The sequence below is a fragment of the Eretmochelys imbricata genome, chromosome 21 (genome assembly GCF_965152235.1).
Source record: "Eretmochelys imbricata isolate rEreImb1 chromosome 21, rEreImb1.hap1, whole genome shotgun sequence".
Lineage (NCBI taxonomy): Eukaryota > Metazoa > Chordata > Testudines > Cheloniidae > Eretmochelys > Eretmochelys imbricata.
The window spans coordinates 5,183,271-5,254,386 of record NC_135592.1 but is presented as its reverse complement, the minus strand read 5'-3'; the positions used below and the strand labels follow the sequence as shown (position 1 = coordinate 5,254,386).

At 44.4% G+C, this 71,116-nt stretch overlaps 2 protein-coding genes across 8 annotated transcripts in view; both read left to right on the top strand.

Moving 5' to 3' along the window:
* LOC144278259 (complement component receptor 1-like protein) overlaps positions 1-18,679 on the top strand; it is a 34,444-nt gene extending 15,765 nt beyond the window's left edge. For 2 of the 5 annotated variants that reach the window (XR_013348550.1, XR_013348549.1), the window contains 7 exons: positions 1,109-1,202; positions 4,929-5,014; positions 5,880-6,074; positions 7,803-7,988; positions 14,283-14,312; positions 15,919-16,149; positions 17,824-18,679. Coding sequence is in view for 2 of the 5 variants with exons in the window: in XM_077839501.1 (XP_077695627.1) it covers positions 1,109-1,202; positions 4,929-5,014; positions 5,880-6,074; positions 7,803-7,988; positions 14,283-14,312; positions 17,824-17,879 (647 nt within the window). In the remaining 3 variants the exon portion in view is untranslated. The remainder of the gene's footprint in view (positions 1-1,108; positions 1,203-4,928; positions 5,015-5,879; positions 6,075-7,802; positions 7,989-14,282; positions 14,313-15,918; positions 16,150-17,823) is intronic. The other 3 variants (XR_013348551.1, XM_077839501.1, XM_077839502.1) reach the window with 3 other exon arrangements.
* Positions 18,680-38,434: 19,755 nt separating this feature from the next.
* LOC144278260 (complement decay-accelerating factor-like) lies at positions 38,435-65,711 on the top strand. 3 transcript variants are annotated; one of them, XM_077839503.1, is made up of 9 exons: positions 38,435-38,518; positions 40,963-41,148; positions 46,639-46,732; positions 50,451-50,536; positions 51,399-51,593; positions 52,639-52,818; positions 54,485-54,670; positions 60,970-60,999; positions 65,182-65,711. In XM_077839503.1, exons 1-9 carry the CDS (start codon positions 38,443-38,445, stop codon positions 65,235-65,237), a joined length of 1,089 nt encoding a protein of 362 aa, XP_077695629.1. In that variant the 5' UTR covers positions 38,435-38,442; the 3' UTR covers positions 65,238-65,711. The 3 variants fall into 3 exon arrangements, with proteins under 3 accessions (XP_077695629.1, XP_077695630.1, XP_077695631.1); XM_077839504.1 differs by lacking the exon at positions 52,639-52,818; XM_077839505.1 differs by lacking the exons at positions 52,639-52,818; positions 54,485-54,670.
* Positions 65,712-71,116: the final 5,405 nt, after the last annotated feature.

The following is a 71,116-nucleotide window of genomic DNA, read 5'->3' as shown; positions in this document are numbered from 1 at the left end:
TTCCCAGCTGACAAAAAGTCTATCGGGAAAAGATCTTCCCTGCTGCTTTTCCTCTCTTTTTTGGAGGTTTTTTTCTTCCTGCTTGATGACTGCTTGTTGCTTAAATGCAAATTAAGCAGAGCACACATTCCTTTGAGACAGTCCTGTTTGCCAGCTTGTGCTGTAGGTTTGCAATATGAGTTAACATTATACAGGGAAATCTTCTAACTTCAGAGACAATGTTACCATGCATTTTATCAGGGCAGTATTGACCAGTAAACTGTACGTTTTCAGGTTTCAGAGTAGCAGCCGTATTAGTCTGTATTCACAAAAAGAAAAGGAATACTTGAGGCACCATAGAGACTAACAAATTTGAGCATAAATTTGTTAGTCTCTAAGGTGCCACAAGTACTCCTTTTCTTTTTATACATTTTCAGATGATGCCTCACAAGGCATGCTCGGCACAAAGATTATTACAGCAGTCTCTAGGGTTTGGACACGGGTACATTCTCTTACAGAAGGATTTCTTTTGTCCCTAACGAACTTCAAAATCTTCTCCTTATTGTCTGTAACCATGCCACTTGTGAGACTCTCACTGATGTCTTTAGTGCCCCATATAAATGTTTACATTTCGTAACTTACGCCGTCTATCCTTTTTTTTTTTTTTCTTCTGTGTCTTATATTGCTTTTTATTTGTAATTGCTGCCAGTTGAGGTCAGTGGGTCTACCCACATGAATATGGTTCTGCATATGAGTTTTCGGGATCTGGGCGTTAACGTTTACAGTATGAATATTTGCGCTTATACTAAATCTGCAAGGGGATCTTAAATCTCTTGTTTCAGGATATAAGGCAACGACTATCTGTGTGGGATTAGGAAGCATCATCCCGCTTCCACTTCTCCTCACTTCCCATGGGCATGTAACAAAATTATCCATAATGTGGGTTTTAAGCTTTCCTCCTTAGCCTTTGGTGCTGACTGCTGTCGTACAGGACAGATACTGGACTCCAAGACCATTGGCTTTGATCTACCATGGTATTTGCTGTGTTAGAGGGTGCAAGTTAGGATATCCCCTTTTTCCTATTAAGGTAATCTGAGGTAACACTAATATTCGTCTTGTTCTCTTCTAGGAAGACGATGTAAACCACTCAAACTCGAAAATGGCAGGGGTGATTTAACGGATCTCCGGTTTGGTGCAAGAGTAGACTTCTCCTGTGATGAAGGGTGAGTGGCAAATTGCTTCTTTGGACTAATTAATAGAACCTAGACTGGTGTAAAACTGCTGTTGAAGTCGGGCAAAATGAGACAAGAAAGCCTGCTTAACTTCAAGAACATAAGTGAGTGGTGTGCTATAAATCTGTATCCATGGGCTGGGGCCCTTGTTAAGAATTACACCTGCGATTTTCAAAGGAGTTGAAGGAAGATAGCCACCCAGCTATGGTTGTCATTCAGTGGGAGATGGGCATCTAACTCGCTCAGGTGCTTTTGAAGATGGCAGCCTAGAGCCCTCAGGAGATCCTCCAGCAGGGGTTGGGTTATGATATTGAGAGTCCCACCTCAGGGGTCATGTGGCACTTACTGACCCGTGCCATCTCTCCCTTGTTACAGGGGTTTCTGTGAGGGTGCTGGGAGCTAGTGGCAGAATATTGCCCATAAAATGCAGCACCAGGTAGAGGCAGACCTCTTCCTGCTCTACAATAGCGAATATTTGTCTGTCCCTCCCTTAGAGATGTCGGTATTCCCCAGGATAGCATCAAGTGCAGTTGTTGCTTTTGTCCATATGGGTTATGTTGCCAGGCCTTGGGGAATCAAAAATAGCTTGTGACTTCCTTGCGCTGAGCAGGTGTGTTTTGGATTTTTGAGGTCTCAGAGTTGAAGGCCAGAAGGGACCACGCGATCCTCCAGTCTGACCTTCTGTATATCACAGGCCACTAACACTTCCCAGAGACCCACATACTAAACTCAACCAAAATGTAGTCTAAAATACTACAGCCCACAGGAGCTTAGACCATTATGTGCCATGGTCAGAGAACAGGAGGGCCTGAGGTGCACAAATTCCTCGGGTCCCTGTCATGGCAGGGAAATGTGGAAGTGAGATATATAGTGAGATAATCCTGGCAATTGACTTGCACTCACATACTCCAGAGGAAGGCAAGAAAACCCCCAATGTCACTGCCAATGTGACCTGGGGGGAAATTTCTTAACAACCCCACATACTAGAGCCTGAGCATGTAAGTCAAGCACTGAGGTGAGAGTGGTTGATGCCACCTCAGAGTCCTGGCCTTCCCCATCCAGTGTCCCATTTTCAGCCATGGCTATCCCTGATGGTTCAAAGGAAGGAGATAAAAGAAAGCAACTCAGAATACGTTTGGTGTGGAATCCCTTCCTGACTGCTGCAGGTGCCTGGCTGAAATCCTGACGCGTGAGCCTTAGGAATGTAACACACACACTGGAAACAAACCCCAGGGTTGCTGAGCCCTGCCATCACAAGCAACCCCATCATATAATTGCACGCATAAACTTGTCTGGCTCTCTCTCAAACTAAGTTAGTTGCCCCCACAACTACTATTGGATGACTGTTCCTGAACCTTACCTTTCCTATGGTTAGAAACCCTCTAATTTCCAGCCTGAAGTTGTTCATGGGCAGTTTTTACCCATTGTTCTTGTGGTAGCTTTGTACTTAATTTAAATAGCTTGTGATACAGCATGGCCAGAGGGTAGTAGGAGAGTGTTAGAAGGGAGCCTTATTCCCTGTAGAAGGAAGAAAGTTCGCTATAGATTAATTAGAATGCCTGAAGCCAGTCACCTGATAAACCAGCCCCCCGCCGCCCCGCCCAGCTTCAATCAGACAAGGAAAGGAGTTCAAGCAGAGTGGATGGATGTTGGAGCAGAGAGCAGTTTGGAGGGAAGCAGAGGAGAGTTTGGAGAAGTGCTGCGGTGGGCTAAGAAGACCAAGACCCTAGGTAAAGGGACACCTGGTTTGTGTAGAGGGAGGGCAGGAAGCCCCATGAGCTGAAGGGCAGGAGAGGGAAGTAGCCCAGAAGAAGAAACCACTAGCTTTAGTGGTTTACTGCTTTCCCGAGGGCCCCTGGGCTGGGACCTGGAGTAGAGGGCGGGTCCAGGTCCCTCCCTCTCCACTCCACTCCTCCTCTAGGACACTCGTGGGGCAGTTAATACCCCAGTTCAGGGGCGAGAAAGGGTGCCCTGAACCCTCCCGAAGAAGAGAGAGCGCGAGACCCATCAAAGTAGTGCTGGCAATTTGCCACAAGCTCTTCGCCCTCCCTGCTAGTTGAATGGATTGCATTGCGGGGGCACACAAATGACAGGAATGCAGGTGTTGTGTAGAGTTTTGTTTTTCTGTATCACAACTTTAGGTGGCTTGTCCAAGCAGCAGAGATTGGACTCCCAAGGGATATTTGGGGTGGTGGGAAATGTCCAGGCCCAGTCTCAATTAGATGTATCTGGGCATGGGGAGGTAACTCCCTGGGGCAAGGCAGGCTCTCCTGCTGCACAGAGGTGGGAGTTAAATCCCTTGGTTTATCCTGTAGATTGGTCCATATCCTGCCTTCTGGATGAAATAGGTTTGATCCACAGAAATTTCCAAGCTCTTGTTGAAGGACTTGGTGACTTTCTATACAGTAGCCTATAGGGGCCTCATGCTTTGGAATTATGCAGGCCTATGAGTTCTGTGGGTTTAAAGACCACTGGTTAGATCTTGGACAGTTACGATGCTTGAATTTTGAATCTGGAACAGGGAGATGGCAAGTGGGTGACCGCTCAGGGCAGCTGTCTTGTCTCCCATTACTGCTGTTTGCAGGTTGTCTTTGGGTGTAATTCTGTTTTACAAACTAGCAGCTGCTTGGGCCCATCTGTGCGCGCGCGTGCTCACTCACTGTTCCCTGCCTTCACAGGAGATTGATTTCTTCAAGTTCTTTCACTTCAATGTAATCGAATGCTAAGTGTGTTCTGTAGTGAAGACCAAGTGTAAGCTTTGTCAGTATGTTGCAACTTTGTGTGCTGGGTTTAGCTGGACCTTCAGCTCAATGGACTTGGAAATGCAGTGCTTTTGGCTAAGCCCTCAAGGGTTTACACATTGTTATTAATGTAGCCTCACACTCTACAAGGCAGCACAAATGGAGGGAGGAGACACAGCATGGCAGAGAGAGACAATCTCTCACACACACACACGCATGCACGTGAGAGAGAGACACGTGTGCATTGCCCCTTTAAGTACGCTGACCCCAGTTTAAGTACATTGCCTTTTTAAGTAGATCAGCAAGTTGACAGCAGTTGCTGGCAGCAAGCTCCCTCTGTCCTGAGCCCTGTCGTGTTCTCCCCCACCTCTCTGAGGAGAAGGGGTACAGCGGGAGGAGGACACCCTGACATTAGCACCCTTCTTCCCCCTCCACCCCCGCACAGCAAGCAGGAGGCTCCCGGGAGCAACTCCAAGGCAGAGGACAGGAGCAGCACAGGGCAGTGGGGGGAGGGACAGCTGAACTGCCCGACAATTGATAGCGTGCTGGGCGGCTGCCACACAGGGAACTTAGGGGAGCTGATGGGGCAGGGCGGCTGCCGGTCCACCCTGGTTCGAAGCCCCCACCAGCTAGATCCAACGGGCTGATCTTTCTGCAAGCAGTGGACAAAGCAGGCGGCTGGCAAACAACGTTCTAAGGGAGCATTGCGCAGCTTTAAACAAGCATGTTCCCTAATTGATCAGCAACGAAACAATGTTAACTGGGACGATGTTAAGTGAGGCGTTACTGTAGCTGTACCGAGGTAGATGTGTACTGGACCTGGCCTCCCTGTTCCTTGGTCCTGTGGTGTTAGATGTATCCCTTTTTCAATGGTTTGTCTCCACCTACTGGCAGAAAGAAACCATGTTCCATCTTTCTGGACGGGGGACTAGTTCTTTGCTTCCATGAGTCACAAACTTGTACCTTTTTTCTTTAGGTATAGATTAATTGGACCGACTTCTGCCCAGTGTGTGATTGTGGGAAATGGAGTTGATTGGGATACGGAGGTTCCACTTTGCCAAGGTAAAGCAATTTAATGGTTTTAAGAACAGTTCACGTCTGGAGATGATGCAGCATAGCTGGCGCTTCAGAGGAGTCTCTGTTCTTCCTTTGGCATTTAATCCAAATGACAGTTTTGTTGTGGGGAGGAATGAAATCGTACTGTGCTTCACCATGGTGTTTAGATGACTCCTACAGAATCTTTTTTTTTTTTTTTGGGTACCTTTTAGATTATTCACCTGGCACTGTTTTAATATGCACAATCCAACAGGCCTCATGGGTCCTCTTCACTATTGTATCTGTGTAATCCTCCTGTTCACTATGTAAAAGGCATGATAATGACTCCAAGAAGTTTTGATGCTTCCCAAATGTGACTATCCACTTAAAATCTGAGGCTCTTTTGGAGTGAATCACAATTAATTTGCCTCTACCTTAATTTGATCTCTTGAATGCTTTCTGGGCTTGGTCTATCAATGATGCTGCTGATGTCCAGTCTAGTATCAGCTGCTGCTAAAAGAACTTTTCTAGCTTAGTTTTCTTCTGGTGGAATAATACTACATCTCGAGATGCCAGGCAAGAGGTTCTGGCTCCTTGAGGCTAATGTTGGGAAGGAGCGCGCTCTGCTAAGGTCATCTTCCAGAGGGGCTGGTGTTTTATGGAGCATCCTCCTTGAGCAATGGACGTACTGGGTTGGGTCAAGCCTAAAAGCAGACAAACCTTCAGAATCTGAAAGGGGTGTTGCTTCAAATGTTAAAATGGAATGTTAAGTATGCTTCCAAATGAATAAATAGCTTTTTGGGGGGATCTGAGACAACTTTCTTAGTGAAAACTCTCTTCGGTTCACCTTCAGTGGAAACTTTAATTTTCATGTTGACATTCTTTGCTTCAGCAATACCTTGTCGTCCACCTCCTGATATCACCCAGGGATCCCATAATGGTCAGAGTGGAGAAGAGTTTTCCTTTGGCTCAGCAGTAACTTACAAATGTGACCCGGGCTTGTCTCTTATTGGAGAGGCCTCCATTCATTGTACAACGAAAGATCATTTCAATGGAGAGTGGAGTGGGCCTGCCCCTGAATGCAAAGGTTAGTAGCGTCTGTTTTTTATCCCCTTCTTATTCTACGATCACCTTCCAAGAAAAACTCTATTTTGATTGCTAAGTAAACCCATAAACCTGAGGAAATTCAGTTAGTGCTTTGTCCCCCTAAATACGTATCATGAAAACTAGTTACTGTTGAAAAACTAAAGAATGACTGACACTTCATGAATCATTCCTGGAAACAATTTTTGCCTCTAATACATCCTGTGTTTTTTGTCTCCCCTCAGTGTTCCAAGATTGAAGTTAATTCTCAGGTCACAAACAGTTGATAAACTCTTAAACTAAGGTTTTGCTTTTATGCCAGTATCCTTCAACTCAAGTGCTAAAGGGGAGTGGGCGGAGAGAGAGGCTTACAAGCAGGATTGTTTGGCAAGCCTCTTTTTCGGAACTCTCTGGGAGGGCTCCTTGGCAGTGAAGGCTCAGGCTTCACGAAGTACATTTCATCTCTAAGTTCTGGAGCAGCCTGCGTGTTGGCATGTGGCTGGGTGGCTGATGTGGAACCACACTTCTGCTAGCCTTCAGCCCCTGGGAGTGCTTTTGCCCGGGAGAAGGCTCATTGGAACGGCTTCTGCCTTGGAGGTTAAACTCTGTCCTGTATCGTGAGATAGCGTTAATACCCAGTGCCTGCTGCTGTAGGATGAGGAATGTCTCCTGTCGTAGTTGGAGGTAGGCTAGGGAAAAGAAAAAGCCACTTTGAACAGGAGGTAAAGGTGCAGCTTCTTTGCTGTACCAGTTTCAGTAAAACAAAGTTTAGGGTATAAGACTCCTAAAGATTATAAAATGAGCCAGATCCCCTGTTACAGCCTTAGGTTTGTGACTGTACAGAAATAGATTAAATTTTTTTTATTAAAGCTAACGTTACAAAGATCTAATGCACACGTTAAGAAGAGAGTGTCTGTACATCTGGGTATAATGCTTAAATTATCCAAAAGTACAAAATTTGTACCTTATGACTTTGAAACCATATAGTACATAATCGACAGTATCCGAAATTACGGTTGTTAAATTCAGTGATACGGTTAAGGTATTAGCATCCAATTATGCAGGTACATAACTCATAAAAGGTTATACTAAGAGTATCTTATGGAAAGCAAATATAGCAACGAGTTAATATTGTCCCTCGGTAATTGAGAATTTAGGATCGGTTGGCTGTTAGAAAATACAGTACAGTATGTCGGGAAGTATTTCAGTTACTTTCCCCACTTTGCTTCTCACTAGCACTTGTCCTCATGCCTGTCATGCAGTTTCCATGCATCACATGAGAAATATGAAAGTTACCTGTCTCAGAGACAATGCCAGACATGTTTCGTGTACTCTTCTATAGATTGCTCCCTTAGTCGTCTTTGCCTGTACGTCACCTTCTTTCATGTCAGTCTGTGTGGTAGCAACCCTCTCTCTGAGCCTGTGCTGCATTAGATCATAAAACCTGTGAGGTGGAGCAATGTCTTGTTTTGCACAATGTACTTACCCTACGTTATCATACACGCTCAGGGTGATGTATACATGGTAAATGATGTAAAATTTTAATGTACTATAGTTTTGTATCAAGCCCATTCAATAAACTGGCTTCAAGGCTCTAATGAAAACAAGTACCTCCAAATTGTCCCCGATAAAATCATTTGTGGCTTCTCAAAAACTAGTATTCTGTTACAACAGACTACTGAATATCTTTCGTAGTTAACTTTTTCCCTTCCTTGTCTGTCTCTCTTGCTAGGCACTTGTGATTCTCCTCCACGGTTGCATTTTGCTGAGCTGCCTGAGGGAGTGAAAAATTCCTATCCTGTTGGGACCAAACTGCAATACTCCTGTCGCCCAGGATACATTTTGAGCTCTGGAAAGTCTCGTTTTGTTACGTGTCTTGAAAATTCAAAATGGTCAGTAGAAGCTGAGTTTTGTGAAGGTGAGTATCTTTGTTGCTTTTCCATTTCAATTGACGTGCAAGCCGTCTTTTATTGGGTAAGTGGTTCACAGTTCAACACCGGTATCCATAAAAACTTTCTAAATACATTTTGGACAGTTCTTTGTTATATTAGTGGTTGACTTCAGAAAAAAAAAATCAGAATGCTTCCATGTCTTTGTAGGCTTCTTTAAGAGCAGCTAAAATGCAAAATTCCAGTAACTTTAGCCTTCTGTGCTGCATACTCTGAAATAGGTTTCAGAGGAGGAATAGGTTTACCACATTTCTTCCTGGTTTTTAGGCCTTGTGCTGAATATCTGCCTTTCTAGAACATCAACATCTTGTGTAGTAGTAGATATAAACTTGAGAATAGTGCAGTTCTTCTCTCCCAGAAACCCCACTGTCCACATAATGTGCGTGTGACTAACTGGGAGACATTCAGTGCACACCAGTGAAGTTATTGGAATTTGATACTCTACCTATCGTAGAAATTTTACCTATCGTAAAATGATGTTTAACTCATGCAGTTTAGTGGAGGGTGGGGGAAGGGGCGGGATAGCCATACAGTTGGGTGCTGTGGTGTTTGTAGACTAACATCTTTTTAAAGGAAAAGATCCAGAGTTGTATAACTTTATTTTGAAATACATTTTGGTACCTGCTGCTGTTTAGGGAGCTTATTGCTTTTGAGTAGCCATGTTAGAATGATGTAAAGTTTGAGTATCTGTGTCCCATTTTTGTCATAGGCATAACACACACACAAATTTTATCAAAGCTAATGTTAAAATAAAATAAAATATATAGGTTGGTGTTATAAATATAAAGGGAAGGGTAAACCCCTTTGAAATCCCTCCTGGCCAGGGGAAAGCTCCTCTCACCTGTAAAGGGTTAAGAAACTAAAGGTAACCTCGCTGGCAGCTGACCAAAATGACCAATGAGGAGACAAGATACTTTCAAAAGCTGGGAGGAGGGAGAGAAACAAAGGGTCTGTGTGTCTGTCTATATTCTGTCTTTGTCGGGGATAGACCAGGAATGGAGTCTTAGAACTTTTAGTAAGTAATCTAGCTAGGTACGTGTTAGATTATGATTTCTTTAAATGGCTGAGAAAAGAACTGTGCTGAATAGAATAACTATTTCTGTCTGTGTATCTTTTTTTTTTTTTTTTTTTTTTGTAACTCTAGGTTTTGCCTAGAGGGGTTCTCTATGTTTTTGAATCTAATTACCCTGTAAGGTATCTACCATCCTGATTTTACAGGGGGGATTTCTTTATTTCTATTTACTACTATTTTTATTAAAAGTCTTCTTGTAAGAAAACTCAATGCTTTTTCATTGTTCTCAGATCCAAGGGTTTGGGTCTGTGGTCACCTATGCAAATTGGTGAGGCTTTTTATCCAACATTTCCCAGAAAAAGGGGGGTGCAAGTGTTGGGAGGATTGTTCATTGTTCTTAAGATCCAAGGGTCTGGGTCTGTAGTCACCTAGGCAAATTGGTGAGGCTTTTTACCCAACCTTGTCCAGGAAGTGGGGTGTAAGGCTTTGGGAAGTATTTTGGGGGGAAAGACTCGTCCAAACAGCTCTTCCCCAGTAACCAGTATTAGTTTGGTGGTGGTAGCGGCCAATCCAAGGACAAAGGGTAGAATATTTTGTACCTTGGGGAAGTTTTGACCTAAGCTGGTAAAGATAAGCTCAGGAGGTTTTTCATGCAGGTCCCCACATCTGTACCCTAGAGTTCAGAGTTGGGGAGGAACCTTGACAGTTGGTAAAAGAGTGTCTGTACATAGAATCATGGAACTGGAAGGGACCTCGAGAGGTCATCTAGTCCAGTCACCTGCACTCATGGCAGGACTAAGGATTATCTAGACCATCCCAGACAGATGTTTGTCCAACCTGCTCTTAAAAATCCCCAATGAAGGAGATTTCACAACCTCCTAGGCAATGTATTCCAGTGCTTAATCACCGTGACAGGAAGTTTTTCCTAATATCCAACCTAAACCACCTTTGCTGCAATTTAGGCCCATTGCTTCCTGTCCTATCTTCAGAGGTTAAGAAGAAGAAGATGATTTCTCCCTCCACCTTGTAACAACCTTTTAAAACTGTTATGTCTCCTGTCAGTCTTCTCTTCTCCAGACTAAACAAACCCCATTTTTTCAATCTTCCCTCTTAGGTCATGTTTTCTAGACCTTTAATAATTTTGTTTGCTCTTCTCTGGACTCTCTCCAGTTTGTCCACATCTTTCCTGAAATGTGGCGCCCAGAACTGGACACACTATTCCAGTTGAGGCCTAATCAGTGCGGAGTAGAGCGGAAGAATTGCTTCTCGTGTCTTGCTTACAACACTCCTACTAATACATCCAAGAATGATGTTTGCTTGTTTTGCAACAGTGTTACGCTGTTGACTCATATTTAGCTTGTGATCATCTGGGTATAGTGCTTAGCTTGTTTACAAATATAAAGTTTAGTTTTTAAAAGTCATATGATACATAGAGCACATAATCAGCAATAACCCCAATTTAGGTGAATCAATTTAACAATACAGTTTAGATATTAGAATCCGAATACTCAGGTACATCTCTCTCTTGAAAAGTTGTGCAGAGATTTGGTCGTGGAAAGCAAAATCTATCAATGAGTGGAGATTGTCCCTCAGTAATTGAGAATTAGGTCGGTTGTCCATTTAGAAAATACGATCCATGAGGAAAGTATTTGTTACTTTCCTGACTGCGCTTCTCAGCGGCACTCCAGCTCATCCCTCCTGGTATTGCCGATGTCCAGTGATGTGTTCTATGTAGATGTTCCTCGACCACCTGATGGCGTCGGACACCATGAGTTGCCACATCAGCCAAGTGTAGCGTTAACCGAATCCATATTATCTCAGCACTCGCTCCTTACTGGGGTCCCATGCGCCAAGGACTCTGACAATCAGTGCGTTTGTCTGGACCTGGTAACCCTTTGCTCTCAAGGTTTCGGCCAGAGGGGCGTATTTCTCTACCTTTCAAGCTCTGGCATTGTAGAAGGCCAGGATCCTGTTCTTGAAAGCCATTGTGATGTCCACCATGATCTTCTTCCGGTCCTTGCTGGTGATGACAACGTCTGGTTGCAGTTGGCTGTTGGTTCCGGGGATGGCGGAGTTTACAGCAACCTTCCCCACTGATGGCGGGATGGCTCTGGCCAGGTGACCTTGGATGGCATTGTGTTGCAGCTGCCAAGCTCTCGAATGGGGCTTGCAGCTACACAGGACGTGGGGTAGCGTCTCGTTGGCGTAGCTGCACTTCCCGCATCGCTTGTCCCTAATCCCATGGTGTGGACGGCTCCGTTCAGTGGGACGCAGTTGAGCTGGGCCCTGTGGCTGCACTTCCAGTTGGCAAATTGGGTGAAGCTGCTCCCAGGGAGGAAGTGGTTGCTGGGTCCCACTTGCACGTCACCTCAAATGCCTTGCCCTGGTCCGGCTTCCGTTTCAGGTTTTCCACGTATTAGCAGCAGGTGGCATCCTTCAGGGTCCTCTCCGGCATGGTTCTAGCTCTCGGAGTGATGATAGCGTGATCTGTATTCTTCAGCTGTGGCACCAGGACTCCCAGCTCCTGGCGTTCCTCGCATCAGATCCAGTGGCAGCCGATATGTTTCTCCAGTCGTCACGTAGCGTTCCGGGCATGAGTCCAGAGTAAAGCCGAAGTCAAGAGGAAGACTCACAGACTTTAAGGTCAGAAGGGACCATTATGATCGTCTAGTCTTACCTCCTGCACAAAGCAGGCCACAGAATCTTATCCACCCATTGCTGTAACAAACCCCTAACCTATGTCTGAGCTATTGAAGTCCTCAACTCATGGTTTCAAGACTTCAAGGTGCAGAGAATCCTCCAGCAAGTGACCCATGCCCCACACGGCAGGGAAAGGTGAAAAACCCCCAGAGCCTCTGCCAATCTGCCCTGGAGGAAAATTCCTTCCTGACCCCAGATATGGCGATCAGCTAAACCCTGAGCATGTGGGCAAGACTCACCAGCCAGACACCCAGGAAAGACTTCTCTGTAGTAACTCAGATCCCACCCTATCCTAGAGGAGGAACCTGCAAGAGACTCTGCCGAGGAGCCAGAGGGGGAAAATAACCTGGGCATCTACAAGACTCTCATCCCTGGCTCAACAGTCTTGAGAGGATCAGCTGGGTCCAACAGGAAGAGGGGGATGGAGCGGAGTACAGGCCTGCGACTGGTCTGGGAAGGAGCAGTTAAAAAGCTTGGTTAGAGAAGTTAGGGTGGAATGAAGAGGACAAACCAGGCTGGAGGGGGTGAAGGATGGTGTTGGAGAGAAGAAACATGAGGCAGGGGTGTGTTGGGAGAACTTACAAACGAAGGGAGGTAAGGGAACAGTTTGGAGGCATAGGTGGGATGAGATGACAGCTTTTGAGAATTGGGGAGACCATGTACCAAGCGAGGGAATAGACGCTTACAGGCTCCTAGGGGGTGTGGCACTCCAGGCATGTTGACTTGGCCGAAGATGGATCATCTTGAAAACTGGACTATAATACTAATTATTTTGTGTAGGAGTAGATGGCTTCTGGTTCAAAGAATTAGTTCTTGGCATGGCTGTACGAGTAATGTGTCCGCATGCATGTGGACACTTGTCACTGTGCAAACTCAACAGAAATCCTAAGGAAAATGAAATGGGTAAAATAGCTTGTCTGTGTTGCTTAGTTGAATAGTGTGCTAGCAGGTAGTGCTTGATCCGTCGACGGGGGAGAGAGAAAAGGAGCAGTCTTGGGACTCAGTTTTAGCATGTTTTGTTGCAAACTAACTTTGTAAAATCGCTCTCTAGTTGTCTTGTCGCCTTTGAGGTCTTTCCGTGCATGGCGTGGCTTTGTTCAGCATATTCAGATAAGTGGGTTGCTTCTGTATCGTCTTGTAAATCTCCTTTTTTTTTTTTTTTTTTTTTTTGCGGAACCTACTCTGAACACAACCCCAAATGGCCTTAAAGAAAGCCCAGGTAAACCTGATGATAAAGGGAGCGAAAAAACCACTGTGCTCAGATACCTAGAATCCTCAAGGTGGTTGGTGGAGGCGTTGGTTTACACATTGAACTGGAGCATTCTGTACACTTACTTCAATTTGCAAAAAGAAAAGGAGTACTTGTGGCACCTTAGAGACTAATACAGTTATGCTCACCTGAATGCCCCTTATGCCCAGGTGTGAATTATAAGACTGAGGCTGGAATTAAATTCCTATACCTAGGTAGTAGTCTTGTCTCCCACCCAGAACTACCTCTTCCTTAATTCCTTTTTCCCCCACTGGTCTGTATGATAATACCCACCTGCTGATGGCCACTCACTCAATATCTCTCTCTAAAATGCCAGCTCTATGAAACTGTCAGTCTGAATTCTGCACAATAATGGCACAGGCAGCTACAGGCTTAACTGGTAGTCAAGTGTCAATGATGAGAATTCAAAAATTCTCAGTGATGAATACAGATCCGATGAGATGTCTACTCAGTTCACTTTTTGTTCTGTAAGTAACAGTTAGGCTTGAGTTGACTGATCCTCTGGTAATGACAGCAGGAGTATCAAAATAAAAATACCACTCTTCTCCTGTTTCTGCTCTGCTCCCAAATAAGTACAGGTTGGCAAAGAACCTGATGTCACTAATCCTGTGGTTACGTGTAGAGGCCTGTTTTGTGGTAGCTGATCCAAACACCGCACCTCTAGTGACTTTTGCTATAGGTAAAAATTTGGCTGACCAGTGCAGAATTTGTGTGCAGTGTTCTGTTGTAGCCATGTCGGTGCCAGGATATTAGAGAGACAAGGTGGGTGAGGTAATATCTTTCATTGGACCAACTTCTGTTGGTGAGGAGAGTCAAGCTTTCAAGCTTCCCCAGAGCTCTTCTTCAGGTCAGTGCAGAATTTGGCAGCTGAGATCCTGAAAGTGTCTGGAGGGGAGGGCCCTCTGGTCTCAAAAGGATGCATAAGAATTCTGCAAATGAGAGCATTCATTCATAATAGAAGAAATCTTTATAGAGGTTTTGCCCTGTCAATTCTCAGGTCTGTCGTCATGTCTCTATTACAACGTACAAGTAATAGGCAGCTTTTCCAGGTATCCTTTCTTCTTTCAATATTGGATTATCTAGGGGTCAAATCCTGGTTTCCAGTATGCCTTATAAATTCTGTAATTTGCATGATGGTATTAATTTGAGTCTATTTGTTTAATTTAGCGTGTGGTTTAAGGTACTAAATGTTGCACCAATAGGAATCAATGGATTCCTATAGTTAGCTGGCATTCACGTAATGTGTCACTTCAGCTCACCTTGCACTTTTTTTCTTTCTAGGGCTGAACACTGGTACCATGATTGCTATTGGTAAGTAATTTAAAATTTTAAAAAATAATTCAATGCATAGACTTTACATGGTAAGATACGGTAATAGCATAAAGTATTTATGTTCCACTTCATTTCAAGCAATGTTTTCCCCGCTGCTTCACTACGTGAGGCATCTACTCCGGGTGAGAGAGTTTTTCTGTTACTGTATTATGTTCTGTCGAGTGGTGCCATGTAAAAGCTCATGAGGCAGATTCTTGACTTATTAATGTTCTTTTAACATAGGATGTTTAATGTAGGACTTTTGTGTGTAATACTAGAAAGAGTTGCCCTTAAATATCCATCTTACCCTCAGCCCATCTCCTCGGCAGCCTGAGGGTGTGGGCGGGGGACACGGCAGAGGCTCACTGCATGTAGTCACTTTTGCACAACTTAGTAAGTTCAGCCGTTAGATTAAATTTTCAGTATATTACTTTAAAATAGGTTTGTCAGCTTCTACAAATCACTCCCTTTACACAACCAAGGACAATGAAAGCTCCATTTTTAAACTGTAGATCCATGTAAAAAGGAAAAATCGGGGCGCGTTCAGCTTGGCCAGTGGGAGGGAAGGGGGTGGGGATGAAGGATGGTTTGAAACGTAGTGTGTGTGTCTACGCTGGAGCTGTGACTTTGAGCTCGGGTGTAGACATATCTGCGTTAGCGCTGATTGAGCTGGAATGCTGAAAACACAAGCGTGGCTGCAGTGGCACTGTACTTGGATGGCTGTCTTGCCCCTCGTGCCGCCACAGCTATGCTTCTGTTTTCAGCATGCTAGCACGGAGCTATGTCTGCCCGAGTTGGAGACTACATCTCCAGCTCCAGCATGGACACGGCCTTAGTGTTTCTGTCCCAATCCCCCAACCCAAAGTGTCTTCTCTCTTTTGATTTTCTTCTCCCATTAACAAAATAGGAATACTTGAGTTACCCTCAAACTAGGTGTGCGACCCAGAGCCTTTTCCCTTGGACCCCAAGAGATTCAAGCCCAGAATGTCTTCAGAAATGCCTGCAACACTTTCAGGCTTGTAAAATGTGAATATGGCAAACTAAAAACGTAATCCTATTGATCTGCTGTCCAAGTTCTGCTCGCTACAGCGTTCACAGTGAAGATTTTGTCTTGCTGCTAATTAATACTGTGTAAAAGCTTTTAAAAATGGCTTTAAAATGAAAAACTACCATTTAAAATCAAGTTCCCTTGGGCGCCATGGTTTCTGTAGTGCCTTTTGATTTGCACCAAGGTCTAGTTTCAGTCTAAATTTCTTTGTGTTTAGTCCTGACTTTGCAAGAGACATCTTAGATGCCGTGAAGCCTGCTTTTTACTGTTTTACAATTTTTAGAAATGGAAGTATTGCTTGTTACCTGTGTAGGCAGAGACTCAACTCTACCCATCCACATCATACACATTCTTAGCTTACAGGATATTTCAACAAAGCACCTGCCTAATATCTTTTGTAGGGTAAATGAGAATTCTGATGCTGAGGCTTATTTTGTCCTTAATCTGTAAGCGAAGGCCAATGATCATAAGCCTTTAACAACACATGGTGTCCCATGTCGTTTCTAAGCTAATGAGATGTGCAGCATCCTACAGCTGTTAACTTAGAACTGTCTCCAGCTACACAGGTAACTGACTTGAGAGATCCTTTCTGCTTGCTATCACTTTTATCACTGTTGGAGGAAAAGATACTCGCATTTAAAATGGGCTATTACTGCCAGAGTAAAAGAAATCCAATATCAAGAAGACTTGCAAGTAACATGTTACTATGTAGTCTCTCTGACTATGAAAAATAAGGACTTGCTAGGATTTAACTGGGAACAGTTTTGAAAGAGAACTATCCTAAATGAGGTAACTCGTTGTCCTATAAATTTTAACCAGAGTTGTCTATTAAATAGGAAAAGACACACATATTAGAGAAGAAAATTGTCTATTGTCCTGCAGGTGGGTATTGTAGTTGTAAGAAAGCTTGACAGAGATCTTGTAGGTGTTTGTCTCTGTCTGAGGGGTTGGAGCAAATGCGGTTGTATCGCAGAGCTTGGCTGTAGACGATACCTACTGACCGCTATTCCTACCTGCATGCCTCCAGCTTTCACCCTGACCACACCACACGATCCATCGTCTACAGCCAAGCTCTGCGATACAACCGCATTTGCTCCAACCCCTCAGACAGAGACAAACACCTACAAGATCTCTGTCAAGCTTTCTTACAACTACAATACCCACCTGCAGAAGTAAAGAAACAGATTGATAGAGCCAGAAGAGTTCCCAGAAGTTACCTACTACAGGACAGGCCTAACAAAGAAAATAACAGAACGCCACTAGCCGTCACCTTCAGCCCCCAACTAAAACCCCTCCAACGCATTATTAAGGATGTACAACCTATCCTAAAGGATGACCCAACACTCTCACAAATCTTGGGAGACAGGCCAGTCCTTGCCTACAGACAGCCCCGCAACCTGAAGCAAATACTCACCAACAACCACATACCACACAACAGAACCACTAACCCAGGAACTTATCCTTGCAACAAAGCCCGTTGCCAGTTGTGCCCACATATCTATTCAGGGGACACCATCACAGGGCCTAATAACATCTGCCACACTATCAGAGGCTCGTTCACCTGCACATCCACCAATGTGATATATGCCATCATGTGCCAGCAATGCCCCTCTGCCATGTACATTGGTCAAACTGGACAGTCTCTACGTAAAAGAATAAATGGACACAAATCAGATGTCAAGAATTATAACATTCATAAACCAGTCGGAGAACACTTCAATCTCTCTGGTCACGCAATCACAGACATGAAGGTCACTATCTTAAAACAAAAGAACTTCAAATCCAGACTCCAGCGAGAAACTGCTGAATTGGAATTCATTTGCAAATTGGATACTATTAATTTAGGCTTAAATAGAGACTGGGAGTGGCTAAGTCATTATGCAAGGTAGCCTATTTCCTCTTGTTTTTTCCTACCCCCCCCCCCCCAGATGTTCTGGTTTAACTTGGATTTAAACTTGGAGAGTGGTCAGTTTGGATGAGCTATTACCAGCAGGGGAGTGAGTTTGTGTGTGTATGGGGGTGGGTTTTTGGAGGGGGGTGAGGCAGTGAGAGAACCTGGATTTGTGCAGGAAATGGCCTAACTTGATTATCATGCACATTGTGTAAAGAGATGTCACTTTGGATGGGCTATCACCAGCAGGAGAGTGAATTTGTGTGGGTGGGTGGAGGGTGAGAAAACCTGGATTTGTGCTGGAAATGGCCTAACCTGATGATCACTTTAGATAAGCTATTACCAGCAGGACAGTGGGGTGGGAGGAGGTATTGTTTCATATTCTCTGTGTATATATAAAGTCTGCTGCAGTTTCCACGGTATGCATCCGATGAAGTGAGCTGTAGCTCACGAAAGCTCATGCTCAAATAAATTGGTTAGTCTCTAAGGTGCCACAAATACTCCTTTTCTTTTTGCGAATACAGACTAACACGGCTGTTACTCTGAAACCTTTCTTTCTTTTGGTTTTTCAGGAAAGATGCGTGTCATTCTTGCCGTGCTGATTACTAACTTGTTCATCAGACAGTGAATGTGATATTGGAAGAAAATGGAAAAATTGAAGCAATCGTCATATGCTTGTACTAAACTTTTCTCGTGATCCCAGATTCCTCTCATTACAGTTGTGTTCAGGGTTGTGGATTTTGCTGTTGCGAGCGAGAGCCTGTTGAGATTTCTATTTGGAGGTTTCTATTTTGAAGTATGTATTATCCCTTTTAAAGTACAGATTTAATGATGCCAAAGATACTCCTTGAACTGCTGTCGGCTTTTGTTTAATTCAAATTTATCCTCAGTTTCAAAATCAAATCTCCAGAATAATCAGTGTTCCTTTTGCTCTCATGTCCAGGAAACTCCAAAAACAACAATAACAGACAGCCCCAAACTACTCTTACCCCAAGGCTTATATTTAGTGTGTCCTCAGTGTAGCATCCCAGGGTGAAGTGCATGGACGTGTGCAAGACTCAGTGTGGATTCTGAACATCTATCAAATTTTTTAAATCCGTATTGAGAGGCAAAATAAATTACCTCTGTTTCCTTATGAACGCTTTCTGATAAGTAAGCAGTAAAATGGTTATACTTGTGATCAGATTCTTCTGATTCCGTGCCTAAAGGAAATGTCTTTATTTTTCTATTTCAGTAGTTGAAAATAAGTTTTTGGTAGCATTTAAAGCAAGCTTGTTACATTCAGGAAATAATTCTCTGCTGTGAGAAGGTGTTCATAGCCAAATGCTGTTTGTCACTGTCACTGAAAACATAAATTATTTGTAGTTATGCAAGTTGTACAGAATTTTACTTGGGAATCTGCAAATTTATTAAATGAAAAAACTGGAATTTCTGTGTTGTACTTAAGTCTTTTTTTTTTCTCTGAATAAAAGTCTGTACAAAGACTATAGCATCCTGACTCTCTCGATAGCGATGTAAAAATGTGGTTGACATCTACCCCTCGACTGTGATCTGGACACTAAGTGCTTTCAAGAGCAGATGAAACTAGTACTTCTTTTTGCACCCCACCCCCCCAAAAAAATCCATGATTTCCTAGGGCCTGGGTCTTTCTAGCAAGGGGTAGCACTTTGTCAGCCTTGTAACAATGCACTGCCAGGAAACTACAAGGTACTATCCAAACTGAATAAGAGTGTGATAGTATTACCCACACACCTCCTGGGTGTGGTGTTGTGTCCCATCTAGTGGCACAGAGACGGCTTAGAGACCTAAAAGGAGTCTGCTCTACAGCCTTAGCTAACAGCCAGTCGGTTTAATCCTGCCTGCATTACAATAGGATTAGGATCTATGTGATAGAAACAGATTTCTGATGCTCATGAGAAACTGCAAAGATGCTTAATGAAGCTTTGCCTTTGCTCAGATTGCCTGAAGGATGTGTCTGGATTTAGATGTTGTAATTTGCCACTGTTGCTAAGGTCATAACTACACTGGGGATGTGTCCTGGTTTTCAGTTAGCAGTTCAAATCCCCAGCATAACATCAGGTTTGCCTTATCAAGCCTTGTTTTGCACGAGTGCAGTTTGTTTTCAAGCCTGGGTAGGTGTAAGCTGCACTAGTGCAAACTGCAATTCATAGCAGTTTTCCTGTCGACACCACGGCTAAGCACTGATGGAACTATATTGGTGTCAGACCACTAGTGGCTGAAGGCAGGACAAAGGCTCAGGCCATGTCTATGCTACCGGCTAAATCGGCACTGCTGCAATGGATGCAGCGGTGTCAATTTTACCGGGTCTGGTGAAGATGCTAAGTCGATGGGAGAGTGGTCTCCTGTTGATGTCTGTCTGTACTCCACCTCCTTGAGAGGCGGAAGCTGTGTCGACAGGAGAGTTTCGCATCGACACAGCGCTGTGTAGACGCCGCTGTAAGTCAACCCAAGTTGTGTCGACTTCAGTTGCCTAACTTGGCGTAACTCAGCTTGACTTACAGCGTTAGTGTAGACCAGCTCCCAGTGTACACAAGGCCACCAATGGCGGTAGCATTGGGAAGCTTAGTGTAGATGGGCCAGTGGGTGCTTTTGGCATTTTAAACACAATTAATGGTGTTTTCAAAAGAGCCCAAGTGAGTTAAGGAGGAAAAGTCCAATTGAAAGTTGTTGTGAGCTGACTTAAGATGAAGGGGGGAGTTGATGTGAGTCACATTAGCTGTCTGTCTCTGTTCTGTAGCATAGTGATTCTGCTCATAACTTTCCATACACTGAGGTTATGAAATGGAAATAGTTGAAAAACCACTTTAAGGTGGAGTTGAGGTCTCTCAACTGCAGGAAAATAGTAAACGTTTTGTTTTTTGTTTTTGTTTTTGTTTTTTTTTTCATAAAATGTAGAAATGCACCAAATTTGGTAAAGGTTAGTGAGGGACTGGGATGGTGAAGTGAAATACTACTAGTTCAGTCTGGCAGTGAGGTGTGCTTAGACTAAAATTTCTGCAGGCAGTAGGTACTGTGTGGGGCTCATTACCTCTTACCTTGCTGGTCACCCTGTGCTGCAGCTGTGTGTGCGTGTGTGAGATCATTTTTAAACACATAAATGTAGTAGTTTTTTCACAACTGGTAAAGCTTTCACTTGCTTTTTAGCATAACAGTGTCGCCGTCTTTCCATGACTCTGGGTGTATCGGTTGGTTCTCGACATGGCTATCCTCCAGCAGTCCCTCGGTTGCCATGTCCTCGTATTCACTCTTCTTCCATTCCTACCTATAAAAAACAAAAATATTTAACCATAAATAGTTATAAAACATGTTGTAATTTTTCATCAATTTGTTATCAAAATGGCCTTACCTCCACCGTCGAGTCTGCTTCCTCCAAAGCCAGCAACACATTTTTTCGCACGCGATCTTTTTTGTCTTTTACAACTGGCCGTGACTCCATAAAGTCTTCCTGTTTCTTCAGTTCAATTTCAGGATGAAAGGCAGGGTTCGGCAACAGGTCTGCCTCTTTCGCAAAATAAGTGTAAATGGGTCGTCTTTTCTGAACGTGAGCTGGTACACCCACGGGCAATTCCGGCTTCTTGGCATCTGGAGGCGTCTTGTAGAAGGACATGACCATCGTCTCGGCTACCGGTTTTAAAACTGCCGTTCGTAAAAATACCGGTTTTGTACACATGGTCAAATGCTCGTTGGCTAGAGGTTTTTTCAAATAATACACTTCACGATCGTCCTTTTTTGAAAGGCTCTTCTTTTAGAATCTTGGTATGAAAAAGGATTGGTTCAAAAAGTGCATTCTGTGACATAGCTGTAAAGCAGCTACGGATTTGTCTACCGAAAGACAGGGCTAGCTCCCAAGGGTCACCTCCGAGAACAGCTATCATTTCACTACCGACAGTTGCTGGAGTAGGAGGTTTCGCTCTGCATGTGTTCAGTAACGCAGCCTCTCTTATTGCTTTATTTTTTTTCTAAAACTTTTTTTCTTTGCCCTGTGCTTATTTTTTCCTTTTTTTCCTCTAAACCTAACTAAAGCTTCCTTTTTTAATCTTTACGCTTTCTCACTCTCTTCTTTCAACCTTTTTTCCTCTAAACAATCCACCAAATGTATCCAAGCACAAGCATGCAACATTCCTCCTATTCAAATGTAAAAAATAAAAATTCAAAATGGCTGACGGTGCCAAACTGTGACACCAATGGGACTGGAGGGCAGGACATAAGTCCTAAATGGGGTGTGGAAACCTATCAAGCTGTATGCTATGGTGATAGAACACCGATGGGACTTCCTTGCATAGTCTTTGACACTCATATTCTGGCCTTCATGGGACATAAGCATGTGACTAATTGCAAGAAGTCGTTGGGCCATTAGCATGTGCAGTAGTGTTCTGCAGAGTCAGCTGCTTCATAAACAGAAGGCAATTTTTGTGCCTTCCCTGAATCAAGAGAGAAGTTCTTTCAGGTAGTCATGATAACAAGTTCTAACTTCGCATGGATACGGTTGTTCTGTTTTGAACTCCATGAAGCAATGTTGAATTTCTGATATTGTTCATCCTTTTGTAGAAATAAGCTTCCATTAGTGGATAAAGCATCATAAATAATTTTCCGGATATTCTGGTCCTGGGGGGCGAGGAGAATCTCTGTCATTGAGTTTAAATGAGGAAAAGAATTTTTATTTGCCTAAAATCAGGATTCCCGTGGGACAGATAACAGGAAATTGCTTGACAAAATGCATAATTAATCCATGGAACTCGGTGCCATGAGACTTTGAAGTAAAGAGTTTGGTAGAATTCAAAGAAGGATGAGACACTCAAACTCTTGTCCTGCAAACACTTAAAACGGTTTTTAACATCACTCGTGAACTATCCCCTATAAATCAATGGGTCTACCCAGGTAAATATAGTTATGCATGTGAGTGTTTCAGGGTCTGGGCCTTAATTTGGCAATATAAATATATGCACTCTGGATAATTTAGTTGGCTTACTCCTCTTTGGGACATGTGGGGAGCCATTAACTGTGGGGTTAGGAGGAATCTTTCCCTGTCCAGCTGGCCTCCTGTGGGCATAATTATCCATAATGGAGGTTTTACAGGTTTCTCTGTAGCTTCTGTGACTGGCCGTGGTCAGAAAGGAGATAAGACTAGACCAGGGTTTCTCAACCTGTGGGTTGGGACATAAAATAGGGTTGCCAGAAGACTTGTTTCGAAGGGTCACATGGCAGCTCCTGTGGCTCACCTCCCTGCTCTGCGTGCTACAATCTCTGGGATTCCAGCACCACTCAGGTTTGGAGCAGCCGTCATGATGACAGCAGCCTGGGTAGGCAGAGGTGGATTAGAGGTTTGTGGGGCCATGGGCCAGAGCAAGTTGGGGGGCCCTTCCCACCCCTTCTACCTGCAGTCTCCCTGTTTTCCTCCCCAGGCACTTCAGCTGGGGAGCGGGGTGGGGGCGTGGAGACTTGCCCTACCCCACCCACCCGGCACGCCTGCAAGACCCTGCGTCCGCTCCCCAGCAGGAGCGCTGGGCAGGTGCATGGAGCAGGTCAGGGCGCTGGGGCACGCCTTTTTCTGGGGGGGCCCCAATTGTCCGGGGCCCCTTGGGCAAGGGCCCCATTGGGTCAGTGGTTAATCTGCCACTGTGAGTAGGCCAAATCTGAGCAGCGCTGCAACCCCATGAGCCAGGTCGCAACTCCACTCTCTCAAATTTGGTCCAGTCGAGGGGCGGGGGCCAAACTGTAGTGACGTTTCAAACCTGAAGGTTGCAATGACTGAAGCAGAGAGACCAGCTTAGCTAGCCCCTTGGCACAGGAACCACCACTGTGGGGTGAATGCCAGGCAGGGACCAACCCTCCTGGGATGCAGGACCTGACTGAAACCACCCCAGGGCCTCCATGCCCAGACTGTTTACTGGGCCATAAACATTTACAAATGGGTCCTCAGCCCAAAAAAGGTTAACCACTGGATTAGATGATTGGCTTGATCTGCCATAGTATTTGCTATGTTAGGGGGAGCAAGTTAGCATATCCCTTTTTCTTTTTCCCATTAAGGTAATCTGAGGTAACACTAATATTCGTCTTGTTTTCTTCTAGGAAGACCATGTAAATCACTAGAACTACAAAATGGCAGGGTTGATTTAACCGATTTCCGGTTTGGTGCAACAGCCAACTTCTCCTGTAGTGAAGTGTGAGTGGCAAGTTGCTTTTTTTGACTAATTAACAGAACCTAGATTGGTGTAAAACTGCTGGTGAAGTCTGGCAAAATGAGACTCAAAATTCTGCTTCATTTTAAGAACATAAATGAGTGGTGTGCTGTACATCTGTAGCCGTGGGCTGGGCCCTTGTTAAGAGTTACACCTGTGACTTTCAAAGGAGTTGAAGGATGCTACCCACCCGCTTATGGCTGTCCTTCGGTGGGAGCTGGGCACGTAACTCGCTCAGGTGCTTTTGGAAATCCCAGCCTGGACCTTCAAACGGTCATCCCAGCAGCTGCTGGATCATGAGTTCAAAGGGAAAGCCCCACCTGAAGAGTAATGTGGCACTCACTGGTCGGTGCGGTCTCTGCCAAGTAACGGGCTGTTGTTGGTCAGTCCTAGTGTCTTGAAGCAGTGCTGGGATTGTGAGGCAGAATATTGCCCATAAAAGGCAGGACCAGGTAGAAGCAGACTTCTTCGGACTCGTGAATAATTATCAGGGTAGTGTCAAGTTCAGTTGTTGCTTTTGTCCATATGGGTTATGTGGCAACCCTTGGGGAATCATAAATGGGTTGTGACCTCATTCCAATAAGCGGGTGTTTTCTGGGTGTTGAGATAACTGAATAGATTGCATTGGATGGGGACCAAAAACACAACCAACCAAGTGCAGGTGTTTTTTCACTGTATCAAAACTTTAGCGGGCTTGACCTGTCAGCAGGGGTTAAGTCTTCTGGGAAGAAGAGTCAGATGTCTCTGGGTGGAAGCTGACCCCCAGTCTGAGGGAGGAGATATGGTGCGGGGGACGGGAGGTGTAACTCCCTGCTGGTGGCTGGCTCGCTAAACCCCCTGCAAGTTAAATGCTTTTTTGTGTGGATTGGTTGTCAGCCTGGTTTCTGGGTGAAGTGGGTTGATCCACAGTTGAGGGATTTGTGGAGGTAGGGTTTCTTTGCACTAACCTACATGGACTGATGGCCTTGGATTTGTGCAGGCCCATGAGTTCCCTGGGTTTAGGATTAGGTTAGATCTTCGACAGTTAAGATGCTCAGATTTTGAATATGGAAGGAAGATGGGGTCAGGTGGGTGACAGCTCAGGGCAGCTGACTTCCCATCGCTTCTGTCAGGATGGGTTGTCTTTAGGTATGATTTTTATTTTACAAAACGTTGCTGGGGACGAAAGGTAAGGTGAGCTGCTGAGTCATTGACAACTGGGGTAACACAACTGGGCATTCAGAGAAGAGGTATCTAGTACTGCTGCAGATAAATCATAGTAATTCTAAGGTGTAAAATGGTGGCAGCTCGCATTTCAAACACTCTTCTACATCTTAGAAACATAAGAGGAGGCACAGCCTCCTATCCAGCAAGTCTAAACCCTTTTTCCATGTGACAGCACCGTGAGCAGACCAGTGTCTAAAATAACATGGTTTCCTGGGCATTTATTAAGTTCTATAGTAGGGGTGATTAGAGCCCTCTTCCACCTGTTAGAGATATTTGCACTCCTTACTACTTGTATCTCCAATTTAGAAGAAGGATCACTTGTTCCCCTTTGCAGAGAATTAACCAGCATTCCCAAGCATCTGACTAGTGTAGACAAGAAGTGAGAGCACTCTCTTGCTAAGAGTTTATAGCTCTAGATTGACTTTACTTACTCTAGTGTTCCTTGGTCCTGTAGTGTTAGACCTATCCTGTTTTATAGCAGAGATGACCCTGATCAATCCTTTGTCTCCACTTACTGGCATAAAGAAACCATGTTCCATCTTTCTGATCTGTAACCCAGTTCTTTGATTACTTCAGTAACAAACTTTCTTTCTTTCTTTAGTTGCAGATTAATTGGACCGACTTGTGCCCCATGTGCGCTTGTGGGAGATGGAGTTAATTGGGATAAGGAGATTGCACAATTCAATGGTTTTAAGAACAGTTCACGTCTGGAGATGATGCAACATAGCTGGTGCTACAGAGGAGTCTGTTCTTACATCTTTTAATCCAAATAAGAGTAAAACTTGAGGAAGTATGTTTGGTTGGGGAGAAAATGAAATCCTACTGTGGTTCACCATGGTGTTTGGATGACTCCTATAGAATCAAAGCTTAAAAACAAAGTCCCTTCTAGATTGTTCACCTGGCGCTGTTTAATATTCATAATCCAACAGGCCTCATGGCACCTCTTCGCTGGTGTATCTGTGTAATCCCTGCTGTTTGCGAAGTAACAGGCATGATGATGACTTCAAGAAGTCTTGACCCTTCCCAAACCTGACTACCCACTTAAAATCTGAGGCTCTTTGGGAATGAATCACAATTAATTTGCTAGTACCTTACTTTGATCTCTTGGCTGCTTTCTGGGCTTGGTCTGTCAATATTCCTCCTGTGTCATCACTGACTAACCAAAGAGCCTTTTATTGCCCTGATAGAAAACTTTGAGGATGTTGGTGCTTAGTCATCATATTCATGTCAGTTTCTCATTCTTTGTTTCAATCTGCACTTATTGCCCAATCTCAGGTGTGAAACCTAAGGGCTCAGTTTTTGCCCCTAGAGTAGGGTGACCAGACAGCAAATGTGAAAAATCGGGACGGGGGGGTGGGGTAATAAGAACCTATATAAGAAGAAGACCCCAACGTCGGGACTGTCCCTATAAAATCAGGATATCTGGTCACCCTACCCCAGAGCCGGAGCCACAAAGCGATGAAGTACCTGAGTGAGGGTGGCTGGAATCATGCAGCAGGGCCCAATTCATCTCTCTGCTTCTCAGCCAAACAGTCCATGGATCTGACAGCTCTGATGCATCCCTGCAGGGATTTCCAGTACAGTGTGTCCTTGGGGCATTTCCAGGGGCATGGACATGTGGCTGGACCTGTGCTGCACTACGCTTATTCCAAGCTTCTTGGTCACAAACACAGCCCTGCACAAGGTAGGGTAGCTAGCTTGCAGGCCTTTGGCAGAGACATGGAAAATGAAAGCCTTACACACTGTTCCCATCACAACCTTTTCTTGTTTGCGTCAGTGCTAAGGGTGGCTCTTTAAGTCATCTCCACGCAATGAGCTATGTACGTAACTAGTTTTGCATAGTTTAGAGTACAAGGTTACTATTTGCACAAATGAATCCTAGGGAGTGTTTGAATCTCTGCCTCCCCTTCATGTTTCACAATAGTTAAGACAATAGCCATCCCTCAAGCAAGGTTCCTGGAAATGAGTTGTTATACTGAGATTTTTTTCCCCCCTCTTCAAAACGGTCATTTTTCAGATTGGACCATGACAAACCCCACTGCCTGAAATAAAGCATTCTTCCATGGTAACAGATGCTTTGCAGATCACAACTGTCAAGGCTGAATCCCCATTCTGGCACCTCGAGTGCAGGAGGTGGGGGCCTGCAAGGTTTTTAAAAACTAGTACTTGCCCGTCCAGGCTTGTATTAAACTCCAAGGTTACAACTTTTCTCTGACCTTGGCTTGGTAAATGCTGCCACCAGCCCAAAAAAACCCCTTTGGACCCATCCCCCTCCCGAGCTAGCAATTGTGTCCGCAGGTGCAGTCTGCGGTGACCTTCTCAGCTTTTCTTCCGGTTGGCACTTTTGCCAAATCAAACACTGTGTAGGAGGGTGGCTATTTGTCCATCACTGTCCCCTGCTAAATTAAATCATTCCGTTTCTGAGCATACAGAAAGATGAGGCAAGGCTTTCATTTTCCATGTCTCTGCCAAAGGTCTGCACGCTGCAGAGCTAAAAGCTTTATCAAGAAGAGCTACTCTGAAAATTCATCACCACCCTGGGGCCAGCCAGACTTTAAAATCTCAGCCCCTGCAATTGATTTTTTCAAAAGAATTTGGCTCCTGTTTAGGCACCAAAGCCAAGGGTCAGGTTTCCAAAAGAGCTCAGCATCTCATATATACCACTCCCATGCTGCACTCTTTTGGAAAATGCAGCCTGAAGATATTTGGTTTTGATATTTCAGTTCCTTTGCTGATGAGGGTGGGGCGAGGCCTCCTGCGTGGTGCATTGGTACCTACCCACATGCCTTGTGGCCCACTGAAAATCTATGTAGCCCCACCCAATGGCTGGCAGCGATGGCTTATCTGAGGCCCTGCTTCCATTCTGTGTATGCGACCTTATTTGGGTCAGGTGCAGTGGCTCCTGTCTGAGCTTGTCTTGACGGATCCCTTGTGAACCTTGACTGTGGTGGGCCCATGGGCGTTGCCTGTGTTGGGGGCTGGTGCAGGAGTAACGCCAATGGGAGAGAGCCCGGGGCAGGAGAGGCCAGAATTAACAGTGACCAAGTACCCAGGGGACGAAAACGTGCAAATCAGTGCTGCTGTGTTTTAAATGCACAACGGAGGAGCCGCGAAGAGCCAGCTCACGGTGCAACGTTAGCATGGCCAAGCCCTCAGGCAGTGGGGCTGGGGCAGTTGAACAGAATGTAAGGCAGCCTAGATGACTGGTGCTGGCGGAGAAGGCCTGCCATCCGAAGAGAACACAGCCAAGCACGGGAGGTGTCAGGGACCCTTTCTGAGAGGAGCTACCATAAAGCACATGCTGTTGGCTGCTGTGATCAAAGTGGGCTTTACCCACTTATAGTAGGGTAGGCTGCCTGTTGTTGGCTATGTGTGTGTTGTGCTATCCCAGCTCTGTGCAGCTAGGGGACACAGCAGACCTCGATCGAATTGCCCAATTAAACCACAGCCCCGTTTCAGTAGCAAAGGCACCTAGCCAGGTTTATTGTTGACAAAGCATGGTCCTAGCTCCCCAAATCAATGTCTACAGTTACGCTAGCACATGTATGCCTGTAACAATGGACCGGCTCAGTGAATGGCAGGACTTTAATAGGCAGCAGATTTAAAACAAACAAACGGAAGCATTTTTTTCACACAATGCACAGTCAACCTGTGGAACTCATTGCCAGAATATGTTGATTCAAAATAACTAGATAAGTTCATGGAGGATAGGTCTATCAATGGCTATGAAACAGGATGGATAGGGATGATGTCCCTAGCCTCTGTTTGCCAGAAGTTGGGAATGGGAGACAGGGTATAGATCACTCGATGATTACCCGTTGTGTTCATTCCCTCTGGGGCACCTGGCATTGGCCATTGTTGGAAGACTGGATAGTGGCCTAGATGGATCTTTGGTCTGACCCCTTACGGCCGTTCTTATGTTCTTACGACTTTCCGTTCCCTCCTCGGCCAGACAAAGACACTCCCTCTGAGACCCTTCTTTATACACCGATACAAACACATTACGTATTGCCCCTCTGACATGGTTAGTTACTACCCTTTACCTTGTACATGTTGGTTCAGTCAAACACCTCTTTCCACCAGTGTGATCCTGTCCTTATCTCTAGGAGGGGTCAACATGTTCCTTTTATCTTTGGGGAGTGCATTTGTAACTTACTTAATATGGGGGGTTCTGGTACCACCACCCTTCTGGAATGTGTTTCTGTGAGTGTCCTGTGCCTAGCACTTCTTAGGAATGTGTGTGGTTTTGCAATACCAGCCCTGTTCTTTCGGGTTCTGTGAACTTGCAAGCAGGCATGTTTTATAACAGGGCCAGATCACTTTTGCTAACTTTGCTTTATATCAGCAGGGCCTGACTACTACTTTAGTCCAGGGCTCTGATACCAGGCCTCATGTTTCAGGCTCTCCCTTTCTACTACACCTGTGATGGCCTGTCTTCCTATGCTGGGAATACAGGGCCAGATTCTCAGCTGGTGTAAATAGGCACAGCTCTAACTTCACTAGGGCAAGGCCAGTTTATATCGGCCGTGAATTTAGGCAACACTCTTTGCACTGTAGTTTCTGTCTCCTCCCAAATTCAGACTTCGGCATCTTCTTTGCACTTCCCCTCCCATTTTTCATCTTGCGTAAAAATCACAATTCTTTTGGCACTTCTCTGGACAAGTTTCACCCATCCCCATCTAAATTAAGCCATTCCATTTCTCGTCTCAGTCCAGAGACAAACGTGTAACGAACGTATGCATCTCTGCCAAATACCTGCATGCTCCAAAGCAAAAACCTTTTATCAGGAAGCAGTCAGCAAAGGAACAAAATCCAAAGTGCTGTATGGTTTTGGTATGTCAGTTCTTTTGTTGCTTTTCTGTTTTGCTGGAGGTGAGAGAGACTGTGGGTATGTCTTCACTCTACGTTAAAGCGCTGTCAGGCAGATCGGGAAGCTAAGGGCAGCTGAGCTTCTTTAGGCTGAAATCCCTGCAAAAGACTCTCTGGCCATGGCTGCTTTAAGAAAACTGCTCACCGCTGACAATGACCATGGTCTCTGAAATGGTACCAAAACCACAATTTGCCTAATTTATACTTAGTTAACTATGCTTAACACTGGTTCAGCTGCAACTACTGCTACCCCTATTGTCAGCAATGGATACACTAGGCCTCAAAGAGGGGAGAGAGAGAGAGAAGGTGGCTGTGCTGACCAGAACCAGGGCAGGGAGCTCAAGGGAATCATTTGAGCTACCAGGCTACGTGGTTTGTACATCTGGTTTGGTGGTTTTGCGTTAACTGCATAGCAGAAATGTGCCTCTATAGACCTTTGTCAGATCAGTGTCAGTTCAGATCAAACCCAACCTCGAGAGGGTGATTTCTATGTTCATACGTGCGTCTTGGGTGCACTTTCCCTAGCTGGCCCTGCAATAAATACTACCCAGTAAAACTGACTGTATTCCCTGGAAAGCAGATAAAGGTGCTGACGCACTATTAGTTTATAACCTGCAGTGGGGTTGGGCTCATTGCCGATGGCATTGAAACACAACACAAACATTAATAGACTTATCCCTGCACCTCCCCGGAAGGGAGGTACGTTGGTCTTATATCCAGGTTAGAGATTAGGAACCTGAGGCACAGAAAGATTCAGACTTACTCAAGTCCACATGGCGAGTCTGTTGGAGAACTGACAGCAGAGTGGAAAGAAACACTAATCTCCTGTCTCCCAGTCCGCTGCCTGAACCATAAAGCCATCCTTCTCCCCACGGCACTCCTGGGGTCTAGCTTGTGTCATCCTTCTCTTTGGGGAATCTGCATGTCTGTCTCCTAGGAGATAATTTGAAACATGTAACTAATTATTTAAATACCTCAAACAGTGCTTTAAATGAAGGGAAAACATTACTCCAGAGAAGAGGCTCTGAATTAGATAGGAGAGGGTACTGCTGGTAAGAATCCCATTCTTTGCCTAAAACAGGGAGTGGAAGGAGGGTTTAACTGTTAAATAGAAGGGCATGTTGTAGATAGAACTAAGGAGCACTGGCACAGCCCTGCGGGAGCTTCTGCCAGGGACAGCAGGGGATTGACGGTGCTGACAAAGCTGTGTGGGGGAAGATTGCACTGTGCCTACCTGTACTTGCCTCTGGTCAGTGCTATTCTTCCCTCCCTGTAACCAGCACTAAATTAACTAGCCAACGAAAAGTAAAAAGCCAGATGTTGCTTAAGCAGCAGGAGTGAAATTCTATCAAGCCTCTCCTGCTCTGAGTGGAAACAGCCTTTTGCCATGTTTTGCGCCAGTTGAAGCACATTTTCAAACTCTTGGTAAAAAGATACTGAAGACTTGAGTTACTTAGTACTCCTAAACTAGAGGTGCTATTTGGGTTGCCTGAAATACTCAGGAGTTGCTAAGCCTGATGTCACTTGTGGGCAACTCACTGAATGTGCAAAGACAGTTTTATATCTGAGCCTGAGCCACTAGTCTTGCAAGGTGGTTTACCTTGCGGAGAAGAAACTGATAGGAGCTGGATATATCCTTTAGTGAAGTCCTGTTTACAAAGAATGTATACCAAGTCTCTTTCCCTGAACACAGTACAAACAGAAGGATGTTTCTCATTATTGCCAAGTCTACCTCTCCAGGGAGTCCTCTGCCCAAGATGCTCTGTGTCTCAGCTCCTTCTCACCGCCCTTTCTGCTTCTAACACATACAGCTTACTAAACACAATCCCCTTCCCCTGCATTTGCAACCATTCCCAGGGGAACGCCTTAATTTTTTGAGGTTACATTTTGTTATATTTGATCTGGCCTTGCAATGTGGCCCATTGCCTTGGGTGGTAGTTTCTGTTGTTTCCAGCTACTTCACTACACAAAAGGAGCATTTAATTGTTCCTTCCATTTAGCCTGAGAAAAAGCTTTTAGTGCACGCGCACATGGTCTTTAACCAGATCTGTGATTATCTATAAATCAAAGACCCACTTGAGCACCAACACCACCTTCCAGCATGACAGCATCACCACACTGGTGAACATGCAGATCATCTCCTCCAGCAGAGTAAGTGCACCTGCTGACAAAGTGAACCCCATAGTTCTAAAAGCACCTCTTTGAAGCTGAATTTGTCTGTTATGAGGAACAAAGGTGGAGACTTGGGCCTTGTCTATACTGCCGCTTCACAGTGCTGAAACTTTCTCGCTCGGTGCTGGGAGTGGAGGACACTAAGCAGCTCCCATACGGTGCCCAGCGTCTTGCAGGACTGCGCCCTACGTCCCCCACTAAAAGACATGTCATCAAGATAGACAGACTTAAAAGGTTGTTAGTTGAGTTAACATTTCAGGAGTTCTGACCGGGTCCTGAAAAATCTCTGAAACAAAATCCCAGCTCCCTCGCTAGATGGAGTACTCACAAGGAGCGTAGAAAGGCAGGTGTGCATGCTGTCACAGGTTTGTCTCTGAGTGAGATGCTGCATGATTCCTTGCGCTGGCTCAGAAAGCAGAAATTACTGTTTCATAAATTCTTTCCTCTCGTCTCCATTCAAATTCCACTTTAAGTTGCTGAACTGCCCTGAAAGATCCCACCAGCCATTTAAAAGCTACCTCTCTATGCCTCCATTTCTCCATCTGTAAAATGGGGATAATGGTTCCTACCTCCTTTTTAAAGTGCTTAGCGATCTGATGTAAAATGCTATATAAAAGCTGGATATTGTGGAATTTGGAATATGTAAAGAGGGTATTTGATTAGTTACAAAGGGGCTGTTAATCTAGTCAGTTTTCTACAGTTTAAATGTTTCGACGCTTTGTAATCATTTATCTCAGTAGTAGGAAAAATAACATTTCTGGCATGTGTAACTTTGGAGTGGTATGAACTGTTAGTGTTTTCTGAGTGGTTGGGAGTAAGCCTGCAGTGAGACGCTTATAGCCTATATCGTTTAAACCACTGCAGTCCCCTATAAGTGCATCTTGGAGAGATTCAAACATGCTCCTTGTCTTCCTTCTAGAATTTGGGTCCTGCAGTCACACCCAGTGGTGTTGGAACAATTTTTATAGTGGGGGTGTTGAAAGCCATTGAACAAAACTGCAAACCCTGTATATGATGGAAACAACTTCAAGCCAGGGGGGTGCTGCCACACGCCTAGTTCCGGTGCCCCTGGTCCCACCATATCTATTTGCTGTGGTCTCATCAGATCCCACATGCTAGATAGGGTCAGGCCAATATAAATATGTGGACTGAAGACACAGGAGAAAACACTGAAGCTGCAGGAAATGTATGCTTTTAAATCATTATATGGCTTCTTTCCCTTCGCATCTGTAATGATGCAATCTCCCAATACAGCTGCAGATCTGAGTACCTGAATTCTCCTGTAGTTTTGGTTAGATACAGTATTCTTGTTGTCCTATCCTATACTGCTATGTAAGATAGTTCACGACAGCCGCTGCCTTCCACTCTAGCGGTGTCAACGTGGTTAGAATCCTAAATGTGTTATATGGTAATGGTGTGTACATTTAATAAAATTTCTAAAGCATGTTAAGATCCTCGTGAAGAAAGGTGCTACATGTGACGAGTTTGTCTTTCTGCTATGAAGAAGAGAATGTTTGACTCTGAATTATCTTCATACCACCTTCCTTTCAAATTAAATCCTGTAATAGGATTTAACTCTACATGCTATTAGTTGATTGATTCCTTGAAGCCTTTACAATAGCAGCGGAATTCTTCCATTTGCCTAGAAATTACTGCACTGAAATTATAGCTAAAATTGTATCAGGGGATGCATTTATTCTCCATTTCCTTTTTGTTTTGTACCTGGAAGCCTTGCAGAAATACACGCATACAACTATATAGAATTTTCAGATTACCCAAACAATTATTTTTTGAATATCTTATGGTGCTGCAATTTTGTTTCCCTCTATCATATAATTTGTAATGCTCATGGCAGCTAATTCTCCCATGCTTAATAGGTCAAATAATTGGCCAGTGCTTGATCACAGGGTTTTTCTTTCAACAAGTATTTTGCCGTCTCAACTGATTTGTTTTGGCTTACGTTTTGCGATATAGTTCGTAATAGTGGTAACAGTCTGTAGTCGCTACGCTGCACTCTGTGTCTGGTGAAAATCTGACCTACAGGTATTGCTGCGTTTACTAGTGTGTGTGCTAGTTAGAGCACCTCACATCAAATTTTTCAACTAGATTTAGTTGAGATGTCCAGCTAGTGATACCACAACCAAGAAAGAAGTGTTTAAATAGTGGTTCATTCCTATGGCTGGCCCTCGGTGTTTCGTTTTCTGGTCCCCTGCAAATGGATGAGCAAAAAAAAAAGTCCAAGCAAAGAGCAAAATTAAAGCCTGTATTTGGTGCCTGCGCACAACCCAGATGTTGATTTGCATGTGCTGGAAATTGGCACCCAGGGCCACTGGCCTCCTCACCCATCCCTCGGTGTACATTGCACTACAGCGTGGTCCAAAGTTTGACTGGTAAATCTCTTTCCATTCGATGTGTGACGTTTTAGCAGAATAGTTACACTGGTAAAAGCGCTAATAGGGATGCAGTTATAGTGGCATAACTTATTCCCTTGCCCATACGAGATTTGCTCTGCTGCTGTAAGCACCTTTGCACTGAGAGAACCGAGTCTGCACTACGGGACTCAATCTAGGCTGATATAGCTAAAGTGGCACAACTTTCTAATATAGACACTCCCTCAGAGTCTGATCCTGAACACCCTCCATGCCTATGGAATTCCAGGTTCCCTAATAACACGAACTATAAATATGAAGAAAAAGTATCAACTACCCGGTGCTCAAAATGACTGATGGGTGAATGTTTTCAACCTGAAATTCTCTTTCATGAACTTGGCTGTGTTATTTTAAGGCCCGGACAGGAATGTGTGTGAGGGGAGGGAGCGGACTGCGTACATACCCTTGTGGAAAGCTGAAAGCCACTTTGGCACCTCAGTGTACATTTTCTCTTGCATGATGTAGAACAGTGGTTCTCAACCAGGGGTATGCATACGCAGAGGTCTTCCAGGCGGTACATCAACTCATCTAGAGATTTGCCTAATTTTACAACAGGCTAGATGAAAAGCACTGGCAAAGTCGGTACAAACTAAAATTTTATACAGACAATGACTTGTTTAATGTCAATAGAACACTTATTCTAATAGATTTATTTTACAATGAAGGTAAAAATGAGGAAGTCAGCAATTTTTCAGTAATAGTGTGCTGTGACACTCTTGTATTTTTATGTCTGATTTTGTAAGCCAGCAGTTAAGTGAGGTGAAACTTGGGTGTATGTAAGACCAAATCAGACTCCTGAAAGGGGTACGGTAGTCTGGAAAGGTTGAGAGCCATGAATCGAGTGGTACAAAGCAGCCTGGAATCTGGCCTAATATGTCCAGCCTTACCCATTTTCTGCCAAGAGACAGATTCTGATTATGTTTATGTTATTATGCCTCCCACTGACTTGTAGAAATAAGTGCTCTGCGTTCTGGGAAGGCATCCTGTGGTGCTTTGGTCCACTGCTAGGCTCTATGCATTTTGGGATTTTTCTCATGGCATCTTGTGGGACACCGTCCAGAAACCGCTGGCATTCTGGGTCTTGAGATAACAGCGGCAAAGTCCTATAATTCCTCTGCTCACATCCCATCATTCAGCTGTTTGGTGAGTCTGCACATGGAGTCAAAGAGCATGAAGGAGGCATAGCTGGGCACTGGGGGCCAGGCACTTGTTAATGCATAGAGGTGAATGCACATGGTGACTGAATGCACCCTGTATTCACACCCCACATGCTATTGTAATAATCTGCACAACAGATGCCTTGTAAGGTATCATTTGAGAACTAATTCTCAATAATAATTCACTGGTCAATATCACAGTAAAATGTGTGTGGCATGATATGTAAAGTTATGAATTTTGCTGCCTGGCTCTCTCACGGAATCTCACGGAAGGTTGCTGATCTATTAGAGAGCACACTTGTTTTAAGTCATGCAATGTTCCGTTATAAAGTTGTTTGGCTCGCCCCACTCTGCCTGCCCAGTGTTCCTGCTGGGAAGCTGGGTCAGGGTGCGGGGGCTTGCCCCATTGCTTCAGCCTCTGCGCCCCAACCCCGCTTCCCGGGAGGAGGGCCAGGCAGGCGGAGCGGGACAAGCCCCCTGTGCCCCGACCCCGCTACACCCCTGCCTCAACCAAGCTTCACAATATCATTGGTGAGTACAGTAGTAAATTGTTTAAAATTATTTAAAACTTAGTGTATAATAATATAATCTCCTTTATCTAGTGAAAAAAAATTCCCTGGAACCTAACCCTCCATTTATATTCATTCTTAGGGGGAAGTTGAATTCGCTTAGCATCATTTCGCTGAAAGTAGCATTTTTCAGGAACATAACTGTAACGTTAAGTGAGAAGTTACAGTAGTTACAAAATACCCCCACTTTCTGTCACAGATGAAACCTTCACGTGCAGGTTCCGCAGTCAAAGCTGGCAAAAGGAAGGGGATGAAGAAAGGTCGTGTGCTTAAAGCACAGGACTAAGAGTCAGCAGCTATGTGGGTTCTGTTTCCAGCTCTGTTTTTGTCTCTCCCACAGATTCTTTGTACTGCTTCGAGTTAGTCACATAGGCCAGAATGGACAAAAGGAGTTAGGTGCCCAAGGCCCCATTGTACCTGCCTAAGTCCTGGTTTCAGCATCTCTGTGACGCCCAAAACGTTCCGCCTAACTCTCGGAAGGAGAAGGTGGTGGTGCCAGTGCCAGTGCCCCCCTTCTAACTTTCAGCTCAGTGGTCCACTCTGGTACGTACTTATACAGTCATAGAGCCAGAGACACTGTAGTTGGGTGGAGCAGTCAGCTGGGTGCTGGGAGACCCTGGCTCCAATCACTTTCCTTCTTTTTTCCCCACAGTGCAGCAGCTTCACTTGGATAGACCGAGGGAGCCCCCATCTGACTATCTCATATTCAGTGGTTACAGCACTCTGCTGAGAGACGTAGGAGACCTATGTTCAAATCCTTTCTCCCCCTGTGCCTGATGTAGGAATTGAACCTGTGTCTCCCCACATCCCAGGAGAGTGTGCTCACTATGGGGCTAAATGTTACCAGGTGGGTACAGCTAATGCCACCTCCAGCCGTTTTATACAGAGTGGGGCAGGCACCTAACTCATTCTGGTAAGAAACATAAGTTGCCTGACTCCAGAGGAGCAGTTCCCAAAGCTAGCTGCCTATCTCTGGTGGGGGCTGAAGGGCCATTTCTCCTCAGCATCTCCCATTGGCCAGCTTAGGTGGCTCCCTGCTTCTCGCACTGGCTTTGCTGGATCACAATCTAAGGCGCCTGTCTCCCTCTATTCCTTTGATAGATCCTCAGGTGCCTAACTCGGGCTTTGTGAATCACAGTGATTTTCAAGGGGCCCGAAAGTTTCTAGGTGCTCAGCATCACAATGCCTAACTCCTTTCATGCAGCCAGATTATACCCTTTCTGGGTCTCCAGTTCCTCATCTCTCAAATAGGGATAAAACCTTTGTCTCTCTCTCCGGAGCCTGTGAGGATAAATCCATTTCTGCAGGTGGAGTACGCATTATACTATTGCCTGTATCGATTCTGTAAGATGCAGTGAGGGAATAGCTGCAGGGTCAGCCCTGTAGATGTGTAGAATACCTCCTTTCTGACATACATGCCGACACAAAGGGAAACTGATAATTATGCAAATGTTAGTGAATATACTGTATTTCATTATCTCAAATTGTTCACAGCAAAAGTGGAATCCCTTCAGAGAATAGGTGAAATGATGGATTAATGTGAATTTCTTTAAATGTAAATGTGTCTGTTTCCAAAAGTGTCTCTGGTCACTTAGTTAAAAACAGGCTTTCTCGGGGGAAATAATGTATTTCTTCTGTCTCCTCTGTGACTTGGCCACTGGTGCTATATACAGCCAGCCCTGTTAATAGGAAATATGAAAGGAACAGGTGTGTAGTAGAGGGAATATCAAGGACCTCAACATGCCCAACCCACTGCAGATTAGAAAGAGAGCATTCCTCAGCACATTAATCTGCATTCCAGTGAAGTCACCTGTTTGTTTTTCTTTTTTTTTTTTTTACTGTATTGCACTTCCTGCCTCTAGAAGGACATTTACAGCATGCAAGCAAAGTCCTCACTGCAACTAATTTTCCTATTACCTGAAAAACACATGATTTATCGGTGCGTTGGTAAAGGGCTCAGTTACCTTTGAACCAGTTACTATTTTCTGGATTATACATTGCAATTATTTAATCTTCGTAGTAAGTCTGTAATAGCGACAGCAATACCCACTGTCCAGTGAAAATCTAACTTTTGGGTCATTGTACGGCAGCACTTTCTGTTAATGCTAAGGTATTGGGTGTATGCTAGCTACAGTGCTCTTCACACACATTTTACAGCTGGATTTGGTTTAAATGGTCTCCTACCAACTTCACACTACTTAGCACCTTGCAGGATCAGATGGTACAAAAACCCTTCCCCTACAAGGTGAGGCACCGGCGTCCGCGCGGGATGAGCCAGGCCGCGCCCCGCCCGCCCGCTCATCGCTGCAGGGAAACCCACAGGAGCGCGGCCGCGCCGCCCGCCGCCTCCGACCGGGACCCGAAGCGAGCTGGAAGCGGGGCCTGCCCGCCAAGGGCCCCGGCCGGGCCCCGCGTGCCCGTGAGCGGCGGCGCCCGGCCCGCCCGGCCCCGCCCCCCGTTGGGTCGCCTGGCGGCCGGCGCCGGCGGCTGTGTCAGAGCCTGCGGTTGCGGCGCTGAGGCAGCATCGTCGTGAGTCCGCTCCGCCGCCGCCTTCGCCCCGCGACTCTTCCCGCCGCCGCCGCCGCCGCCATGGTCTCGGGTCCGCGCTGCCCGCCGGGCCTGTGGGGGCTCCTGGCGCTGCTGCTGCCGCTGCCCGGGGCTCGCGGTGAGTGTGGGCGGGGGGGCCCAGGCGGCCCCTGCCCGGGCACAGAGTCCTCCCGGTCTCTCCCCCCCTCCATCGGTGCACGGCGCCCCCGGGCCTCCCCGTCCGGCCCCTCAGCCCGGGCTGCGTCGAGCTCGGCCCGCGGGGGGAGGAGGGGGCGAGGGGGCCCGAGCCGCGCGGCAGCGACAGGTGCCCGCTGCCCCAGCCCGGCCCCTGGGGCGAGCCCCGCGCCTCTGCGAGCCTCGAGCCCCCGCGAGCGCTTCTGCCTGGGGGCTAAACTCTGTCCCGCTGGTGGGAGTGTTAAGGCCCGGGGGCGGCGGCTGGGGGTGTCTCCTGTCGGTGGTTGGAGGCGGGCGTGGGGCGGGGGGGAGAAAAAGCCCCTTCGAAGAGCGGGTAAAGGTGCTGTAGCTGGCCAGCTTCAGTAAAACGAAGTGTGGGGCATAAGACTCCTAAAGACTGTCAAATGAGCAAGTTCCCCTGTTATAGCCTTAGCTTTGTGACTGTACAGACAGAGATATAAAACCTTTGTTAAAGCTAATGTTAAAATGATGTAATACACAGGGTAAGACAAGTGTGTCTGTATATCTGGGTATAATGCTTAAATGATCCAAAAGTACAAAATTTGGTTTGAAAGTCATAAGGTACATATAGTAGACAATCTGCAGTATCCCAAATTAAGGTTAACGTACTCACATCCAGTTATTTGGGTACATCACTCCTAAAAGGTTATACTAAGAGGAGCTTGTGGAAAGCAAATATAGTAATGAGTGAAGATTGTCCCTCAGTCATTGAGAATTTAGGGTCAGTTGCCACTTAGAAAATACAATACAGTACATCAGGAAGTTTTTCAGTTACTTTCCCCACTTTGCAAAAAGAAAAGGAGTACCTGTGGCACCTTAGAGACTAACCAATTTATTCGAGTGCTCCTTTTTTTTTTTTGCGAAGACAGACTATCATGGCTGTTACTCTGAAACCTTTCCCCACTTTGCTTCTCATTAGCACTTGTCCTCATGATTATCATACAGTTTCCATGCATCACATGAGAAATATGAAAGTTACCTGTCTCAGAGATGGCTTTCCACCAGCTGTTCTCACTTGTTCTAATGCCAGACATGTTTCGTGTATTCTTCTGTAGATTGCTATCTTAGTCTCCTTTGCCTGCTTATTAAGGATCTATAATCTATCCTGAAGGATGACCCAACACTCTCACAAATCTTGGGAGACAGGCCAGTCCTTGCCTACAGACAGCCCCCCAACCTGAAGCGAATACTCACCAGCAACCACATACCACACAACAGAACCACTAACCCAGGAGCCCATCCTTGCAACAAAGCCCGTTGCCAACTGTGCCCACATATCTATTCAGGGGACACCATCACAGGGCCTAATCACGTCAGCCACACTATCAAAGGCTCGTTCACCTGCACATCTACCAATGTGATATATGCCATCATGTGCCAGCAATGCCCCTCTGCCATGTACATTGGTCAAACTGGACAGTCTCTACGTAAAAGAATAAAGGGACACAAATCAGATGTCAAGAATTATAACATTCATAAACCAGTCGGAGAACACTTCAGTCTCTCTGGTCACATGATTACAGACATGAAAGTTGCGATATTACAACAGAAAAACTTCAAAACCAGACTCCAGCGAGAGACTGTTGAATTGGAATTCATTTGCAAATTGGATACAATTAACTTAGGCTTGAACAGAGACTGGGAGTGGCTTAGTCATTATGCAAGGTAACTTGTTGTCCCGTTTCCCCCCCCTCCCCGTCCCCCTCCCCCCGACGTTCTTGTTAAACCCTGAATTTGTGCTGGAGATGGCCCACCTTGATTATCGTACACATTGTAAGGAGAGTGATCGCTTTAGATAAGCTATTACCAGCAGGAGAGTGGGGTGGGGGGAGAGAAAACCTTTTCTAGTGGTAAACACCCATTTTTTCATGGTTTGTATGTATAAGAACATCTTCTGTATTTTCCACGGTATGCATCCGACGAAATGAGCTGTAGCTCATGAAAGCTTATGCTCAAATAAATTGGTTAGTCTCTAAGGTGCCACAAGTACTCCTTTTCTTTATGCGAATACAGACTAACACTAACACAGGCTGTTACTCTGAAACCTTCTTTCATGTCACTCTGTATGGTTGCAACCCTCTCTCTAAAACCTGTGGGTTGAGCAGTGTCTTGTTTTGCACAATATACTTACCCTACGTTACTGGGTGCAGTAACGGTGATGTATACATGGTAAACTTTAATGTACTGCAGTTTTGTATCAAGCCCATTCAGTAAACTAGCTTCAAGGCTCTAACGAAAACACGTACCTCCAAATTGTCCCCAGTAAAATCATATGTGGCTTCTCAAAAACTAGTATTCTGTTACAACAGACTACTGAATATCTTTCGTAGTTAACTTTTTCCCTTCCTTGTCTGTCTCTCTTGCTAGGCACTTGTGATTCTCCTCCAAGGTTGCATTTTGCTGAGCTGCCTGGGGTCGTGAACAATTCCTATCCTGTTGGGACCAAACTGAAATACTCCTGTCGCCCAGGATACATTTTGAGCTCTGGAAAGTCTCCTTTTGTTACATGTCTTGAAAATTCAAAATGGTCAGTAGAAGCTGAGTTTTGTGAAGGTGAGTATCTTTGTTGCTTTTCCATTTCAATTGATGAGCAAGCCATCTTGACACAGTTAGGAATCTCTCTTCTGTTGGGTATCTCTCTTCTATTGGCATATGAAAAGAAGGCAACTCCCATCTTTTCCTGTGCTGTGTATTTATACCTCTCTACTGAATATTCCACTCCATGCATCTGATATAGTCAGTTTTAGCCCACAAAGGTTTATGCCCAAGTTAATTTGTTGGTCTCTAAGGTGCCACAAGGACTTCGAGTTGTTTTTGCTGATACAGATTAACACAGCTACTGCCCTGAAACCTATTACAATTAAGTAAAACGCTTTGGTGTGCTAAGTGTCTGTCCTTTTTGAAACATTGTAGTTGCTGTATCCCTGATAACGAAATATCCTGAATTCACTGTACTAAAAGTAAACCCAGTATTGAATAATGTCTCATAGAATATCAGAGTTGGAAGGGACCTGTGTTACAAACTTGGTCAAAATAGTAATTCGTAACAAAATTTAGAGAATTCTCCTCTTGGCTTCATTGCTAAGAGTACGATAAGATTTTTGCAAGTTTTCTCATCTCAAGACTATAGATGCTATATTCCATGTAACTAGTAAGGATATCTACAGTTGGATGCTAATGAAACTTAACTCTGCCTTCTTGTGCATATGTTTTAAATTATGACTGAATTTGTTGTATTGAATACTGATGAGACTTCCTTGATTAGCCTCAGACTCACCTACTCTGGCCTGCTGGCTAGAGAAAATACTTTAAATATAGGCCCTGATTCAGCAAAACACTTAGTGCATTCTTAAGTCCCACTGACTTCGGCGGGCCTTGTTTTACTGAATCGATCAGGCCTTAGTAGAGAGGTCGCAATTTTTACATGCCTTGTCTGCATTGAGAGATTTTTCCCAGTGGAGTCATAAAAAGTGCCAACGTTATCTTTGCATGGATTCAGGATATCTGTATCAAACTCCATATAGATATGGTGAATTTTTGAAACAGTTCATTTTTCGTGGGAATAAGTCTACTGCGGGAGAAAGCATCACAAATAACTCTTGTAGGGGCAGAGAAAAGCTCTTCCACTGAGCTTGACTGAGGAACATGAAGTTTTTAGCTGTCTAAAATCAGGATTCACATAGCAAGAAAACGACTAACAAATATTTACCAAACGCAAAACAAGCCTGTGGAACGTTCTGCTACAAAATGGAGGCGAAGAACGTGGCAGGATTCAAAAAAGGATGAGACACTTAGAACCTGGTCCGGCAAACACAACTGTGCTTAATATTGCTCGTGTGAATAGTCCGCTGCTTCGTAGAGTTTAATGCTAGAAGGGATTGTTACATCACAGGCGACTTACATTTCACCAAGTTATCCCTTTTCTGAGGCCAAAAACTTGTATTTGACGAAAGCATATCTTCGAGAAGGACATCCAGTCTTGATTTATAGACTTGCAGAGACTGAGAATCTGCCATTGCCTCTGGTAATTTGTTCCAGTGGTTAGTCACCCTCATATTAAACACTGCCGCCTTATTTCCATTTTGAATTTGTCTGGCTTGACTTTCCAGCTCTTGGTTCTTGTTCCGCTCTTCTCTGCTAGATTAAAGAGCCCTTTAGTAGCTGGTATCTTCTCCTTGTGAAGGTCCTCAGATGCTATAATCAGGTAGGCTCACAGTCTCTCGACAAGCTAAACAGACTGAGCTCTTTAAGTCTCTCACTATAAGGCATTTTCTCAGGCCAGTGAATAGCTTTTAGTGGCTCTTCTCTGCACCATCTGCAATTTTTCAACACCATTTTAAAAAAGGGGACACCACACCTGGGTACAGTATTCCCGTACGGGTCTCGGCAATGCTATATACAGCATTGCTATCATCTCCCTACTTCTTCTTCCCTGTTCATAGAATCCTAGAATATGAGGGTTGGAAGGGACCTCAGGAGGTCATCTAGTCCAACCCTCTGCTCAAAGCAGGACCAATCCCCAACTAAATCATCCCAGCCAGGGCTTTGTCAAGCCTGACCTTAAAAACGTCAAAGGAAGGAGGTTCCACCACCTCCCTCGGTAACGCATTCCAGTGTTTCACCACCCTCCTAGTGAAAAAGTTTTTCCTAATATCCAACCTAAACCTCCCCCACTGCAACTTGAGACCATTGCTCCTCGTTCTGTCATCTGCTACCACTGAAAACGGTCTAGATCCATCCTCTTTGGAACCCCCTTTCAGGTAGTTGAAAGCAGCTATCAAATCCCCCCTCATTCTTCTCTTCTGTAGACTAAACAATCCCAGTTCCCCCAGCCTCTCTTCCTAAGTCATGTGTTCCAGTCCCCTAATCATTTTGGTTGCCCTCCGCTGGACGTTTTCCAATTTTTCCACATCCTTCTTGTAGCGTGGGGCCCAAAACTGGACACAGTACTCCAGATGAGGCCCCACTAATGCCGAATAGAGGGGAACGATCACGTCCCTCGATCTGCTGGCAATGCCCCTACTTATACATCCCAAAATGCCATTGGCCTTCTTGGCAACAAGGGCACACTGTTGACTCATATCCAGTTTCTCGTCCACTTTAACCCCTAGGTCCTTTTCTGCAGAACTGCTGCCGAGCCATTCGGTCCCTAGTCTGTAGCGGTGCAAGGGATTCTTCAGTCCTAAGTGCAGGACTTTGCACTTGTCCTTGTTGAACCTCATCAAATTTCTTTTGGCCCAATCCTCTAATTTGTCTAGGGCCCTCTGTATCCTATCCCTACCCTCCAGCGTATCTACCTCTCCTCCCAGGTTAGTGTCATCTGCAAACTTGCTGAGGGTGCAATCCACCCCATCCTCCAGATCATTAATGAAGACATTGAACAAAACCGGCCTGAGGACCGACCCTTGGGGCACTCCACTTGATACTGGGTGCCAATTAGACATGGAGCCATTGATCGCTACCCGTTGAGCCCGACAATCTAGCCAGCTTTCTGTCCACCTTATAGTCCATTCATCCAGCCCATACTTCTTTAACTTCCTGGCAAGAATACTGTGGGAGACCGTGTCAAAAGCTTTGCCAAAGTCCAGGAACAACACGTCCACTGCTTTCCCCTCATCCACGGAGCCAGTTATCTCGTCATAGAAGGCAATTAGATTATTCAGGCATGACTTGCCCTTGGTGAATCCATGCTGACTGTTCCTGATCACTTTCCTCTCCTCTAAGTGCTTCAGAATTGATTCCTTGAGGACCTGCTCCAAGATTTTTCCAGGGACTGAGGTGAGGCTGACTGGCCTGTAGTTCCCAGGATCCTCCTCCTTCACATTTTTAAAGATGGCCACTATATTAGCCTTTTTCCAGTTGTCCGGGACCTCCCCCGATTGCCATGAGTTTTCAAAGATAATGGCCAGTGGCTCTGCAATCACATCTGTGAATACATCAAGGATTGTATTAACCCTTTTTTCTATAGGATTGCAGTGGGAGCTTCAGTTGATTGTCTGCTGTGATCTCAATCCTTTTCAGACTGGCTCCTTCCCAGAATATAGTTTCCCCGTTCTCTAGGAACAGCCTGCATTTCTTGTGCCTGGATGTATAATTTTGCGTTATACGGTACTAGAATGAATTGTGTTTGAACGGACAGAGGGAGTCCAGATTGCTTTGTAGGACTCCCCCAGTCTGTGTCACCTGCAAATTTTGTCAGGAGTGATTTTGGTTTACTTCCAGTCAACTGATTAAAATGTTGAATAACAGCAGGTCTAGGACCGATCCCTGCAGAATTCTACTAGAAACAGGTTTGTTTGATAATGATTCCCACTGATGTGACTGCTCCTGGAGATGTCAGTTAGCCAGTTCTTGTCTGCAGTGGTGTTGCAGCCGTGTCAATCCCAAGATATTAGTGAGACAAAGTGGGTGAGATAATATTTATTGGACCAACTTCTGTTGGTGAGAGAGACGAGCTTTCGAGCTTACACACCATGCTTCTTGGTCTCAGAAATGTATTCCAAACCTGAAGACTAGCTCTGTGTAGGGTCGAAAGTTTCTCACCCACAGAAGTTGGTTCAATAAAAGATATTGCCTCACCTTCTTAGCCAATTCTGGATTAGATCAAACAAGTTTATTAACTACAGAGATTTTAAGGGAATGCAGGTAATGAGGCATGAGTCCGAAAGGTGACAAGAGAGGTCAAGATAAAGCACAAGTGGTGCTCAAGTTAAAAAACGCTGTTAAATTCAAAATGAAGTTTTTCTTACCGTATGCTCTCAGCAGTCTTGCTGACCAAACTTCTTAAGTGAGGACCCCTTCTTCAGCTTAGTTGGTGCTTCCTTTGTCTCTTCTAGTGCAGTGAGTGGATGGATGGAGTGAGAGGGAGGAGGGGGTGCCTGGGAGTTTTTGTTGCTCCTTTTTTATAGTGTCAGTCCCGCCCCTGGGAAAACATTCCCAGCTGACAAAAAGTCTATCGGGAAAAGATCTTCCCTGCTGCTTTTCCTCTCTTTTTTGGAGGTTTTTTTCTTCCTGCTTGATGACTGCTTGTTGCTTAAATGCAAATTAAGCAGAGCACAGGTTCCTTTGAGACAGTCCTGTTTGCCAACTTGTGCTGTAGGTTTGCAATATGAGTTAACATTATACAGGGAAATCTTCTAACTTCAAAGACAATGTTACCATGCATTTTATCAGGGCAATATTGACCAGTAAACTATATGTTTTCAGGTTTCAGAGTAGCAGCCGTATTAGTCTGTATTCACAAAAAGAAAAGGAATACTTGAGGCACCTTAGAGACTAACAAATTTGAGCATAAATTTGTTAGTCTCTAAGGTGCCACAAGTACTCCTTTTCTTTTTATACATTTTCAGATGATGCTTCACAAGGCATGCTCGGTATAAAGATTATTACAGCAGTCTCTAGGGTTTGGACACAGGTACATTCTCTTACAGAAGGATTTCTTTTGTCCCTAACGAACTTCAAAATCTTCTCCTTATTGTCTGTAACCATGCCACTTGTGAGACTCTCACTGATGTCTTTAGTGCCCCATATAAATTTTTACATTTCGTAACTTACGCCATCTATCCTTTTTTTTTTTTTTTTCTTCTATGTCTTATGTTGCTTTTTATTTGTAATTGCTGCCAGTTGAGGTCAGTGGGTCTACCCACATGAATATGGTTCTGCATATGAGTTTTCAGGATCTGGGCGTTAACGTTTACAGTATGAATATTTGCGCTTATACTAAATCTGCAAGGGGATCTTAAATCTCTTGTTTCAGGATATAAGGCAACGACTATCTGTGTGGGATTAGGAAGCATCATCCCACTTCCACTTCTCCTCACTTCCCATGGGCATGTAACAAAATTATCCATAATGTGGGTTTTAAGCTTTCTTCTTTAGCCTTTGGTGCTGACTGCTGTCGTACAGGACAGATACTGGACTGCAAGACCATTGGCTTTGATCTGCCATGGTATTTGCTGTGTTAGAGGGTGCAAGTTAGGATATCCCCTTTTTCCTATTAAGGTAATCTGAGGTAACACTAATATTCGTCTTGTTCTCTTCTAGGAAGACGATGTAAACCACTCGAACTCGAAAATGGCAGGAGTGATATAACGGATCTCCGGTTTGGTGCAAGAGCAAACTTCTCCTGTGATGAAGGGTGAGTGGCAAATTGCTTCTTTGGACTAATTAATAGAACCTAGACTGGTGTAAAACTGCTGTTGAAGTCTGGCAAAATGAGGCAAGAAAGCCTGCTTAACTTCAAGAACATAAGTGAGTGGTGTGCTATAAATCTGTATCCATGGGCTGGGGCCCTTGTTAAGAATTACACCTGCGATTTTCAAAGGAGTTGAAGGAAGATAGCCACCCAGCTATGGTTGTCATTCAGTGGGAGATGGGCATCTAACTCGCTCAGGTGCTTTTGAAGATGGCAGCCTAGAGCCCTCAGGAGATCCTCCAGCAGGGGTTGGGTTATGATATTGAGAGTCCCACCTCAGGGGTCATGTGGCACTTACTGACCCGTGCCATCTCTCCCTTGTTACAGGGGTTTCTGTGAGGGTGCTGGGAGCTAGTGGCAGAATATTGCCCATAAAATGCAGCACCAGGTAGAGGCAGACCTCTTCCTGCTCTACAATAGCGAATATTTGTCTGTCCCTCCCTTAGAGATGTCGGTATTCCCCAGGATAGCATCAAGTGCAGTTGTTGCTTTTGTCCATATGGGTTATGTTGCCAGGCCTTGGGGAATCAAAAATAGCTTGTGACTTCCTTGCGCTGAGCAGGTGTGTTTTGGATTTTTGAGGTCTCAGAGTTGAAGGCCAGAAGGGACCACCCGATCCTCCAGTCTGACCTCCTGTATATCACAGACCACTAACACTTCCCAGAGACCCACATACTAAACTCAACCAAAATGTAATCTAAAATACTACAGCCCACAGGAGCTTAGACCATTATGTGCCATGGTCAGAGAACAGGAGGGCCTGAGGTGCACAAATTCCTCGGGTCCCTGTCATGGCAAGGAAATGTGGAAGTGAGATATATATTGAGATAATCCTGGCAATTGACTTGCACTCACATACTCCAGAGGAAGGCAAGAAAACCCCCAATGTCACTGCCAATGTGACCTGGGGGGAAATTTCTTAACAACCCCATATACTAGAGCCTGAGCATGTAAGTCAAGCACTGAGGTGAGAGTGGTTGATGCCACCTCAGAGTCCTGGCCTTCCCCATCCAGTGTCCCATTTTCAGCCATGGCTATCCCTGATGGTTCAAAGGAAGGAGATAAAAGAAAGCAACTCAGAATACGTTTGGTGTGGAATCCCTTCCTGACTGCTGCAGGTGCCTGGCTGAAATCCGGACGCGTGAGCCTTAGGAATGTAACACACACACTGGAAACAAACCCCAGGGTTGCTGAGCCCTGCCATCACAAGCAACCTCATCATATAATTGCACGCATAAACTTGTCTGGCTCTCTCTCAAACTAAGTTACCCCACAACTACTATTGGATGACTGTTCCTGAACCTTACCTTTCCTATGGTTAGAAACCCTCTAATTTCCAGCCTGAAGTTGTTCGTGGGCAGTTTTTACCCATTGTTCTTGTGGTAGCATTGTACGTAATTTAAATAGCTTGTGATACAGCATGGCCAGAGGGTAGTAGGAGAGTGTTAGAAGGGAGCCTTATTCCCTGTAGAAGGAAGAAAGTTCGCTGTAGATTAATTAGAACGCCTGAAGCCAGTCACCTGATAAACCATCCCCCCACCCCCCAGCTTCAATCAGACAAGGAAAGGAGTTGAAGCAGAGTGGATGAATGTTGGAGCAGAGAGCAGTTTGGAGGGAAGCAGAGGAGAGTTTGGAGAAGTGTTGCGGTGGGCTAAGAAGACCAAGACCCTAGGTAAAGGGACACCTGGTTTGTGCAGAGGGAGGGCAGGAAGCCCCACGAGCTGAAGGGCAGGAGAGGGAAGTAGCCCAGAAGAAGAAACCACTAGTTTTAGTGGTTTACTGCTTTCCCTAGGGCCCCTGGGCTGGGACCTGGAGTATAGGGCGGGTCCAGGTCCCTCCCTCTCCACTCCACTCCTCCTCTAGGACACTCGTGGGGCAGTTAATACCCCAGTTCAGGGGCGAGAAAGGGTGCCCTGAACCCTCCCGAAGAAGAGAGCGCGCGAGACCCATCAAAGTAGTGCCGGCAATTTTCCACAGGCTCTTCGCCCTCCCTGCTAGTTGAATGGATTGCATTGCGGGGGCACACAAATGACAGGAATGCAGGTGTTGTGTAGAGTTTTGTTTTTCTGTATCACAGCTTTAGGTGGCTTGTCCAAGCAGCAGAGATTGGACTCCCAAGGGATATTTGGGGTGGTGGGAGATGTCCAGGCCCAGTCTCAATTAGATGTATCTGGGCATGGGGAGGTAACTCCCTGGGGCAAGGCAGGCTCTCCGGCTGCACAGAGGTGGGAGTTAAATCCCTTGGTTTATCCTGTAGATTGGTCCATATCCTGCCTTCTGGATGAAGTAGGTTTGATCCACAGAAATTTCCAAGCTCTTGTTGAAGGAATTGGTGACTTTCTGTACAGTAGCCTATAGGGGCCTCATGCTTTGGAATTATGCAGGCCTATGAGGTCTGTGTGCTTAAAGACCACTGGTTAGATCTTGGACAGTTACGATGCTTGAATTTTGAATATGGAACAGGGAGATGGCAAGTGGGTGACCGCTCAGGGCAGCTGTCTTGTCTCCCATTACTGCTGTTTGCAGGTTGTCTTTGGGTGTAATTCTGTTTTACAAACTAGCAGCTGCTTGGGCCCATCTGTGCGCGCGCGTGCTCTCTCACTGTTCCCTGCCTTCACAGGACATTGATTTCTTCAAGTTCTTTCACTTCAATTTAATCGAATGCTAAGTGTGTTCTGTAGTGAAGACCAAGTGTAAGCTTTGTCAGTATGTTGCAACTTTGTGTGCTGGGTTTAGCTGGACCGTCAGCTCAATGGACTTGGAAATGCAGTGCTTTTGGCTAAGCCCTCAAGGGTTAACACATTGTTATTAATGTAGCCTCACACTCTACAAGGCAGCACAAATGGAGAGAGGAGGCACATCATGGCAGAGAGAGACAGTCTCACACATACACACGCATGTGCGTGAGAGAGAGAGACACGTGTGTGCATTGCTCCTTTAAGTACGCTGACCCCAGTTTAAGTACATTGCCTTTTTAAGTAGATCAGCAAGTTGACAGCAGTTGCTGGCAGCAAGCTCCCTCTGTCCTGAGCCCTGTCGTGTTCTCCCCCATCTCTCTGAGGAGAAGGGGTACAGCGGGAGGGGGACACCCTGACATTAGCACCCTTCTTCCCCCTCCACCCCCGCACAGCAAGCAGGAGGCTTCCGGGAGCAACTCCAAGGCAGAGGACAGGAGCAGCACAGGGCAGTGGGGGGAGGGACGGCTGAACTGCCCGACAATTGATAGCCTGCTGGGCGGCTGCCACACAGGGAACTTAGGGGAGCTGATGGGGCGGGGCGGCTGCCGGTCCACCCTGGTTCGAAGCCCCCACCAGCTAGCTCCAACGGGCTGCTCTTTCTGCAAGCAGTGGACAAAGCAGGCGGCTGGCAAACAACGTTCTAAGGGAGCATTGCGCAGCTTTAAACAAGCATGTTCCCTAATTGATCAGCAACGAAACAATGTTAACTGGGACGATGTTAAGTGAGGCGTTACTGTAGCTGTACCGACGTAGATGTGTACTGGACCTGGCCTCCGTGTTCCTTGGTCCTGTGGTGTTAGATGTATCCCTTTTTCAATGGTTTGTCTCCACCTACTGGCAGAAAGAAACCATGTTCCATCTTTCTGGACGGGGGACTAGTTCTTTGCTTCCATGAGTCACAAACTTGAACCTTTTTTCTTTAGGTATAGATTAATTGGACCGACTTCTGCCCAGTGTGTGATTGTGGGAAATGGAGTTGATTGGGATACGGAGGTTCCACTTTGCCAAGGTAAAGCCATTTAATGGTTTTAAGAACAGTTCACGTCTGGAGATGATGCAGCATAGCTGGCGCTTCAGAGGAGTCTCTGTTCTTCCTTTGGCATTTAATCCAAATGACAGTTTTGTTGTGGGGAGGAATGAAATCGTACTGTGCTTCACCATGGTGTTTAGATGACTCCTACAGAATCTTTTTTTTTTTTTTTGGGTACCTTTTAGATTATTCACCTGGCACTGTTTTAATATGCACAATCCAACAGGCCTCATGGGTCCTCTTCACTATTGTATCTGTGTAATCCTCCTGTTCACTATGTAAAAGGCATGATAATGACTCCAAGAAGTTTTGATGCTTCCCAAATGTGACTATCCACTTAAAATCTGAGGCTCTTTTGGAGTGAATCACAATTAATTTGCCTCTACCTTAATTTGATCTCTTGAATGCTTTCTGGGCTTGGTCTATCAATGATGCTGCTGATGTCCAGTCTAGTATCAGCTGCTGCTAAAAGAACTTTTCTAGCTTAGTTTTCTTCTGGTGGAATAATACTACATCTCGAGATGCCAGGCAAGAGGTTCTGGCTCCTTGAGGCTAATGTTGGGAAGGAGTGCGCTCTGCTAAGGTCATCTTCCAGAGCTGGTGTGTTATGGAGCATCCTCCTTGAACAATGGACGTACTGGGTTGGGTCAAGCCTAAAAGCAGACAAACCTTCAGAATCTGAAAGGGGTGTTGCTTCAAATGTTAAAATGGAATGTTAAGTACGCTTCCAAATGAATAAATAGCTTTTTGGGGGGATCTGAGACAACTTTCTTAGTGAAAACTCTCTTTGGTTCACCTTCAGTGGAAACTTTAATTTTCATGTTGACATTCTTTGCTTCAGCAATACCTTGTCGTCCACCTCCTGATATCACCCAGGGATCCCATAATGGTCAGAGTGGAGAAGAGTTTTCCTTTGGCTCAGCAGTAACTTACAAATGTGACCCGGGCTTGTCTCTTATTGGAGAGGCCTCCATTCATTGTACAACGAAAGATCATTTCAATGGAGAGTGGAGTGGGCCTGCCCCTGAATGCAAAGGTTAGTAGCGTCTGTTTTTTATCCCCTTCTTATTCTACGATCACCTTCCAAGAAAAACTCTATTTTGATTGCTAAGTAAACCCATAAACCTGAGGAAATTCAGTTAGTGCTTTGTCCCCCTAAATACGTATCATGAAAACTAGTTACTGTTGAAAAACTAAAGAATGACTGACACTTCATGAATTATTCCTGGAAACAATTTTTGCCTCTAATACATCCTGTGTTTTTTGTCTCCCCTCAGTGTTCCAAGATTGAAGTTAATTCTCAGTTGATAAACTCTTAAACTAAAGTTTTGCTTTTATGCCAGTATCCTTCAACTCAAGTGCTAAAGGGGAGTGGGCAGAGAGAGAGGCTTACAAGCAGGATTGTTTGGCAAGCCTCTTTTTCAGAACTCTCTGGGAGGGCTCCTTGGCAGTGAAGGCTCAGGCTTCTGTGAATTCATATCACAGCCATAAAGTTCTTCGGAGGGGGAAATAAAGGTCATTGTACAATCTTCATTTTAGTGACGGCAGTGCTCCTGCACACTGTTCCATTTCGCTAACAATGCATTTATGTATTTGGTATTCAAGCAAGTGCCACAACTTGGTTTTATCCTTTCTGAGTTACCCAGCCTAACAGCTGGGATTGAGGCTTTTTCAGAGGCGTTAGGGCAGGTTGGTCATCTTGCTACTTAATATTAACTCCCCCAAAAGCAGGGAAGTTCAGTTCCAGAATGTCATTGTATGTACATCTCTTCTAGTGTGACCCAAATTCCGGATGACGTCGTACAACGATGATGTTTAACTCATGCAGTTTAGTGGAGGGTGGGGGAAGGGGTGGGATAGCCATACAGTTGGGTGCTGTGGTGTATGTAGACTAACATCTTTTTAAAGGAAAAGATCCAGAGTTGTATAACTTTATTTTGAAATACATTTTGGTACCTGCTGTAGTCAAGTATCAGGGTGTTTTCGTCTTTCCTTTAATTCTCCCCCACGCCCCCATATCCCAACACACACTACATGCTTCCTGTGCCAAACGTTCTTATGCTGGTACTTTTAATTTTCAGTGGTCAAGTGTCCAGAGCCAGAAGTTAAAAATGGAAGAAAGCAATCTGGGTTTGGACCGGACTATTCATATGGAAACGCCGTAATATTTGCATGTGATTCTGGCTACACTCTGCATGGTAGCAGTTCAGTTAGATGTGAAGCTAACAATTCTTGGGTTCCATCTTTGCCAACTTGTCTACGTAAGTATAAGCAGTTGTGTTGAACCTTTTATATGCTGATGTTTAGCAACGTTAAAATAATATAAAGTTTGAGTGTCTGTGTCCCCTTTTTGTCATCGGCATAACACATACTACACCTACAGCTTCCCCTCCAGGAGGAACAAAAGATACTTCTGGTGAGTTGGAAGAACTTTTGGCTATTTAAAGCTTCCAGTTTTTTAGCATGTAGTTTCTACAAGACTGAAAATGGCAGTGTGAAATTCACGAAGTACATTTCATCTCTAAGTTCTGGAGCAGCTTGCGTGTTGGCATGTGGCTGGGTGGCTGATGTGGAACCACACTTCTGCTAGCCTTCAGCCCCTGGGAGTGCTTTTGCCCGGGAGAAGGCTCATTGGAACGGCTTCTGCCTTGGAGGTTAAACTCTGTCCCGTATCGTGAGATAGCGTTAATACCCAGTGCCTGCTGCTGTAGGATGAGGAATGTCTCCTGTCGTAGTTGGAGGTAGGCTAGGGAAAAGAAAAAGCCACTTTGAACAGGAGGTAAAGGTGCAGCTTCTTTGCTGTACCAGTTTCAGTAAAACAAAGTTTAGGGTATAAGACTCCTAAAGATTATAAAATGAGCCAGATCCCCTGTTACAGCCTTAGGTTTGTGACTGTACAGAAATAGATTAAATTTTTTTTATTAAAGCTAACGTTACAAAGATCTAATGCACACGTTAAGAAGAGAGTGTCTGTACATCTGGGTATAATGCTTAAATTATCCAAAAATACAAAATTTGTACCTTATGACTTTGAAACCATATAGTACATAATCGACAGTATCCGAAATTACGGTTGTTAAATTCAGTGATACGGTTAAGGTATTAGCATCCAATTATGCAGGTACATAACTCATAAAAGGTTATACTAAGAGTATCTTATGGAAAGCAAATATAGCAACGAGTTAATATTGTCCCTCGGTAATTGAGAATTTAGGATCGGTTGGCTGTTAGAAAATACAGCTGCAGTTTCCACGGTATGTATCTGATGAAGTGAGCTGTAGCTCACGAAAGCTCATGCTCAAATAAACTGGTTAGTCTCTAAGGTGCCACAAGTACTCCTTTTCTTTTTGCGAATACAGACTAACACGGCTGTTACTCTGAAATATGTCGGGAAGTATTTCAGTTACTTTCCCCACTTTGCTTCTCATTAGCACTTGTCCTCATGCCTGTCATGCAGTTTCCATGCATCAGATGAGAAATATGAAAGTTACCTGTCTCAGAGACAATGCCAGACATGTTTCGTGTACTCTTCTATAGATTGCTCCCTTAGTCGTCTTTGCCTGTACGTCACCTTCTTTCATGTCAGTCTGTGTGGTAGCAACCCTCTCTCTGAGCCTGTGCTGCATTAGATCATAAAACCTGTGAGGTGGAGCAATGTCTTGTTTTGCACAATGTACTTACCCTACGTTATCATACACGCTCAGGGTGATGTATACATGGTAAATGATGTAAAATTTTAATGTACTATAGTTTTGTATCAAGCCCATTCAATAAACTGGCTTCAGTGCTCTAATGAAAACAAGTACCTCCAAATTGTCCCCGATAAAATCATTTGTGGCTTCTCAAAAACTAGTATTCTGTTACAACAGACTACTGAATATCTTTCATAGTTAACTTTTTCCCTTCCTTGTCTGTGTCTCTTGCTAGGCACTTGTGATTCTCCTCCACGGTTGCATTTTGCTGAGCTGCCTGAGGGAGTGAAAAATTCCTATCCTGTTGGGACCAAACTGCAATACTCCTGTCGCCCAGGATACATTTTGAGCTCTGGAAAGTCTCGTTTTGTTACATGTCTTGAAAATTCAAAATGGTCAGTAGAAGCTGAGTTTTGTGAAGGTGAGTATCTTTGTTGCTTTTCCATTTCAATTGACGTGCAAGCCGTCTTTTATTGGGTAAGTGGTTCACAGTTCAACACTGGTATCCATAAAAACTTTCTAAATACATTTTGGACAGTTCTTTGTTATATTAGTGGTTGACTTCAGAAAAAAAAAATCAGAATGCTTCCATGTCTTTGTAGGCTTCTTTAAGAGCAGCTAAAATGCAAAATTCCAGTAACTTTAGCCTTCTGTGCTGCATACTCTGAAATAGGTTTCAGAGGAGGAATAGGTTTACCACATTTCTTCCTGGTTTTTAGGCCTTGTGCTGAATATCTGCCTTTCTAGAACATCAACATCTTGTGTAGTAGTAGATATAAACTTGAGAATAGTGCAGTTCTTCTCTCCCAGAAACCCCACTGTCCACATAATGTGCGTGTGACTAACTGGGAGACATTCAGTGCACACCAGTGAAGTTATTGGAATTTGATACTCTACCTATCGTAGAAATTTTACCTATCGTAAAATGATGTTTAACTCATGCAGTTTAGTGGAGGGTGGGGGAAGGGGCGGGATAGCCATACAGTTGGGTGCTGTGGTGTTTGTAGACTAACATCTTTTTAAAGGAAACGATCCAGAGTTGTATAACTTTATTTTGAAATACATTTTGGTACCTGCTGCTGTTTAGGGAGCTTATTGCTTTTGAGTAGCCATGTTAGAATGATGTAAAGTTTGAGTATCTGTGTCCCATTTTTGTCATAGGCATAACACACACACAAATTTTATCAAAGCTAATGTTAAAATAAAATAAAATAAAATATATAGGTTGGTGTTATAAATATAAAGGGAAGGGTAAACCCCTTTGAAATCCCTCCTGGCCAGGGGAAAGCTCCTCTCACCTGTAAAGGGTTAAGAAACTAAAGGTAACCTCGCTGGCAGCTGACCAAAATGACCAATGAGGAGACAAGATACTTTCAAAAGCTGGGAGGAGGGAGAGAAACAAAGGGTCTGTGTGTCTGTCTATATTCTGTCTTTGTCGGGGATAGACCAGGAATGGAGTCTTAGAACTTTTAGTAAGTAATCTAGCTAGGTACGTGTTAGATTATGATTTCTTTAAATGGCTGAGAAAAGAACTGTGCTGAATAGAATAACTATTTCTGTCTGTGTATCTTTTTTTTTTTTTTTTTTTTGTAACTCTAGGTTTTGCCTAGAGGGGTTCTCTATGTTTTTGAATCTAATTACCCTGTAAGGTATCTACCATCCTGATTTTACAGGGGGGATTTCTTTATTTCTATTTACTACTATTTTTATTAAAAGTCTTCTTGTAAGAAAACTGAATGCTTTTTCATTGTTCTCAGATCCAAGGGTTTGGGTCTGTGGTCACCTATGCAAATTGGTGAGGCTTTTTATCCAACATTTCCCAGAAAAAGGGGGGTGCAAGTGTTGGGAGGATTGTTCATTGTTCTTAAGATCCAAGGGTCTGGGTCTGTAGTCACCTAGGCAAATTGGTGAGGCTTTTTACCCAACCTTGTCCAGGAAGTGGGGTGTAAGGCTTTGGGAAGTATTTTGGGGGGAAAGACTCGTCCAAACAGCTCTTCCCCAGTAACCAGTATTAGTTTGGTGGTGGTAGCGGCCAATCCAAGGACAAAGGGTAGAATATTTTGTACCTTGGGGAAGTTTTGACCTAAGCTGGTAAAGATAAGCTCAGGAGGTTTTTCATGCAGGTCCCCACATCTGTACCCTAGAGTTCAGAGTTGGGGAGGAACCTTGACAGTTGGTAAAAGAGTGTCTGTACATAGAATCATGGAACTGGAAGGGACCTCGAGAGGTCATCTAGTCCAGTCACCTGCACTCATGGCAGGACTAAGGATTATCTAGACCATCCCAGACAGATGTTTGTCCAACCTGCTCTTAAAAATCCCCAATGAAGGAGATTTCACAACCTCCTAGGCAATGTATTCCAGTGCTTAATCACCGTGACAGGAAGTTTTTCCTAATATCCAACCTAAACCACCTTTGCTGCAATTTAGGCCCATTGCTTCCTGTCCTATCTTCAGAGGTTAAGAAGAAGAAGATGATTTCTCCCTCCACCTTGTAACAACCTTTTAAAACTGTTATGTCTCCTGTCAGTCTTCTCTTCTCCAGACTAAACAAACCCCATTTTTTCAATCTTCCCTCTTAGGTCATGTTTTCTAGACCTTTAATAATTTTGTTTGCTCTTCTCTGGACTCTCTCCAGTTTGTCCACATCTTTCCTGAAATGTGGCGCCCAGAACTGGACACACTATTCCAGTTGAGGCCTAATCAGTGCGGAGTAGAGCGGAAGAATTGCTTCTCATGTCTTGCTTACAACACTCCTACTAATACATCCCAGAATGATGTTTGCTTGTTTTGCAACAGTGTTATGCTGTTGACTCATATTTAGCTTGTGATCATCTGGGTATAGTGCTTAGCTTGTTTACAAATATAAAGTTTAGTTTTTAAAAGTCATATGATACATAGAGCACATAATCAGCAATAACCCCAATTTAGGTGAATCAATTTAACAATACAGTTTAGATATTAGAATCTGAATACTCAGGTACATCTCTCTCTTGAAAAGTTGTGCAGAGATTTGGTCGTGGAAAGCAAAATCTATCAATGAGTGGAGATTGTCCCTCAGTAATTGAGAATTAGGTCGGTTGTCCATTTAGAAAATACGATCCATGAGGAAAGTATTTGTTACTTTCCTGACTGCGCTTCTCAGCGGCACTCCAGCTCATCCCTCCTGGTATTGCCGATGTCCAGTGATGTGTTCTACGTAGATGTTCCTCGACCACCTGATGGCATCGGACACCATGAGTTGCCACATCAGCCGAGTGTAGCGTTAACCGAATCCATATTATTTCAGCACTCGCTCCTTACTGGGGTCCCATGCGCCAAGGACTCTGACAATCAGTGCGTTTGTCTGGACCTGGTAACCCTTTGCTCTCAAGGTTTCGGCCAGAGGGGCGTATTTCTCTACCTTTCAAGCTCGGGCATTGTAGAAGGCCGGGATCCTGTTCTTGAAAGCCATTGTGATGTCCACCATGATCTTCTTCCGGTCCTTGCTGGTGATGACAACGTCTGGTTGCAGTTGGCTGTTGGTTCCGGGGATGGCGGAGTTTACGGCAACCTTCCCCACTGGTGGCGGGATGGCTCTGGCCAGGCGACCTTGGATGGCATTGTGTTGCAGCTGCCAAGCTCTTGAATGGGGCTTGCAGCTACACAGGACGTGGGGTAGCGTCTCGTTGGCGTAGCTGCACTTCCCGCATCGCTTGTCCCTAATCCCATGGTGTGGACGGCTCCGTTCAGTGGGACGCAGTTGAGCTGGGCCCTGTGGCTGCACTTCCAGTTGGCAAATTGGGTGAAGCTGCTCCCAGGGAGGAAGTGGTTGCTGGGTCCCACTTGCACGTCACCTCAAATGCCTTGCCCTGGTCCGGCTTCCGTTTCAGGTTTTCCACGTATTGGCAGCAGGTGGCATCCTTCAGGGTCCTCTCCGGCATGGTTCTAGCTCTCGGAGTGATGATAGCGTGATCTGTATTCTTCAGCTGTGGCACCAGGACTCCCAGCTCCTGGCATTCCTCGCATCAGATCCAGTGGCAGCCAATATGTTTCTCCAGTCGTCGCGTAGTGTTCCGGGCATGAGTCCAGAGTAAAGCCGAAGTCAAGAGGAAGACTCATAGACTTTAAGGTCAGAAGGGACCATTATGATCGTCTAGTCTTACCTCCTGCACAAAGCAGGCCACAGAATCTTATCCACCCATTGTTGTAACAAACCCCTAACCTATGTCTGAGCTATTGAAGTCCTCAACTCATGGTTTCAAGACTTCAAGGTGCAGAGAATCCTCCAGCAAGTGACCCATGCCCCACACGGCAGGGAAAGGTGAAAAAACCCCCAGAGCCTCTGCCAATCTGCCCTGGAGGAAAATTCCTTCCTGACCCCAGATATGGCGATCAGCTAAACCCTGAGCATGTGGGCAAGACTCACCAGCCAGACACCCAGGAAAGACTTCTCTGTAGTAACTCAGATCCCACCCTATCCTAGAGGAGGAACCTGCAAGAGACTCTGCCGAGGAGCCAGAGGGGGAAAATAACCTGGGCATCTACAAGACTCTCATCCTTGGCTCAACAGTCTTGAGAGGATCAACTGGGTCCAACAGGAAGAGGGGGATGGAGCGGAGTACAGGCCTGCGACTGGTCTGGGAAGGAGCAGTTAAAAAGCTTGGTTAGAGAAGTTAGGGTGGAATGAAGAGGACAAACCAGGCTGGAGGGGGTGAAGGATGGTGTTGGAGAGAAGAAACATGAGGCAGGGGTGTGTTGGGAGAACTTACAAACGAAGGGAGGTAAGGGAACAGTTTGAAGGCATAGGTGGGATGAGACGACAGCTTTTGAGAATTGGGGAGACCATGTACCAAGCGAGGGAATAGATGCTTACAAGCTCCTAGGGGGTGTGGCACTCCAGGCATGTTGACTTGGCTGAAGATAGATCATCTTGAAAACTGTACTATAATACTAATTATTTTGTGTAGGAGTAGATGGCTTCTGGTTCAAAGAATTAGTTCTTGGCATGGCTGTACGAGTAATGTGTCCGCATGCATGTGGACACTTGTCACTGTGCAAACTCAACAGAAATCCTAAGGAAAATGAAATGGGTAAAATAGCTTGTCTGTGTTGCTTAGTTGAATAGTGTGCTAGCAGGTAGTGCTTGATCCGTCGACGGGGGAGAGAGAAAAGGAGCAGTCTTGGGACTCAGTTTTAGCATGTTTTGTTGCAAACTAACTTTGTAAAATCGCTCTCTAGTTGTCTTGTCGCCTTTGAGGTCTTTCCCTGCATGGCGTGGCTTTGTTCAGCATATTCAGATAAGTGGGTTGCTTCTGTATCGTCTTGTAAATCTCCTTTTTTTTTTTTTTTTTTTTTTTTTCAGAACCTACTCTGAACACAACCCCAAATGGCCCAAAAGAAAGCCCAGGTAAACCTGATGATAAAGGGAGCGAAAAAACCGCTGTGCTCAGATACCTAGAATCCTCAAGGTGGTTGGTGGAGGCGTTGGTTTACACATTGAACTGGAGCATTCTGTACACTTACTTCAATTTGCAAAAAGAAAAGGAGTACTTGTGGCACCTTAGAGACTAATACAGTTGTGCTCACCTGAATGCCCCTTATGCCCAGGTGTGAATTATAAGACTGAGGCTGGAATTAAATTCCTATACCTAGGTAGTAGTCTTGTCTCCCACCCAGAACTACCTCTTCCTTAATTCCTTTTTCCCCCACTGGTCTGTATGATAATACCCACCTGCTGATGGCCACTCACTCAATATCTCTCTCTAAAATGCCAGCTCTATGAAACTGTCAGTCTGAATTCTGCACAATAATGGCACAGGCAGCTACAGGCTTAACTGGTAGTCAAGTGTCAATGATGAGAATTCAAAAATTCTCAGTGATGAATACAGATCCGATGAGATGTCTACTCAGTTCACTTTTTGTTCTGTAAGTAACGGTTAGGCTTGAGTTGACTGATCCTCTGGTAATGACAGCAGGAGTATCAAAATAAAAATACCACTCTTCTCCTGTTTCTGCTCTGCTCCCAAATAAGTACAGGTTGGCAAAGAACCTGATGTCACTAATCCTGTGGTTACGTGTAGAGGCCTGTTTTGTGGTAGCTGATCCAAACACCGCACCTCTAGTGACTTTTGCTATAGGTAAAAATTTGGCTGACCAGTGCACAGTTTGTGTGCAGTGTTTTGTTGTAGCCATGTCGGTGCCAGGATATTAGAGAGACAAGGTGGGTGAGGTGATATCATTCATTGGACCAACTTCTATTGGTGAGGAGAGACAAGCTTTCAAGCTTCCCCAGAGCTGTTCTTCAGGTCAGTGCAGAATTTGGCAGCTGAGATCCTGAAAGTGTCTGGAGGGGAGGGCCCTCTGGTCTCAGAAGGATGCATAAGAATTCTGCAAATGAGAGCATTCATTCATAATAGAAGAAATCTTTATAGAGGTTTTGCCCTGTCAATTCTCAGGTCTGTCGTCATGTGTCTATTACAATGTACAAGTAATAGGCAGCTTCTCCAGGTATCCTTTCTTCTTTCAATATTGAATTATCTAGGGGTCAGATCCTGGTTTCCAGTATGCCTTATAAATTCTATAATTTGCATGATGGTATTAATTTGAGTCTATTTGTTTAATTTAGCGTGTGGTTTAAGGTACTAAATGTTGCACCAATAGGAATCAATGGATTCCTATAGTTAGCTGGCATTCATGTAATGTGTCACTTCAGCTCACCTTGCACTTTTTTTCTTTCTAGGGCTGAACACTGGTACCATGATTGCTATTGGTAAGTAATTTAAAATTTTAAAAAATAATTCAATGCATAGACTTTACATGGTAAGATACGGTAATAGCATACAGTATTTATGTTCCACTTCATTTCAAGCAATTTTTTCCCCGCTGCTTCACTACGTGAGGCATCTACTCCGGGTGAGAGAGTTTTTCTGTTCCTGTTTTATGTTTTGTCGAGTGGTGCCATGTAAAAGCTCATGAGGCAGATGCTTGACTTATTAATGTTCTTTTAACATAGGATGTTTAATGTAGGACTTTTGTGTGTAATACTAGAAAAAGTTGCCCTTAAATATCCATCTTACCCTCAGCCCATCTCCTCGGTAGCCTGAGGGTGTGGGCAGGGGAACACGGCAGAGGCTCATTGCATGTAGTCACTTTTGCACAACTTAGTAAGTTCAGCCGTTAGATTAAATTTTCAGTATATTACTTTAAAATAGGTTTGTCAGCTTCTACAAATCACTCCCTTTACACAACCAAGGACAATGAAAAGCTCCATTTTTAAACTGTAGATCCATGTAAAAAGGAAAAATTGGGGCGCGTTCAGCTTGGCCAGTGGGAGGGAAGGGGGTGGGGATGAAGGGTGGTTTGAAACGTAGTGTGTGTGTCTACGCTGGAGCTGTGACTTTGAGCTCGGGTGCAGACATATCTGCGTTAGCGCTGATTGAGCTGGAATGCTGAAAACACAAGCGTGGCTGCAGTGGCACTGTACTTGGATGGCTGTCTTGCCCCTCGTGCCGCCACAGCTATGCTTCTGTTTTCAGCATGCTAGCACGGAGCTATGTCTGCCCGAGTTGGAGACTACATCTCCAGCTCCAGCATGGACACGGCCTTAGCGTTTCTGTCCCAATCCCCCAACCCAAAGTGTCTTCTCTCTTTTGATTTTCTTCTCCCATTAACAAAATAGGAATACTTGAGTTACCCTCAAACTAGGTGTGCGACCCAGAGCCTTTTCCCTTGGACCCCAAGAGATTCAAGCCCAGAATGTCTTCAGAAATGCCTGCAACACTTTCAGGCTTGTAAAATGTGAATATAGCAAACTAAAAACGTAATCCTATTGATCTGCTGTCCAAGTTCTGCTCGCTACAGTGTTCACAGTGAAGATTTTGTCTTGCTGCTAATTAATACTGTGTAAAAGCTTTTAAAAATGGCTTTAAAATGAAAAACTACCATTTAAAATCAAGTTCCCTTGGGCGCCATGGTTTCTGTAGTGCCTTTTGATTTGCACCAAGATCTAGTTTCAGTCTAAATTTCTTTGTGTTTAGCCCTGACTTTGCAAGAGACATCTTAGATGCTGTGAAGCCTGCTTTTTACTGTTTTACAATTTTTAGAAATGGAAGTATTGCTTGTTACCTGTGTAGGCAGAGACTCAACTCTACCCATCCACATCATACACATTCTTAGCTTACAGGATATTTCAGCAAAGCACCTGCCTAATATCTTTTGTAGGGTAAATGAGAATTCTGATGCTGAGGCTTATTTTGTCCTTAATCTGTAAGCAAAGGCCAATGATCATAAGCCTTTAACAACACATGGTGTCCCATGTCGTTTCTAAGCTAATGAGATGTGCAGCATCCTACAACTGTTAACTTAGAACTGTCTCCAGCTACACAGGTAACTGACTTGAGAGATCCTTTCTGCTTGCCATCACTTTTATCATTGTTGGAGGAAAAGATACTCTCATTTAAAATGGGCTATTACTGCCAGAGTGTAAAAAATCCAATATCAAGAAGACTTGCAAGTAACATGTTACTATGTAGTCTCTCTGACTATGAAAAATAAGGACTTGCTAGGATTTAACTGGGAACAGTTTTGAAAGAGAACTATCCTAAATGAGGTAACTCGTTGTCCTATAAATTTTAACCAGAGTTGTGTATTAAATAGGAAAAGACACACATATTAGAGAAGAAAATTGTCTATTGTTTTTGTGTTAACTTAATCCCAGAGACCGTTCGCTGTCTGAAAATGTAAAGCCATAGGTTTTTCCAATGGTTTAACTTCAGTTTTTAGGAAACAATTTTAAAAGCTTTATACCTGTCTTTAATTAAATTGCATATTGACCAATCATTTGCCAAAACTATTAATAACTCTTTTCAATGTTTTCTAGGAGAGCAATATGCTTAAATAAATCTGAGACTTCATTCAGTAAAGGGGTTCTAGCACGTACACTAATTATAAATGAATCCTATATACCCAATCATGTGAACCTGAGGCTTGACAGACCTGTTTGCTGCAATCCCCTGGGGATGTTTGATTGGCAGAAATATGAATATTAATATTGATAAGAGGCATGAGTTAAAACTGTGCCTCCTTTCCGAGGGGCACAGCTGGGTATCTTGCATATAGGTTTTTACCTTGTGTGGGATTTCTTTCACAATTGAGTTTTAATAGAAAATTGTACATAAAATTTTAGAAAAGATTTTTGGATTTGAACATTCTCTTAGAGTTTGCAACACACTGCAATGCTTCATTGTGCTAGTGCTTAGAAAGTAAAAAGAAAAAAAAATCCCTATGTGCATTGAAAGAAATGCAAAAGTAAATAGCATTAACTAGTTTTTTTAAAAAATCTTTCTTTTTTTAATGATATGGAAATAACGTGTAAGGATTTTTTTAAACCACTTAACCTCACGAATATAGAATTATAGAAGGGGGTGTGTGGCTGGGGGGAGTCTGTCGAATCATCCTGTCCCTGCAAAGGCAGGATTGTTCTCTACAGTACTTTTCTCTACCATTTTAGTCCATGCTAGTTTTAAAAGTTCCCGGTAATAGGGCTTTCACTACTTCCCCCTGCCCTTCCCCCCCACCCTCCCAAAAAAATCCATTGCCGTCAAAAATTTTCCTAATATTCAGCATCAGTTTTCTTCGGAGTTCTAATGATACAAAAAGCCTCCTTTTAAGGAAGCAAAAGCAACTTTGATTTTTACTCTTGAATTCTGGAGTCATATTTTATGGAATTAGTTTCTCTCCTTTCCTGCTGTTGAGCCCATATGATGCAAAACAGCGCTTCAGTGATCTACAGGAATGTGGAAAAAAACCTTGCTTGGGTCCAGAAAGGTGTTTTAATAGAAAATATTTACTTCAGTGTGAAAAGATGGTGCGGTTCTGATGAACCGTTATCTGCAAGAACATAATATAACTATGCAACATATCAAATTGAGACTAAAATTACTTTCTTAGGTTACCTTTGTTCTGTGGCCTGAACAGATATGTTGAATGTGACACTTATGTGAATATCCGCTAAATTCTCCATTTCTATGGAACCATTCTGTCAACCACAGCAGTTATGAATGCATTGTGTACCTTATGTCCTTGTGATGTAACTTGTCATTAACAGCTCTGTCTTAACACATATAAACGTTACTTCAGTATATTACCATTTTGATGATATAAGAACAAATATTTTCTCCAGAAGAATATTAATGCTACAAAGCCCATGTTGGACTTTCATTTCTGATGTAAGGTTGCAATTCTATCCTTAAATCCGAGACTTTATTCAGTAGAGGAGTAGCAGCATACAGACTTTACATTTCAACTTTTAGCTGGTACAGTTTTGTGTGCGGAGCTCTCCAGCAGGCAGGAGATGTTAAACAGATCTCTGCTGAAGAGCTCAGGTGGTGTGGTGTGTTTCATAGTGGGTTCACTGTGAAACCATGGGCCCTGACAGTGTACAAAAGTACTGTTGACTCTTCAGTAGTACTCTACGTGGTATTCTTGGGGTGTACAGTTGAATAAGATTCTTGTACAATGTGAGTGGTCAGTGGAAGAAACAAATATGTCCTAAAAGAGTGTTATGTTATAGATGACCCCCTTGCCTTTCCAGTGCTCTAAACAGCTGAGCGTTACGGGGGGGGGAGCATAGATAGTCCAGTTCTCCTGTATTTAGGATATGTAATAACTAGCTTACCACTGTTTGCCAACTTTGATTACAGATTAATCCTCCTCATGAATTTTTTTCTACCTCTCTTCTGTTTTGGACATGGCCTCTGAGAAGAAACAGCATGAACTGTGCTTTAATTGGAAATGAATTTATAATTGTGTTAATGGAACTCTAAAATTAACTAAACAAATCTTTCAGACAGAATATAAAATGAAAACTCTCATTATCCTAAACATGGGGAGTGAAATCAAGATATTATGCATTTTTACTTTGGTTATAACTTTCTTTCTTTTGGTTTTTCAGGAAAGATGCGTGTCATTCTTGCCGTGCTGATTACTAACTTGTTCATCAGACAGTGAATGTGATACTGGAAGAAAATGGAAAAATTGAAGCAATCGTCATATGCTTGTACTAAACTTTTCTCGTGATCCAGATTCCTCTCATTACAGTTGTGTTCAGGGTTGTGGATTTTGCTGTTGCGAGCGAGAGCCTGTTGAGATTTCTATTTGGAGGTTTCTATTTTGAAGTATGTATTATCCCTTTTAAAGTACAGATTTAATGATGCCAAAGATACTCCTTGAACTGCTGCCGGCTTTTGTTTAATTCAAATTTATCCTCAGTTTCAAAATCAAATCTCCAGAATAATCAGTGTTCCTTTTGCTCTCATGTCCAGGAATCTCCAAAAACAACAATAACAGACAGCCCCAAACTACTCTTACCCCAAGGCTTATATTTAGTGTGTCCTCAGTGTAGCATCCCAGGGTGAAGTGCATGGACGTGTGCAAGACTCAGTGTGGATTCTGAACACCTATCAAATTTTTTAAATCCATATTGAGAGGCAAAATAAATTACCTCTGTTTCCTTATGAACGCTTTCTGATAAGTAAGCAGTAAAATGGTTATACTTGTGATCAGATTCTTCTGATTCCGTGCCTAAAGGAAATGTCTTTATTTTTCTATTTCAGTAGTTGAAAATAAGTTTTTGGTAGCATTTAAAGCAAGCTTGTTACGTTCAGGAAATAATTCTCTGCTGTGAGAAGGTGTTCATAGCCAAATGCTGTTTGTCACTGTCACTGAAAACATAAATTATTTGTAGTTATGCAAGTTGTACAGAATTTTACTTGGCAATCTGCAAATTTATTAAATGAAAAAACTGGAATTTCTGTGTTGTACTTAAGTCTTTTTTTTTTCTCTGAATAAAAGTCTGTACAAAGACTATAGCATCCTGACTCTCTCGATAGCGATGTAAAAATGTGGTTGACATCTACCCCTCGACTGTGATCTGGACACTAAGTGCTTTCAAGAGCAGATGAAACTAGTACTTCTTTTTGCACCGCACCCCCCCCCAAAAAATCCATGATTTCCTAGGGCCTGGGTCTTTCTAGCAAGGGGTAGCACTTTGTCAGCCTTGTAACAATGCACTGCCAGGAAACTACAAGGTACTATCCAAACTGAATAAGAGTGTGATAGTATTACCCACACACCTCCTGGGTGTGGTGTTGTGTCCCATCTAGTGGCACAGAGACGGCTTAGAGACCTAAAAGGAGTCTGCTCTACAGCCTTAGCTAACAGCCAGTCGGTTTAATCCTGCCTGCATTACAATAGGATTAGGATCTATGTGATAGAAACAGATTTCTGATGCTCATGAGAAACTGCGAAGATGCTTAATGAAGCTTTGCCTTTGCTCAGATTGCCTGAAGGATGTGTCTGGATTTAGATGTTGTAATTTGCCACTGTTGCTAAGGTCATAACTACACTGGGGATGTGTCCTGGTTTTCAGTTAGCAGTTCAAATCCCCAGCATAACATCAGGTTTGCCCTATCAAGCCTTGTTTTGCACGAGTGCAGTTTGTTTTCAAGCCTGGGTAGGTGTAAGCTGCACTAGTGCAAACTGCAATTCATAGCAGTTTTCCTGTCTACACCACAGCTAAGCACTGATGGAACTATATTGGTGTCAGACCACTAGTGGCTGAAGGCAGGACAAAGGCTCAGGCCACGTCTACGCTACCGGCTAAATCGGCACTGCTGCAATGGATGCAGCGGTGTCAATTTTACCGGGTCTGGTGAAGATGCTAAGTCGATGGGAGAGTGGTCTCCTGTTGATGTCTGTCTGTACTCCACCTCCTTGAGAGGCGGAAGCTGTGTTGACAGGAGAGTTTCGCATCGACACAGCGCGGTGTAGACGCCGCTGTAAGTCAACCCAAGTTGTGTCGACTTCAGTTGCCTAACTTGGCGTAACTCAGCTTGACTTACAGCGTTAGTGTAGACCAGCTCCCAGTGTACACAAGGCCACCAATGGCGGTAGCATTGGGAAGCTTAGTGTAGATGGGCCAGTGGGTGCTTTTGGCATTTTAAACACAATTAATGATCTTTTCAAAAGAGCCCAAGTGAGTTAAGGAGGAAAAGTCCAATTGAAAGTTGTTGTGAGCTGACTTAAGATGAAGGAGGGAGTTGATGTGAGTCACATTAGCTGCCTGTCTCTGTTCCGTAGCATTGTGATTCTGCTCATAACTTTCCATACACTGAGGTTATGAAGTGGAAATAGTTGAAAAACCACTTTAAGGTGGAGTTGAGGTCTCTCAACTGCAGGAAAATAGTAAACATTTTGTTTTGTTTTTGTTTTGTTTTTTTCATAAAATGTAGAAATGCACCAAATTTGGTAATGGTTAGTGAGGGACTGGGATGGTGAAGTGAAATACTACTAGTTCAGTCTGGCAGTGAGGTGTGCTTGGACTAAAATTTCTGCAGGCAGTAGGTAGTGTGTGGGGCTCATTATCTCTTACCTTGCTGGTCACCCTGTGCTGCAGCTGTGTGTGCGTGTGTGAGATCATTTTTAAACACATAAATGTAGTAGTTTTTTCACAACTGGTAAAGCTTTCACTTGCTTTTTAGCATAACAGTGTCGCCGTCTTTCCATGACTCTGGGTGTATCGGTTGGTTCTCGACATGGCTATCCTCCAGCAGTCCCTCGGTTGCCATGTCCTCGTATTCACTCTTCTTCCATTCCTACCTATAAAAAACAAAAATATTTAACCATAAATAGTTATAAAACATGTTGTAATTTTTCATCAATTTGTTATCAAAATGGCCTTACCTCCACCGTCGAGTCTGCTTCCTCCAAAGCCAGCAACACATTTTTTCGCACGCGATCTTTTTTGTCTTTTACAACTGGCCGTGACTCCATAAAGTCTTCCTGTTTCTTCAGTTCAATTTCAGGATGAAAGGCAGGGTTCGGCAACAGGTCTGCCTCTTTCGCAAAATAAGTGTAAATGGGTCGTCTTTTCTGAACGTGAGCTGGTGCACCCACGGGCAATTCCGGCTTCTTGGCATCTGGAGGCGTCTTGTAGAAGGACATGACCATTGTCTCGGCTACCGGTTTTAAAACTGCCGTTCGTAAAAATACCGGTTTTGTACACATGGTCAAATGCTCGTTGGCTAGAGGTTTTTTCAAATAATACACTTCACGATCGTCCTTTTTTGAAAGGCTCTTCTTTTAGAATCTTGGTATGAAAAAGGATTGGTTCAAAAAGTGCATTCTGTGACATAGCTGTAAAGCAGCTACGGATTTGTCTACCGAAAGACAGGGCTAGCTCCCAAGGGTCACCTCCGAGAACAGCTATCATTTCACTACCGACAGTTGCTGGAGTAGGACGTTTCGCTCTGCATGTGTTCAGTAACGCAGCCTCTCTTATTGCTTTATTTTTTTTCTAAAACCTTTTTTCTTTGCCCTGTGCTTATTTTTTCCTTTTTTTCCTCTAAACCGAACTAAAGCTTCCTTTTTTAATCTTTACGCTTTCTCACTCTCTTCTTTCAACCTTTTTTCTCTAAACAATCCACCAAATGTATCCAAGCACAAGCATGCAACATTCCTCCTATTCAAATGTAAAAAATAAAATTTCAAAATGGCTGACGGTGCCAAACCTTGGCACCAATGGGACTGGAGGGCAGGACATAAGTCCTAAATGGGGTATGGAAACCTATCAAGCTGTATGCTATGGTTACAGAACACCGATGGGACTTCCTTGCATAGTCTTTGACACTCATATTCTGGCCTTCATGGGACATAAGCATGTGACTAATTGCAAGAAGTCGTTGGGCCATTAGCATGTGCAGTAGTGTTCTGCAGAGTCAGCTGCTTCATAAACAGAAGGCAATTTTTGTGCCTTCCCTGAATCAAGAGAGAAGTTCTTTCAGTTAGTCATGATAACAAGTTCTAACTTCGCATGGATACGGTCGTTCTGTTTTGAACTCCATGAAGCAATGTTGAATTTCTGATACTGTTCATCCTTTTGTAGAAATAAGCTTCCATTATTGGATAAAGCATCATAAATAATTTTCCGGATATTCTGGTCCTGGGGGGCGAGGAGAATCTCTGTCATTGAGTTTAAATGAGGAAAAGAATTTTTATTTGCCTAAAATCAGGATTCCCGTGGGACAGATAACAGGAAATTGCTTGACAAAATGCATAATTAATCCATGGAACTCGGTGCCATGAGACTTTGAAGTAAAGAGTTTGGTAGAATTCAAAGAAGGATGAGACACTCAAACTCTTGTCCTGCAAACACTTAAAACGGTTTTTAACATCACTCGTGAACTATCCCCTATAAATCAATGGGTCTACCCAGGTAAATATAGATATGCATGTGAGTGTTTCAGGGTCTGGGCCTTAATTTGGCAATATAAATATATGCACTTTGGATAATTTAGTTGGCTTACTCCTCTTTGGGACATGAGGAGAGCCATTAACTGTGGGGTTAGGAGGAATCTTTCCCTGTCCAGCTGGCCTCCTGTGGGCATAATTATCCATAATGGAGGTTTTACAGGTTTCTCTGTAGCTTCTGTGACTGGCCGTCAGAAAGGAGATAAGACTAGACCAGGGTTTCTCAACCTGTGGTTTGGGACATAAAATAGGGTTGCCAGAAGACTTGTTTCGAAGGGTCACATGGCAGCTCCTGTGGCTCACCTCCCTGCTCTGCGTGCTACAATCTCTGGGATTCCAGCACCACTCAGGTTTGGAGCAGCCGTCATGATGACAGCAGCCTGGGTAGGCAGAGGTGGATTAGGGGTTTGTGGGGCCATGGGCCAGAGCAAGTTGGGGGGGCCCTTCCCACCCCTTCTACCTGCAGTCTCCTTGTTTTCCCCCCCAGGCACTTCAGCTGGGGAGCGGGGTGGGGGCGTGGAGACTTGCCCTGCCCCACCTACCCGGCATGCCTGCAAGACCCTGCGTCCGCTCCCCAGCAGGAGCGCTGGGCAGGTACATGGAGCAGGTCAGGGCGCTGGGGCACGCCTTTTTCTGGGGGGGCCCCAATTGTCCGGGGCCCCTTGGGCAAGGGCCCCATTGGGTCAGTGGTTAATTTGCCACTGTGAGTAGACCAAATCTGAGCGGTGCTGCAACCCCATGAGCCAGGTCGCAACTCCACTCTCTCAAATTTGGTCCAGTCGAGGGGCGGGGGCCAAACTGTAGTGACGTTTCAAACCTGAAGGTTGCAACGACTGAAGCAGAGAGACCAGCTTAGCTAGCCCCTTGGCACAGGAACCACCACTGTGGGGTGAATGCCAGGCAGGGACCAACCCTCCTGGGATGCAGGACTTGACTGAACCCACCCCAGGGCCTCCATGCCCAGACTGTTTACTGGGCCATAAACATTTACAAATGGGTCCTCAGCCCAAAAAAGGTTAACCACTGGATTAGATGATTGGCTTGATCTGCCATAGTATTTGCTATGTTAGGGGGAGCAAGTTAGCATATCCCTTTTTCTTTTTCCCATTAAGGTAATCTGAGGTAACACTAATATTCGTCTTGTTTTCTTCTAGGAAGACCATGTAAATCACTAGAACTACAAAATGGCAGGGTTGATTTAACCGATTTCCGGTTTGGTGCAACAGCCAACTTCTCCTGTAGTGAAGGGTGAGTGGCAAGTTGTTTTTTTTGACTAATTAACAGAACCTAGATTGGTGTAAAACTGCTGGTGAAGTCTGGCAAAATGAGACTCAAAATTCTGCTTCATTTTAAGAACATAAATGAGTGGTGTGCTGTACATCTGTAGCCGTGGGCTGGGCCCTTGTTAAGAGTTACACCTGTGACTTTCAAAGGAGTTGAAGGATGCTACCCACCCGTTTATGGCTGTCCTTCGGTGGGAGCTGGGCACGTAACTCGCTCAGGTGCTTTTGGAAATCCCAGCCTGGACCTTCAAACGGTCATCCCAGCAGCTGCTGGATCATGAGTTCAAAGGGAAAGCC

Coding starts and splice junctions, on each gene's coding strand:
- LOC144278260 (XM_077839503.1), top strand. CDS start 38,443: ATGGTCTCGGGTCCGCGCTGCCCGCCGGGCCTGTGGGGGCTCCTGGCG. Junction 51,594..52,638: donor GCCTGCCCCTGAATGCAAAG/GTTAGTAGCGTC, acceptor TTTAATTTTCAG/TGGTCAAGTGTCCAGAGCCA. Junction 54,671..60,969: donor AGAAGCTGAGTTTTGTGAAG/GTGAGTATCTTT, acceptor TTTTCTTTCTAG/GGCTGAACACTGGTACCATG.